Source organism: Oncorhynchus gorbuscha, linkage group LG13 (genome assembly GCF_021184085.1).
Source record: "Oncorhynchus gorbuscha isolate QuinsamMale2020 ecotype Even-year linkage group LG13, OgorEven_v1.0, whole genome shotgun sequence".
NCBI classification, from domain to species: Eukaryota; Metazoa; Chordata; class Actinopteri; order Salmoniformes; family Salmonidae; genus Oncorhynchus; species Oncorhynchus gorbuscha.
Genome location: NC_060185.1, coordinates 71,627,655 through 71,699,743, shown reverse-complemented (window position 1 = coordinate 71,699,743; position 72,089 = coordinate 71,627,655). Strand labels below are relative to the sequence as shown.

Below are 72,089 nucleotides of genomic sequence, written 5' to 3'. Positions count from 1 at the left end.
TTCCTATATTTCAACAAAGCATCCTTCACTCATGCTGCCAAACATGCCCTACCGATCCTTGACTTCGGCAATGTCATTTACAAAATAGCCTCCAACACTTGACTCAGCAAATTAGATCCAGTCTATCACAGTCTATCACAGTGCCATCCGGTTTGTCACCAAAGCCCCATATACTACCTACCACTGTGACCTGCATGCTCTCTTTGGCTGGCCCTTGCTTCATATTCATCGCCAAACCCACTGACTCGAGGTCATCTATAAGTCTTTGCTAGGTAAAGCCCCGCCTTATCTCAGCTCACTGGTCACCATAGCAGCACCCACTTGTGGCACACGCTCAAGCAGGTATATTGCACTGGTCACCCCCAAAGCCTTTCCTGTTCCAATTCTCTGCTGCCAATGACTGGAACAAATTGCAAAAATCACTGAAGCTGGAGACTCATATCTCCCTCACTAACTTTAAGCATCAGCTGTCAGAGCAGCTTACAGACCACTGAACCTGTACATAGCCCATCTGTAAATAGCCCACCCAACTACCTCATCCCCATATTGTTATTTATTTATTTTTGCTCCTTTGCACCCCAGTATCTCTACTTGCACAATCATCTTCTGCACATCTATCACTCAAGTGTTTAATTGCTAAATTGTAATTATTTCGCCACTATGGCCTATTTATTGCCTTATCTCCCTAATCTTACTTCCTTTGCACACACTGTCCATTGACTTTTCTATTGTGTTATTGACTAATCGTTTGTTTATTCCATGTGTAACTCTGTGTTGTCTGTGTCACACTGCTTTGCTTTATCTTGGCCAGGTCGCAGTTGTAAATGAGAACTTGTTCTCAACTGGCCTAACTGGTTCAATAAAGGTGAAATAAATCAAAATAAAATAAACATAGAGTGCATTCAGAAAGTATTCAGACTTTATACACATTTTGTTATGTTACAGGCTTATTCTAAAATGGATTAAATCGTTTTTCCCCCTCATCAATCTACACACAATCCCCTCCAAAATGTAAATATCACATTTACATAAGTATTCAGACCCTTTACTCAGTGCTTTGTTGATGCACCTTTGGCAGCAATTACAGCCTCGAGTCTTCTTGGGTATGAAACTACAATCTTGGCACGCCTGTATTTGGGGAGTTTCTCCCATTCTTCTCTGCAGATCCTCTCAAGCTCTGTCAGGTTGGGTGGGGAGTGTCGCTGCACAGCTATTTTCAGGTCTCTCCAGGGATGTTCGATTGAGTTCAAGTCTAGGCTCTCGCCTGGCCACTCATAGACATTCAAAGACTTGTCCCGAAGCCACTCCTGCGTTGTCTTGGCAGTGTGCTTAGGGTCGTTGTCCTGTTGGAAGGTGAACCTTTGCCCCTGTCCGAGGTCCTGAGTACTCTGGAGCAAGTTTTCATCAAGGATCTCTCTGTATTTTGCTTCTATCATATTTCCCTCGATCCTGACTAGTTTCCCTCTTAAAACATCCCCACAGCATGATCCGGCCACCCCCATGCTTCACCGTAGTGATGGTGCCAGGTTTCCTCCAGATGTGACGCTTGGCATTCAGGCCAAAGAGTTAAATTTTGGTTTCATCAGACCAGAAAATCTTGTTTCTCAGGGTGTTTCTCTGAGAGTCGTTTAGGTGCCTTTTGGCAAACTCCAAGCAGGCTGTCACGTGCCTTTTACTGAGGAGTAGCTTCCATATGGCCACTCTACCATAAAGGACTGATTGGTGGAGTGCTGCATAAATGGTTGCCCTTCTGGAAGGTTCTCCCATCTCCACAGAGCAACTCTGGAGCTCTGTCAGAGGGACCATCAGGTTCTTAGTCACCTCCCTGACCAAGGCCTTTCTCCCTTGATTGCTCAGTTTAGCCAGGTGGCCAGCCCTAGGAAGAGATTTGGTGGTTACAAAACTTTCAGAATGCACAGTATGCTGCTGCTACTGTTTATTATCTCTCCTGTTGCCTAGTCACCTTACTCCTAGTTATATGTACATCTACCTCAATTACCGCGTGCCCCTGCACATCGACTTAGTACAGGCACCCCGTGTGTGTAGACGTGTTATCGTTACTCATTGTGATTATTATTATTATTACTTTTCTATATTTTCTCAATTTCCTTTCAATCTGCATTGTAAGTAAGCATTTCACTGTTAGTCTATACCCGTTGTTTACGAAGCATGTGACACATTTGATTTGATTAGATTTTGTGAGCTAAAGCAACTGCTGTACTTCAAACAGTTCTAATGAGGTGATGTTGACACTTGGGCAAGAGGAGTAAACTGCGTGTCTATAACATTAAACAATGTGTATTTGAACATACACAGTACATTGCGAAACAATACATAATACTATGAATATGTAGCCATTTAAATAAAAGTGTTTTCCAAACAAGATATCAGAAGAAGAATACTCAAAACACGGTACTTTACATAAATGATCAACTCAACATGTTCAGATGATTCTGCTAGTATGATATAGGCTGTATTTTCATATTTTGCCTTGTGATGTAAACTACAGCGGTTGTGCGCTGACAGACACATGTACCTTAGACAATGTGCAGAAGCAATCACATTGGCACAGAGTGAGGCAGCAAAATATAGCACTTATCACACACCGTTTAGCTGTAAATGGGTTCGATTCATCTTGATAAGAGCTTCCACAGGAGATACACTTCAGCTGAAAAAAAGCTCCCATCATTCTTCGAAGACTACAGGTTCCTCCATTACAGTTTAAGTGAGACAACATCTGAAGTGCTAAACTGCCTCACACCTCGAGGGCTGCAATCATTACAGATATAATCATATTTTTGGAAGTGTTTGGGGATTGACAAATTGCTTTATTCAACTCCACTGCTGTGAGTGAGACATGTTAGCCAAATGTCTGCTTAAATCATCTACAGCCCAAGCCTTGTGCTGGGGTCGGACTGAAATGGGGGGAAGCAAAAGGGGACTTTTATGAGGAAAATGAGGGCTCTCAATTGGAAGTCTTTTCTACATAGCATATATCACCTTTGCCTGTGTTCACTCCAGTTGGAGTTATTAGCATTTGAAAAAAGTGACACTCTATGTAACCACATGCAGATTGCAGTTACAACAAAATAATATCCTCAAAAGAACTGTTGTAGGGTACTTCTAAACACTCACAACATGATATTACTCATTATGGGTTCGCTAATATCTTTTAAAAATGTTTTAACTCTAACAATTTGCATGAATTCACAAGATGACCAATAGAAGGGTCACTCATTCTAGAGCCAAAGTCTAAATAGGTGGACATGTTGGGGTGTGTCACTAACAGTGAAACTAGTCAAATGTTTTGGTCGGATAGCTCTTCAACATATTGTACTTCGGTAGGCTAGCCTAGCTAAATAGGATGACGAAAGACAGTACAGTATGGGGAGCACAGAGATATAACGGTAGATGGCCTGGCTGGCTGACTGCTACTGACTGCTACTGACTGCTACTGACTGCTACTGACTGCTACTGACTGCTACTGCCTAAGCAGAGATGAGATGATCGCTTAAGGAATCAAAAAGATTAGTCATCAACAAAAAACTAGTAATATGGACAACTGAAATATTGTGTTATTTCATAGTAATTTCCTATTTTTCTATTGATGTCTACCCAATGTGTACATGACAGAGACTATGGAAAATTTTGAATGTTTTGGCAATTGAATGTTCAGTATTTTTGGCTTTGGAAGTTCCATTATAAACCTCTGAAATCATTTTAATGTCACCATTTCATAATAGATGTAATGTTGAAAAAAACAATTGAAACCGAAAACAAACCGACCTCAAAAAGCTCTAATCGCTCAGCACTAGAGAGAGCAGCAGGTCTGGAGCAAAAGCTGATGAAACGACAGAGGATACATGCTAAAGGTAAATGTGTCCATCGCATGCACTCCTATCCAAGCTCCAAAGGTGGAGAAAAACACAAGTCAGCACAGACACTACTGAACAAGTCCACAACAAATACGCATGAACTCACTATCTTGCTCTAAGTGAGACATCTCCCAACTACTTCCTCTGCTCTGTTGGTTAGAGAAAAGCCTGGGTTTGTGGGCAGAGGAATGCAACACACATCTTTGCCATAGCCAGCCGTGGAGGTAATGTGTCCGCGTGTTGGCGCTTGTCGAGCAAAGCGCGCCTCCCTTCGTATTAATAACCACGGCCTATTGCTGTACCCAACACTGTATTTTACTGGACCGGGACTCTTATAGGAAGAGACAATGAACACCCCCCCACCCCCTCCCCACCACCACCAGACGATCTCTTCCAAACGTCTGTTTTTAGAAGTTGGATAACCCCTACTGGATAACCCCTACTCCCAAAGAACTCCCGGGTATGTAGTGTTGGCCAAGATCTAGCAGTCTAAAAGATGAACTGAGAGATCCTTTGGTCCGCTTTCGGTCTATAAAGACGTTCATATCTGTGGAGGTAACAAGAATACCCAAGGAATTATTGTCAAGAGACAGTACTGTCAAAGTGGTTACTGTGAAAATACACACCTGACAATGACAATGAGGGCTTCCTTTCTGTCTAATATAAACATACCGACATGATCACTTTTCCCCTGAGGCTAACTCATTGTTCCAGTTCCATTTTGAAAGCTCTCCATGAATGCTTGAAATGTTCCATAGATTTTCTTTCTTGTTTGTTTATTTAGCTGTATCTAGGTGATGTGCCAACCTGTCACTTACTGGAATATAGATCCTTGTTTTCTCAAAAGAAAGGTCACGTCTGAAATGAGGGTGGGAGGGAGGGACCCCACACTCAGCCCATTGGTGTGCCCTTAACTTGAGGAAACAGATATATGGTCAACAACGTACACACATTCAAATCTGTCAGTCACAAAAAGTTCAACACCGTGGCTGTATGCATGACAGGAGAGCTGTAATCCTCTATGCTCCCCTAACACTCCACAACACTCCACTAGCACTAAATATGTTCTGCAGTACTGTTGTCAGAGCATCGTGATTATAGTCACGGGTCCCTATCATACTTTAATGTCCAACCAGCTGGCTGGGAAAGGAGAAGGCAACTGATAGCATGTCTCTGAGCTGGGAGAGGAGAAGGCTACTGATAGCATGTCTCTGGGCTGGGAGAGGAGAAGGCTGCTGATAGCATGTCTCTGAGCTGGGAGAGGAGAAGGCTACTTATAACATGTTTCTGAGCTGGGAGAGGAGAAGGCTGCTGATAGCATGTCTCTGAGCTGGGAGAGGAGAAGGCTACTGATAGCATGTCTCTGAGCTGGGAGAGGAGAAGGCTACTGATAGCATGTCTCTGAGCTGGGAGAGGAGAAGGCTACTGATAGCATGTCTCTGAGCTGGGAGAGGAGAAGGCTACTGATAGCATGTTTCTGAGCTGGGAGAGGGGAAGGCTAATGATAGCATGTCTCTGAGCTGGGAGAGGAGAAGGCTACTGATAGCATGTCTCTGAGCTGGGAGAGGAGAAGGCTACTGATAGCATGTCTCTGAGCTGGGAGAGGAGAAGGCTGCTGATAGCATGTCTCTGAGCTGGGAGAGGAGAAGGCTGCTGATAGCATGTCTCTGAGCTGGGAGAGGAGAAGGCTGCTGATAGCATGTCTCTGAGCTGGAAGAGGAGAAGGCTGCTGATAGCATGTCTCTGAGCTGGGAGAGGAGAAGGCTGCTGATAGCATGTCTCTGAGCTGGGAGAGGAGAAGGCTGCTGATAGCATGTCTCTGAGCTGGGAGAGGAGAAGGCTGCTGATAGCATGTCTCTGAGCTGGGAGAGGAGAAGGCTGCTGATAGCATGTCTCTGGGCTGGGAGAGGAGAAGGCTGCTGATAGCATGTCTCTGAGCTGGGAGAGGAGAAGGCTACTGATAGCATGTCTCTGAGCTGGGAGAGGAGAAGGCTGCTGATAGCATGTCTCTGAGCTGGGAGAGGAGAAGGCTGCTGATAGCATGTCTCTGGGCTGGGAGAGGAGAAGGCTGCTGATAGCATGTCTCTGAACTGGGAGAGGAGAAGGCTGCTGATAGCATGTCTCTGGGCTGGGAGAGGAGAAGGCTGCTGATAGCATGTCTCTGAGCTGGGAGAGGAGAAGGCTACTGATAGCATGTCTCTGAGCTGGAAGAGGAGAAGGCTGCTGATAGCATGTCTCTGAGCTGGGAGAGGAGAAGGCTACTGATAGCATGTCTCTGAGCTGGAAGAGGAGAAGGCTGCTGATAGCATGTCTCTGAGCTGGAAGAGGAGAAGGCTGCTGATAGCATGTCTCTGAGCTGGGAGAGGAGAAGGCTACTGATAGCATGTCTCTGAGCTGGGAGAGAAGGCTGCTGATAGCATGTCTCTGAGCTGGAAGAGGAGAAGGCTGCTGATAGCATGTCTCTGAGCTGGGAGAGAAGGCTGCTGATAGCATGTCTCTGAGCTGGAAGAGGAGAACATGTCTCTGAGAGTAAGTCAGCCTGAGTGAAATATGCAGCCAATACAAATCAGTAAGAGGTGAAATGTAAGCTATGTCAGTCTGCCTGGGTACAGTAGTCTCCTAAGTACGGAAATAGCAATACTTCTAAGAGAAGAAATCTCTAGTTGACCTCAGCTTCTGACATAAGGCCCTCGGGTGCCGTACGTGAGCTACTGACATAAGGCCCTCGGGTGCCGTACGTGAGCTACTGACATAAGGCCCTCGGGTGCCGTACGTGAGCTACTGACATAAGGCCCTCGGGTGCCGTACGTGGCTCTGGAGTCTGCCAGAGGTGGCTGCAAAGGTGAGGTCAATTCAATTCCAATTCAATTACAGTTTAACCAGGTGTAAGCATTTGCACTAACACACAATTCAACTAATCCAATCATTTAAAAAAGCCCTTGATAGCTTGAATCAGAATCAGGTGTGTTAGTACAAGGCTGGGACTAGGCTACAGGTCCACAGGAGCAGGATGGAAGAACATGTTTTGTATATTTTTTTAAACCTTTATTTAACCAGGCATGTCAGTTCTGAACAAATTCTTATTTACAATGACGGCCTAGGAACAGTGGGTTAACTGCCTTGTTCAGGGGCAGGACAATAGACATTTACCTTGTCAGCTCAGGGATTCGATTTAGCAACCTTTCGGTTATTGGCCCAATGCTCTAACCACTAGGCTACAGTGATCTAAGGACAGATGGCTGAGGACCACTCAGTGCTCTACTGTTTTGCAGAAACGACACATCCTCTGCATCGTCTCTCCAGTAGTGCAGAAAAGCACAAAGAATAGATCTCAGATATGAACGGTGATGGTCAGTGCTGGTCAGATGCCCATGGTGTCCCCTCACAGATTGTCACAAATGTGTCCAGTAATGTCACGTTCCATAAAAACAAGAGTGCGGGATAATGTCATGTTTTCTTTTGTATCTCCAGGCTGCAATGAAGTCAAACCCTGGCCTGGAATTCAAGTCAAGCACAGCAGGGGGATTTCCACGTGCCTCCAAGTCTCTCCTCGGACCATAAAGTTACACATCATCATGTTGCTTACATCCTCTAGTCTCTCACTACCTACGAGCTACAGGACAGACACACTGACTTGGGGAAATGATCCTCGTAGCTCACGGATGGAAGGTTGTAGCTCCTGTACAGGTAAAGGACAATCAATTCATAGTGACGTGAAGCATGCTTTGAAGTAAGCCATGGACATTACTGCCACCAAGTGGTGACCGTTCCAAAGTGATGAATTGGAATCGTAATTGATTTATGACCCATATTTTAAATAATATGGGTCATATTTAAGCAATAAGGCCAATATACCACGGCTAAGGGCTGTTCTTATGCACAAGGCAACTGGATAGAGTGCATGGATAAATCAAATCAAATCAAATTGGTCACATTCACCGAATACAACATGTGTAGACTTTACAGTGTAATGCTTATTTACAAGCCCTTAACCAACAATGCAGTTTTTTTAAACTACCTTAAAAAACAATAAATAAAAGTAAGAAAAAACAACAACAGCAGCAGTAAAATAACAATAGCGAGGCTCTATACAGGGGTACCGGTACAGAGTCAATGTGGAGGCTCTATACAGGGGGTACCGGTACAGAGTCCATGTGGAGGCTCTATACAGGGGGTACCGGTACAGAGTCAATGTGGAGGCTCTATACAGGGGTACCGGTACAGAGTCAATGTGGAGGCTCTATACAGGGGGTACCGGTACAGAGTCCATGTGGAGGCTCTATACAGGGGGTACCGGTACAGAGTCAATGTGGAGGCTCTATACAGGGGGTACCGGTACAGAGTCAATGTGGAGGCTCTATACAGGGGGTACCGGTACAGAGTCCATGTGGAGGCTCCATACAGGGGGTACCGGTACAGAGTCCATGTGGAGGCTCTATACAGGGGGTGCCGGTACAGAGTCAATGTGGAGGCTTTATACAGGGGTACCGGTACAGAGTCAATGTGGAGGCTTTATACAGGGGTACCGGTACAGAGTCAACGTGGAGGCTCTATACAGGGGTACCGGTACAGAGTCAATGTGGAGGCTCTATACAGGGGTACCGGTACAGAGTCAATGTGGAGGCTTTATACAGGGGGTACCGGTACAGAGTCAATGTGGAGGCTCTATACAGGGGGTACCGGTACAGAGTCAATGTGGAGGCTCTATACAGGGGGTGCCGGTACAGAGTCCATGTGGAGGCTCTATACAGGGGGTACCGGTACAGAGTCCATGTGGAGGCTCTATACAGGGGGTACCGGTACAGAGTCAATGTGGAGGCTCTATACAGGGGGTACCGGTACAGAGTCCATGTGGAGGCTCTATACAGGGGGTACCGGTACAGAGTCCATGTGGAGGCTCTATACAGGGGGTACCGGTACAGAGTCCATGTGCAGGGGCAGCGGTTAGTCAAGGGAATTGAAATATGTACATGTAGGTAGAGTTATTAAAGTGACTATGCATAGATAATAAACAGAAAGTAGCACCAGTGTAAAAGAGGGTGGGGGGGGCAATGCAAATAGTCTGGGTAGCCATTTGATTAGATGTTCAAGAGTCTTATGGCTTGGGGGTAGAAGCTATTGAGAAGCCTCTTGGACCTAGACTTGGCGCTCCGGTACCGCTTGCCGTGCGGTAGCAGAGAGAACAGTCTATGACTAGGGTGGCTGGAGTCTTTAACAATTTTTAGGGCCTTCCTCTGACACCACCTGGTAAAGAGGTCCTGGATAGTAGAAAGCTTGGCCCCAGTAATGTACTGGGCCGTACGCACTACCCTCTGTAGTGCCTTGCAGTCGGAGGCCGAGCAATCGCCATACCAGGCAGTGATTGCAACCAGTCAGGATGCTCTCGACAAGTGCAGCTGTAGAACCTTTGTAGTCTCCTGAGGAGGAATAGGTTTTGTCGTGCCCTCTTCATGACTGTCTTGGTGTGCTTGGACCATGATAGTTTGTTGGTGATGTGGACGCCAAGGAACTTGAAGCTCTCAAGTTTCTCCACTAGTCGATGAGAATGGGAGCGTGCTTGGTCCTCATTTTCCTGTAGTCCACAATCATCTCCTTTGTTTTGATCACATTGAGGGAGAGGTTGTTGTTCTTGCACCACACGGTCAGGTCTCTGAACTCCTCCCTTTAGGCTGTCTCGTCATTGTTGGTGATCAGGCCTAGTACAGTTGGGTCATCGGCAAACTTAATGATGGTGTTGGAGTCGTGCCTGGCCGTGCAGTCATGAGTGAACAGGGAGTACAGGAGGGGACTGAAAATGCACCCCTAAGGGGCCCCCGTGTTGAGGATCAGTGTGGCGGATGTGTTGTGACCTACCCTTACCACCTGGGGATGGCCCGTCAGTAAATCCAGGTTCCAGTTGCAGAGCGAGGTGTTTAGTCCCAGGGTCCTTAGCTTAGTGATGAGGGGACTATGGTGTTGAACGCTGAACTGTAGTCAATGAATAGCATTCTCACATAGGTGCTCCTTTTGTCCAGGTGGGAAAGGGCAGTGTGGAGAGCAGTAGAGATTGAATAATCTGTGGATCTGTTGGGGCGATATGCAAATTGGAGTGGGTCTAGGGTTTCTGGGATAATGGTGTTGATGTGAGCTATAACTAGCCTTTCAAAGCACTTCATGGCTACAGACGTGAGTGCTATGGGTCGGTAGTAATTTAAACAGGTTACCTTAGTGTTCTTGGGCGCAGGGACTATGGTGGTTGGCTTGAAACACGTTGGTATTACAGACTCGGACAGGGAGAGTTTGAAAATGTCAGTGAAGACACTTACCAGTTGGTCAGCCCATGCTTGGAGTACACGTCCTGGTAATCCGTCTGGCCCTGCGGCCTTGTGAATGTTGACCTGTTTAAAGGTCTTACTCACATTGGCTGTGGAGAGCGTGATCACACAGTCACCCATAACTACTGATGCTCTCATGTAGGTTTCAGTGTTACTTGTGTTGTGACGTTGTATTAGTTAATGTCACGACTGTTGCTCATCGAATGATTACAAGTTTCTAATTGCGTGATTAACTGAATCAAGCAATTATTAACTCATTAACCTGGGGCACCACGGGAAAACTAGTTCTTATTGAGTTTCTATTTCCCAAATTAACTCAAAGAATATCAGAATATCGATTTTACAACAGCCACTAATTAACCAGTTTCCTCTACAATCTCGTTCTGAACGTTGTATAGTCTGTGAATCTGCACGGACCCGGGTCTCACCAATGAGTTCATACCACACCAATCTTAGTTGAATATTTATTTACGAGAAAGCTAAAATGATGATAAAAGATACACATAGACAAAACACATTATAGGCTATTGATTAGAACATGCCCTATGGCACGTGTTACTCAAAATGGGGATTTCAAAGAGAGAGAGGAAAAATAAAGTACAAGAGAGAAATATACTTTTGGATGAATTTGTCAGCTATGCTATTCTAACCCTAGCCTTGTCCCAAACTGCCGCTCTTATGGGTCAGAATATAATGATGTAATTAAGTGAGGAAGATCTCAGAGGATTCTCTTTCGCAGACCGTTCAGTGGACAGTTCAGGCTGCTCGATGACACACTACTCCAGCGCACCTCTCTGATTGTCCTCCCGATGTCAGTGTCCTTTTGGCGTAGGAGCCTGTTCCCTCACCCTTGCTCTGGAAGGGGTCTTCTGAGGACAGACAACTATGTAGCTCAGAGCTCACAGTGTTGGAATAAAACAGTGTAGATGCCACGATTCGATGGGAGATGGAGGCTAGGTGGTTCGACTTGAATTCACCCGCTTAGACACAGCTACTCATCCATAGCTTGGGTAGAAAAATATTTATTTGTCTTCAAACTTGCGTTGCGTTTTGGGTTAGTTTACTTTTTAGACCTTGGCTGCAGCTTGGGTCACGTAGTCTTGTCTGTAAATTCTATACTCACAGGTTTTATACCCTTGGGTCAGAAGTGGGCGTAACCGCCTCTAGGGCAATTCTCTGGGCGTACCAAGTTAATGAGGCAAGGTCTAGATTTGACTCAAATCCAATTTTAGACAACTAACCGAAAATGTAATCTTTACCAAAACATTCCCTTTGATTTGGACATTTTCCACACAACGTACAATGTATAAACATCAAACATGTACTAGGAAAACTCTTCACGTTACAATGTTCTCGTAATAACGTCATATATTAACCTTTAATAACAAAACAAAAATTACATACATTTTCATATTCCATCTATCGTCATGACTACCATTGTGGCTGACGGAAACCATTGTTCCAAAGTCCCTTTATTTCATGTTTAATGTTCTGAGGCTGGTTCTCCATAGTAACAGGACAAAGGAATTTGTCTGTGGCCTGAGATTTACCAGGGGCGTGAGGGGTCATAAAACCCCCACATCTTCAGACCCCTAGATCTCTCCTCCTCTGTTGGGGTTGAGAGATAATCTGTAGCGATGTGGTCTCCTGTAAACTGACCTGGTCAGGACAGTCATGACACTTGCCTTGAAGCGAGCGTAGAAGTAATTTAACTCATCAGTAATTTAGCTCGTCTCGTGTCACTGGGAAGCTCTCAGCTGTGCTTCTCTTTGTAGTCTGTAATAGTTTGCAAGCTCTGCCACATCCGACGCGCATCGGAGCCGTTGTAGTACAATTCGATCTTAGTCCTGTCTTGACGCTTTGCCTGTTTGATTGTTTTTCGGAGGGCATAGTGGGATTTCTTATAAGCTCCCGGGTTAGAGTCCTGCTCCTTGAAAGCGGCAGCTCTACCCTTTAGCTCAGTGCGGATGTTGCCTGTAGTTTATGGCTTCTGGTTGGGGTATGTACGTACAGTCTCTGTGGGGACGACATCATCGATGCACTTATTAATGAAGCCAGTGACTGATGTGGTGTACTCCTCAATGCCATCGGAAGAATCCCGGAACATATTCCAGTCTGTGCTAGCAAAACAGTCCTGTAGCTTAGCATCTGCTTCATCTGACCACTTTTTTATAGGCCGAGGTCACTGGTGCTTCCTGCTTTAATTGTTGCTTGTAAGCAGGAATCAAGAGGATAGAATTATCGTCAGATTTACCAAATGGAGGGCGAGGGAGAGCTTTATACGCGTCTCTCTGTGTGGAGTAAAGGTGGTCTAGAGTTTTTTCCCCTCTGGTTGCACATTTAACATGCTGGTAGAAATGAGATAAAACTGATTTAAGTTTCCCTGCATTAAAGTCCCTGGCCACTGGGAGCGCTGCCTCTGGATGAGCGTTTTCCTGTTTGCTTATGGCCGTATACAGCTCATTGAGTGCGGTCTTAGTGCAAGCATCGGTTTGTTGAGGTAAATAGACAGCTACAAAGAATATAGATTCAAACTCTCTAGGTAGATAGTGTGGTCTACAGCTTATCATGAGATACTCTACATCAGGCGAGAAAAACCTTGAAACTTCCTTAGATATTGTGCACCAACTGTTGTTTACAAATATACATAGACCATCACCCCATGTCTTACCAGAGGCTTCTGTTCTATCCTGTTGATACAGTGTATAACCCGTCAGCTGTATGTTATTCAGCCCTAAGTCGTGGTATGTTGGCAATATACTGTACCACAAACACCCAAGGTGCCTTATTGCTATTATAAATTGGTTACCAACGTAATTAGAGCAGTAATGTTGATGATGTTTTATCATATCTGTGGTATTCGATCCCTGAATGTCAAACAGCATTCAGGGCTTGAACCACCCAGTTCATAATTGTAGATATATAATTGTTAAGACAGTGTCTCAGGTCAGGTGAGCTCACTTTCTGAGATTGTCCTCTATTCTAGACAAGAGTGGTCCATAAATGTTATATTTCTGTGTTAACAACGCCAAAAAAAAAAACATTTTTAAATCACCTTCCAATAAATGGCTGCATGGCAAACGCAATGGCTATGCAACCTTGTCCCTGCAGAGCCAGACTTCTTCATTTGAAATGACTGGACTTCCCTCTGTTGGGGACTGTTGTCAGAGTTGATGTGATCCCAGCCAGCATTATATACAGTACCAGTTAAAAGTTTGGACACACCTACATACTCATTCCAGGGTCTTTCTTTATCTTGACTATTGTCTACATTGTAGAATAGTGAAGACATCAAAACAATTGAAAAAAACACATGGAATCATGTAGTAACCAAAAAAGTGTTAAACAAATCAAAATATATTTTATATTTCAGATTATTCAAAGTAGCCACCCTTTGCCTTGATGACAGCTTTGCGCACTCTTGGAATTCTCTCAACCAGCTTCATGAGGTAGCCATTTCAATTAACAGGTGTGTCTTGTTAACAGTTCATTTGTGGATTTGTTTTCCTTCTTAATGTGTTTGAGCCAATCAGTTGTTTTGTGACAAGGTAGGGGTGCTTTACAGAAGATAGCCTTATTTGGTCAAATACCAAGTTCAAAGTATGGCGAGAACAGCTCAAATAAGCAAAGAGAAAGGAAGTCCATCATTACTTTAACCACTGTGTGGTGTTCAGGTCTGCGGGACTCATTTTCAATGTTTACTAAAATAAAACATATTCTTTCAACCTGAGACTCATTGGCCTTGGCTCATTTTCTGTGAAGAACATGTAACTTTCATTGAGTGCACACTGTGCACCCCCATACACATTTATATTATATTACATATGGACCCGGGGGTAATAAACATTTGGGAAAGTGTGAGTGTAGGTGAAAACAAGTCAAATGAAACAAAAAGGTTTGCCTTCACTCTGTCTTCCTCCTCCCTGGGCCTGCTGTTTCAACAGAGCACCAAGAACTTGTCTGTCTCCCTGCCTGTCTGCCTGTCTCCCGCTTCTCTCGCACTCTTTACCCTTTGTAGTGTGTGAAACTACACAACGTCTTGCGGGAACCTGCACAATGTTATTACAATACATTATTTCGATACATTGTAAAAAATGCAGTATTTTCTACCGCATCCAGGTTCAAATTGGGGGAGGGACACAACAAATAAATAGCTTTGCTTGTGTGGCTCCGTACCACAATCAATCAGTATGGCAAAAATAATCTCTGCTCAGGGGGCCTTAGAAATCACTTTTGCAGAGAGAGAAGCAAGTGTGGAAGGAGCCTTCCACTTTGGAAGATTAAGAATTTTCAGAATATGAGGACCATGTCTCTGTCAATTCGGAGTCTGACAATGAGTTGGAAGAAGAGGATGAGATTGACCCTCAGCCAGCCCCAGCACCAGCCCGTCAGCAGCCAACCCGAAGACCAACCCGTCAGCAACCAGCTCATCAGCAGCCTGCAGGAAGAGCAATATGGATGTCAAAAATGTGTGAAATTGAATGGTCTTCATGCCTAAGGAATGAGCCGCGCCGCATGGCTGACAATGTGACAGGGCCAACGCGGATGGTGGTTACTCATGTGCAGGACCTAAAGTGTTCTTCTGAACTGTTCATCCTAGACACCATCCAGAAAATCATTCTGCACTGCACTAATTTGGAGAGGCGTGTTTTTGGAGAGAGATGTAAGGAGAATGCAGTAAGCCAAGTTAAGTTGCTAGCTAGCATCAAACTTATCTTATAAAAAATAATCAATCAATCATAATCACTAGTTAACTACACATGGTTGATGATATTACTAGTTTATCTAGCGTGTCCTGCGCTACATATAATCGATGCGGTGCATATTCGCGAAAAAGCACTGTCCTTGCTTCAATGTGTACCTAACCATAAACATCAATGCCTTTCTTAAAATCAATACACAGAAGTATATATATTTAAACCTGCATATTTAGCTAAAAGAAATCCAGGTTAGCAGGCAATATTAACCAGGTGAAGTTGTGTCACTTCTCTTGCGTTCATTGCACGCAGAGTCAGGGTACAGTGGGGCAAAAAAACATTTAGTCAGCCACCAATTGTGCAAATTCTCCCACTTAAAAATATGAGAGAGGCCTGTAATTTTCATCCACCTGGCTACCCCTACCCCGGTCAACAGCCCTGTACCCCCCCACAGCAACTTGCCCAAGCCTCCCCATTTCTCCTTCACCCAAATCCAGATAGCTGATGTTCTGAAAGGGCTGAAAAATCTGGACCCCTACAAATCAGCCGGGCTATACAATCTGGACCCTCTTTCTAAAATGATCTGCAAAAATGGTTGCAACCCCTATTACTAGCCTGTTCAACCTCTCTTTCGTGTTGTCTGAGATTCCCAAAGATTGGAAAGCAGCTGCGGTCACCCCCCTCTTCAAAGGGGGAGACACTCTAGACTCAAACTGCTACAGACCTATATCTATTCTAACCTGCCTTTCTAAGGTCTTCGAAAGCCAAGTTAACAAACAGATTACCAACCATTTCGAATCCCACCGTACCTTCTCTGCAATGCAATCTGGTTTCCGAGCTGGTCATGGGTACACCTCAGCCACGCTCAAGGTCCTAAACGATATATTAACCGCAATAGATAAGAGACAAGACTGTGCAGCTGTATTCATCAACCTGGCCAAGGCTTTCGACTCTGTCAATCACCACATTCTTATCGGCAGACTCAACAGCCTTGGTTCTCAAATGACTGCCCTGCCAGGTTCACCAACTACTTCACAGACAAAGTTCAGTGTGTCAAATCGGAGGGCCTGTTGTCCGGACCGCTGGCAGTCTCTATGGGGTGCCACGGGGTTCAATTCTCGGGCCGACTCTTTTCTCTGCATACATCAATGATGTCGCTCTTGCTGCTGGTGATTCTCAACGTTCTGTATACTTCTGGCCCTTCTTTGGAAACTGTGTTAACTAACCTCCAGAAGAGCTTCAATGCCATACAACTCTACTTCCATGGCCTCCATCTGCTCTTAAATGCAAGTAAAACTAAATGCATGCTCTTCAACTCTGCCCACCCGTCCAGCATCACTACTCTGGACAACTACAAATACCTAGGTGTCTGGTTAGATTGTAAACTCTCCATCCAGACTCACATTAAGCATCGACAATCCAAAATTAAATCTAGAATCGGCTTCCTATTTCGCAACAAAGCATCCTTCACTCATGCTGCCAAACATACCCTCGTAAAACTGACTATCCTACCGATCATTGACTTTGGCGATGTCATTTACAAAATAGCCTCCAGCACTCTACTCAGCAAATTGGATGCAGCCTATCACAGTGCCATCCGTTTTTGTCACCAAAGCCCCATATACTACCCACCACTGCGACCTGTACGCTCTCGTTGGCTGGCCCTTGCATCATATTCGTCGCCAAACCCACTTGCTCCAGGTCATCTATAAGTCTTTGCTTGGTGAATCCCCGCCGTCTCAGCTCACTGGTCACCATAGCAGCACCCACCCGTAGAATGCGCTCCAACAGGTATATTTCACTGGTCACCCCCAAAGCCAATTCCTCATTTGGCCGCCTTTCCTTCCAGTTCTCTGCTGCCAAAGACTGGAACGAATTGCAAAAATCACTGAAGCTGGAGACATATCTCCCTCACTAACTTTAAGCACCAGCTGTCTGTAAATAGTCCATCTGTAAATAGTCCATCCAACTACCTAATCCCCATACGGTTATATATATATATATATATTTTGCCACTATGGCCTATTTTTTGCCTTACCTCCCTTATCTTACCTCATTTGCACACACTGTATACATACCTTTTTCCTATTGTGTTATTGACTGTATGTTTGTTTATTCCATGTGTAACTGTGTTGCTTTTTGTGTCGCAATGCTTTGCTTTATCTTGGCCAGGTCGCAGTTGTAAATGAGAACTTGTTCTCAACTAGCCTACCTGGATAAATAAAGGGGAGATAATTTTTTTTTTTTTAAATGAGTAGGTGTGTCCAAACTTTTGACTGGTACTTGATAACCAATGCTATATTCTTTGTCATGTGACACTCCGAACTGACAAGTTAAAAATCTGTCGTTCTGCCCCTAAACAAGGCAGTTAACCCACTGTTTCTAGGCCGTCATTTAAAATAAGAATTTGTTCTTAACTGACTTGCCTAGTTAAATAAAGGTAAAAATATATATATTTTTTTTATGCAGAGTTGAAGTCGGAATTTTACATACACTTAGGTTGGAGTCATTGAAACGTGTTTTTCAACCACTCCACAAATTTCTTGTTACCAAACTAGTTTTGGCAACAAATTCCTTGTTACCAAACTACAGTTTTGGCAAGTCGGTGAGGACATCTACTTTGTGCATGACACAAGTCATTTTTCCAACAATTGTTTACAGACAGACTATTTCACTTATAATTCACTGTATCACAATTCTAGTGGGTCAGAAGTTTACATACACTAAGTTGACTGTGCCTTTAAACAGCTTGGAAAATTCCAGAAAATTATGTCATGGATTTAGAAGCTTCTGATTAGCTAATTGACATCATTTGAGTCAATTGGAGGTGTACCTGTGGATGTATTTCAAGGCCTACCTTCAAACTCAGTGCCTCTTTGCTTGACATCATGGGAAAATCAAAAGAAATCAGCCAAGACCTCACAAAACAATTGTAGACCTCCACAAGTGTGGTTCATCCTTGGGAAAAACTTCCAAATGCCTGAAGGTACCACGTTCATCTGTACAAACAATAGCACACAAGTGTAAACACCTTGGGACCACGCAGCCGTCATACTGCTCAGGAAGGAGACGCGTACTGTCTCCTAGAGATTAACTTCTTCGATATAGGGGATGCTCTTTGAATTTTTGGATAAAAAAACGTTCCTGTTTTAAACAAGATATTTTGTCACGAAAAGATGCTCAACTATGCATATAAAGCTTTGGAAATAAAACACTCTGACGTTTCCAAAACTGCAAAGATATTATCTGTGAGTGCCACAGAACTGATGCTACAGGCGAAACCAAGATGGAATTTCAAACAGGAAATGCCCCAGATTTTGAAGGCGCTGTGTTCCAATGTCTCCTTATATGGCTGTGAATGCGCAAGCAATGAGCCTACACTTTCTGTCGTTTCCCCAAGGTGTCTGCAGCATTGTGACGTATATGTAGGCATATCATTGGAAGATTGACCATAAGAGACTACATTTCCCAGGTGCTCGCTTGGTGTCCTCCGTTGCAATTATTGCGTAATCTCTAGTTGCGTGCATTTTTCCATTTGCTTCAGAGGAGAAAGCCAAATGCCACGAATGACTTATCATCGAATAGATATGTGAAAAACACCTCGAGGATTGATTATAAACAACGTTTGCCATGTTTCTGTCGATATTATGGAGTTAATTTGGAAAAAAGTTTGGCGTTGTAATGACTGCATTTTCGGGGGTTTTTCTTAAATGATGAACAAAACGGAGCGATTTCTCCTACACAAATAAAAATTTTGGAAAAACAGAACATTTGCTATCTAACTGAGAGTCTCCTCATTGAAAACATCCTAAGTTCTTCAAAGGTAAATTATTTTATTTGAATGCTTTTCTTGTTTTTGTGAAAATGTTGCCTGCTGAATGCTAGGCTTAATGCTATGCTAGCTATCAATACTCTTACACAAATGCTTGTTTAGCTATGGTTCAAAAGCATATTTTGAAAATCTGAGATGACAGTGTTGTTAACAAAAGGCTAAGCTTGTGAGCCAATATATTTATTTCATTTCATTTGCGATTTTCATGAATAGTTAACATTGGGTTATGCTAATGAGCTTGAGGCTATGATTACGCTCCCGGATATGGGATTGCACGACGCAAGAAGTTAACGTACTTTGATGCGAAAAGTGCAAATCAATCCCAAACAACAGCAAAGGACCATGTGAAGATGCTGGAGGAAACAGGTACAAAAGTAGCTATATCCACAGGAAAACGAGTCCTATATCGACATAACCTGAAAGGACACTAAGCAAGGAAGAATCCACTGCTCCAAAACCAATATAAAAAAGCCAGACTACGGTTTGCAACTGCACATGGGGACAAAGATTGTACTTTTTGGAGAAATGTCCTCTGGTCTGATGAAACAAAAATTGAACTGTTTGGCCATAATGACCATCGTTATGTTTGGAGGAAAAAGGGGGAGGCTTGCAGGCAGAAGAACATCATCCCAAACGTGAAGCACGGGGGTGGAAGCATCATGTTGTGAGGGTTCTTTGCTGCAGGGGGGACTGGTGCACAAAAAATAGATGGCTTCATGAGGTAGGAAGATTATGTGGATATATTGAAGCAACATCTCAAGACATCAGTCAGGAAGTTAAAGCTTGGTCACAAATGGTTCTCAAAATGGACAATGACCCCAAGCATACTTCCAAAGTTGTGGCAAAATGGCTTAAGACAAGAAAGTCAAGGTATTGGGAAGGCTACCCGAAACGTTTGACACAAATTAAACAATTTAAAGGCAACGCTACCAAATACTAATTGAGTGTATGTAAACTTCTGAACCACTGGGAATGTGATGAAAAAAATAAAAGCTGAAATAAATCATTCTCTTTACTATTATTCTGTGGTGATCCTAACTGACCTAAAATATGGAATATTTACTCAAATTAAATGTCAGGAATTGTGAAAAACTGAGTTTAGACTACAGTATGAATTTATTGAAAGGAGCCTAAGTGTGAAAGCCAAATGTCAACAGCTGTCTGATTACTCTACTAAAAGTGAAGCTGTATTACAAATGCCACAGGGTTAGATTTGGTTTATTCTGGTAAAAGGTATAAAAAACAGACAGATAAAAATGGACAGATACGTTGATCTTAACAAGCCATAACTAAACAACCACTATGAACTATAATAATATAATAATAATAATATATAATATAAATATATATAATAATAATAATATATGCCATTTAGCAGACGCTTTTATCCAAAGCGACTTACAGTCATGTGTGCATACATTCTACGTATGCATCGTACGTATCAAGAATCCTTCAAATAGCAAATCAAATTACAAGTACTCTCATGAAATTGTCCAATGCCTTTCTTCCTCCTGTCGACTTTCACACCATGCAACTGAAAATCAGCCCAAATATAATAAACATGTAAGATCCAATTGCAGTTAATGGAGCATGTGGTTCATTGATCGTTTTTCTCAGTGAGTGATGAAATGTCTTTAATAAACTATTTCTATTCTCTTGACTTTTTACTCATAATTGGGTTAACAACAGTGTCTTATCATTCCACAGTCAATACACTTACCAAGACATCAAATTTAAGAGGGATCTTGACTAGCAGTATATTTTCCAGTACAGTATTAACAACTAACCTCGCTAGAACATAACAAGACCAAAACATAACGTGTTTACAGGATTTTTAAAAAACAAAAAAACAATGCTAAACTAGAGAGAAATGTTCAAATGAACACGAAATACTAAAATACAGAAGCCAGAACCAGAGGAGATTGAAAAACCATAATTACACAGATCTACATTATTCTGAAGCTGCCATCATAGCACATTTAATTGTACGGACTATTTACAAACAACAATGTCTTCAGGATTTATACAAACACAATCCTTCAAGGAACAGTTAACTAAAAATACATGATAAAAACAGAATTTCCGAACTTACCTAGGCTTCCGTCTATCAACCCAGTTACTTCACAAAGCAACGGTCATGAAATCATGCACTTAATTACTACCGATCATCTTCTGGGGTGATATGGTTGCTTTGTAATGTTTATCCTAGCATTGCCACAAATGATACTAATGGACATGCTAAGAATGCTAACCAGCTCTGGTTAGCTAACTGAGCTAACCAGATGCTGGTGAAATGAACTAAATAACCCACATATGCACCTAAAACTGGGTCGACAGACAACAGCCTATGCAATTTGAAAATGATGTATGAACTATTCCTTTAATAGGCTGGGTCATATTTAACATATAAAACAGTTGTCAAAACATCACCATAGTTCAAAGGCCTATGGTATCCTGATGGGCACCAACAGTAGGCTAACAACCAGTTCTTTAGCAGGGGTGACATTGTTACACGTATTCACTGATGCTCTTAGTAAGGGGTTTAAACATTGCACCTTCAATGTTCTTGGGGAAATAAAAGCATAGAGAAAGCAAAACGTATCTAATGTAACTGTAAGAAATACAATTACTTATTTCTTCTCTGTTTTCAATGTTTGTACAAAGTTCCAGAGGTCTCTAACCACCTGTATGAGAGAGAGAGAGAGAGAGAGAGACTAATTATAATGCATCCAAATGACGTGCTGCATAGCAGAGAGTTATGAGTCCATGACTCACTTTTACTACAGAATGCCTTTAGTGGGCGCCTTGCCTGGGGAACAATGAACTGAGACGGCATTTAGGGGTACAAGGGGTTGGGTGGGGGCAATAGTACATACCAGAAAGAATGACTAGGAGTCTGACACATCTCAAAGTCTTTGGAACCAAATCGCTTCCACAGATGTGTTCTACACACTGGGATCAAGCCTCCCCTGACCGCACCTTGCAGTCTATAGAGTTTTCACCTGCACAAACAACTGCTGCTACTGACAGCACAATCTTAATGGAGGCCTTAACATGCCAGGCTGTGGGATCTCAAAGGCTTCCTCATTAATAAAAAGAGAACCTGGTTTGTGACCCTTCCTAGCGCACACACACACACACACACACACACACACACACACACACACACACACACACACACACACACACACACACACACACACACACACACACACACACACACACACACACACACACACACACACACACACACACACACACACACACACACACATTCACACTCTTGCACATACACACACACAATAAACGCACACACGCATTCCCATTTAAAAGTTTTTTTCTTTTTGATGTAAACATTCCAGTTCCAATTGTTCCCAGAAACTAAACTGGGATATAATGGTGATTAGTGAATACCATCTTGGCACCATGTGGTGAAGATAAAAGGACTTAAATACTCCAAGTAAACTACAACTAGGTGCTGCAATGACGTGAGTAAAAACAATCCTAAATGTACATAGAGTCCCTGCGTTACGTCAGCATTTCTAAGAACAGGTAGTACTAGAGTCCAGTAGCCCTAAATCCATCTAGAGAAATATTCCTTCACTTAGTCAAAGACCTTGAACATGTGAGAGACTGGTACCATTCGCATACCTCCGGTCCGTTCATTAGGGCTACAAAAGACACTTGGTAGAGAACTACGGCAGTAAATCAATGGGGAAGACTTTGCCTCAGCAGGTCTACTCCCATAATATCCCTTAAGAGACCGCAGACCCAACATGAACATATTTCACTGCAACAAAACTATCTGAAATAACTGGGACACGGTGGGCAAAACATTTTGTTTTTAAGCTAGGTGTTATATATTTAAAAATTTATTCAGCAATTAATGGCAATCATTATCTAAACTACTGCAATGCTGCTGCTACAAAAAACGATTTCACTACCAAGACAAGAAAAATACTTACTTTTCTGTCTGACATCCTGAAAGCACTTTTGGCATAGTTTTCAAACTTCTGCTCGGTCTTTGGAAAAGGTTTTCCCTGATGGAAAAGAGACAGTAAATATGTTTAATCTGGGTGAGACATTAAATCAAACTGGAGGGAAAAACAACATTATTACCAATATTACATAACATGTATAGCCTACAATTCTGTATCATTCACACGAGGCAAATATGAGGTGGCGGTGTAAAGCTGACACGTGTGGTCCATCCAGTCTGAAGTGGCTGTAAGAGAAGAAGACAATAAGCTAATCCCTCTGTATTACGTCTTGGCTGTGTGAGCACCAGTGGTCAGTACCCCACAACAGACCTGGTGGCCATTGGCAAGGTCAGAGGTTATTCGCACACACTCTGGAAGTGGTGCATCATATGTTCCACTAAAGCTTCGCTGCAGCCTCAGAGGGGAAAAACAGGACATCCGTTTTCCCTAAATTGGTACTGCTGAATTGTCTTCAGAGAATACTTTTGTTACCAAGACAACTATGGCGTTTATGTCATGTTATGTCTGCAACCATGCAAAGGGAGGAATAACCACTATTAACGATAACCCGTGGACTTTTGCTAATAGGCCCAGTGCAGTCAAAATTCTGTTTTTCCTGTGTTTTGTATAATATAGTACAACAGCTGATGAAATGAACACTGTAAAACGACGAAAATATGTGATCAGAATTATTTCCGGATAGTTGCTGGTTGGAAATACAATTTACACAGGACTTTCTAATCGGCATCTTTTACATTGGTGGGGTTTTGGCTTGACATCACCAAGCGGTATAAATTAATAGACCAATAACAAAGAGCGTTCTAAACATGTCTGCCAATAGGTTTTCAGGTTACATATCCCTCCCATTAGGCCCCTCTTATAAGTGCTCACTCAGACCACTCCCAGACAGTCCTAGCAAAATGATTGCTCAAGAATAGCTTTTTGTTGTTGATTGTTTTTGTTTTTGTTGCATTTGAACTGAAAAACAACTACAATAAGGTACTAAATTGTTACCCATAAATGATTTGATATCGTGATAATCTGTTGCATTGGGCCTTTAAAATATGGAGCAGCATTTTCTCAAAGCTCTTATGTTGGAAGCATGAAAACAACTGTATTACCTCTTTGGCTGCCGACACTAGCTTGCTCTTGATTTCGGGCACGGTGAGAACATTGGATGGGCCAGCTCCAGACTTTTCCTTCTGCCTTTTTTCTTTTCCTCCCACTGGTGTCTGCAAGTCAAACAAGATCAACATCATTCACAGTATCATTCAGTGGTGTGCTTGTTCCAGTAACTAACCAGCCTAACTGAAAGGTTGACACTTAGGCTATGTCTAGATGGCTGTCAATAAGCACTAGTCTCAATGTAGGCTACATAGGTTTTTAGTGTATTCCTCCGCCCTATAAGAAAACCACTGTCCATTGGCCAAAACCCTCCAAGTACATCCCGTCAATGTATCTATGAGTGACATCTAGGCCATTTGCACGATCCCAACGAGAGATGGGCATGGTTATTTGAAAATTAAAGGGGACGTTAGTATTCGATTACTTGGGAGAGTATTCATTTTTTAGCTGAAAAAAAAAATATGGGCCTATTTTTAACAATGAAAAGGCTTTGTTAAAAATTGCTACATAGCCTACAACGATAGACCATTACATTCATTTAAAAATTAAAAATAAACAGTTTCATGACTGTTTGTATGAGTGCACCCCATAACGAAGACCCACCGGTAGCCTACACACATTTCACACGTGTAGCGTTTTGTTACTCTCCAATCACAGCGGCACTACAGTCAGAGGCCATGTGTAGCAAGTGAAGTGGGAGATTTGTAATCAATGCAAAATGGAATTAAAATTAGGGAATTAAGTTGGCTAAATGAGAAGGAGTAGGCAAAAATGATCAACCAACGTAGCCTCAATTAGCCTTGCTACTTTACCTAGCCTGTTAAACTCTGACTCCCACTGGTGGCATTTCATAGACGACGCATAATATTGTATATTATCCCCATGAAGTACACTTCGGTCTTAGAGAGGTACGAACTGTGGGATTCAGATAAATGTATCAGAAACAAATGTGACTCCTACAGAGTCCGAGATAGAGCAGACCAAAAAACCCTGAAATTTAGTTTAATTAAGAATGGGGGTGGGGTCCCCCAATTGTCCCCGTGGAATAAGAAATTTGAAGGTCTAGGTTTGAGATAAAATATGTCAACAATGTCTGTTCCAAAAGGATTTTAACAAATACATTTAAAAAATGTCTGACCTTTTACCTAATGGAGGCGCAGGGCTTGTGCAATGTCGTAAAGGAATGATTTACATATATGAGGAGGAAGCTGAAGTCTCTACCTATCCATTGATGTAAATATATCACCTGTCTGGCAGTAAGATTTGAGTTTGATTTCCAAAAAGACAAGACCTGTAACTTTCAAATGATATGTCACTTTCTATTATCTGTTGACCATTTTCTCACCGGGCTCTGTACAGGGCCCAGAACGACCACTCAGAGTTTAACAGGCTAGCTAACTAACTGGCTACTGTAGCTAGCTAGTTTCTTTACAATGATTTGATGCAGTCAAGACAGGTACTAACAGATGGGATAACCTATTGCAGCAACAAGTTTGTCTAACTCCTAGCGCAAGTCAGTCCGGCTGCTTTCACTATCTCTCTTTCTCCGTGCCACACACCGGCCACTGCCTCTCTCTCTCTCTCTCTCTCTCTCTCTCTCTCTCTCTCTCTCTCTCTCTCTCTCTCTCTCTCTCTCTCTCTCTCTCTCTCTCTCTCTCTCTCTCTCTCTCTCTCTCTCTCTCTCTCTCTCTCTCTCTCTCTCTCTCTCTCTCTCTCTCTCTCTCTCTCTCTCTCTCTCTCTCTCTCTCTCTCTCAGCAGGTCTCCAATTAAGTTATTTTTAATTGTTTTAATACAAAATTTCGACAAAACAGATGTCAGGAAAAATATCATGATTTGGAATAGTGAAATAATTTAAAATGCCCATCCCTATTCCCAACTGGCATCAAGTCATTGGTTGTAGCTCATGAATTGGCCAGGCTGTGCTCAGGCACTGGTTCCAGCCCCTATCCTGACCTATTTACTGTGAGTGAGAAAGGTTCCTCTATTGGGGTGAGAGCAACCAGCTGGAAGGGGATTAAAGCAAACACACACCACATTCTACCCTAATTACACCACCTTTTGACAAATATGGTGGGTACAAATTATCCTTTTATTGCTTCCAAGCAGTCGAGGGCAAGCCCAGACTTTAGCGTTGAGCAACAGAGCTCTGGGGAGGGTTGTTTGCCAAGAGGAGCAGAAAAAAGATTTGTTTTTCAGTGGCAGGTTAACTCCCCCAGACTGACACTGTGAAACGGGTCACTATCTCATGAGAAAAGCAGCGACCGCTTGCTCACGTTTCGCGAAATGTTTTTGCGCTATGTCTTAGTGTGAAAAGCAACCAACGAACACTTCTCATGAACTTTTTTGTACGGGAAGAGAAGTAATATTGAGTAATATTACGAAATCAGAGGCCCTGTATAGTGGTGAGAGACTTTATCCCCTCATAGCAATTATGTAAGCTGACATTTGATTGTCATAAATGTCACTAGTTTCCTTTTTTTGTGTGTATGTGTGTGTGCATACAGTGTGTGTGAGCCTCACAGAGCTCTCCGCCAACATAGCATTAACAGGGCTACAGGTGTGTCCAGAGCCGGGCGGACTTGGCCCCAGAGGTCCTCAATTAGGAGTGTGTGAGTGTGACACACTTTGACACGCCATACGCCGCCGCGGCTGCATGTTACACAAGCAGGGAGCCTGTTCCTACATGCCGGACCGGCTGGAATCCACTGTGATTGCAGGGTTTCATTGACGGCTGGGGCTGTGTTTGAAACTAGGGGAGAGGGACCTTGTTGGAGAGGCTTTCTGTCACACGACTGAAGAAATAACTAAAAGAAAGAGTGCTTTTTATTATGACCATTTTCTAACATTTTTGATCCTAGTGAACACTTGACGGTTGCCTTAAAAAACTTTTTACCCGCACCAGCACCGTAGTACAGTGAAAATAATGACCAGCACCCGACCCAAACCCTCCTATCAGGGTTTTGTGAAGAACATCATATTACCTCTCCAGTTGTGCGTATTAGCGTCTTGACGTTACAGTGGTTTCCCTTTACACTTGTACGGGTTGAAAATGGCAGATTTGGGCACTGATCAGAATCACCTTTAATTTACACATACGCCTAAATTGGAATGCTGTGGCTCTACATTAAAATTCTATACATTACATCACAGCTCTGGCTGTATGGGTTTTGACTGACAGCCGTTCTGAACTTCAGCACCGCAAGTGATAAAAAGTTGCCCCCATCCCTCCTGCTAATTGGGCAACTTTTGCACATTTTTATTGTCTGAGTGAGGGAAATGCTGTAAATTAAGAGGATTATAATAAATAACGTTTTGATGTCTTACATCTTGTCCATTACATTACCATATCATAAAACTCATGTCACATACAGTCACTTCGGGAAGTATTCAGACCACTTGACTTTTGCCACATTTTGTTACGTTACAGCCTTATTCTAAAATGGTTTAAATTGTTTCCCAACTCATTAATCTACACACAATACTACATAATGACAAAACAAAAACAGGTTTGTAATTTTTGGGGGTAAATTATAGAAAATAAAAAACATTTACATAAGTATTCAGACAATTTACTCAGTACTTTCTTGAAGCACCTTTGGCAATGATTACAGCATCGAGTCTTCTTGGGTGTATGACGCTACAAGCTTGGCACACCTGTATTTGGGGAGTTTCTCACATTCTTCTATGCAGATCCTCTCAAGCTCTGTCAGGTTGGATAGGGAGCATCGCTGCACAGCTATTTTCAGGTCTCTCCAGAGATGTTCGATTGGGTTCAAGTCCAGGCTCTGGCTAGGCCACTCAAGGACATTCAGAGACTTGTCCTGAAGCCACTCCTGCGATGTCTTGGCTGTGTGCTTAGGGTCATTGTCCTGTTGGAAGGTGAACCTTCACCCCAGTCTGAGGACTTGAGTGCTCTGGAGCAGGTTATCATCAAGGATATCTCTGTACTTTGCTCCACTCATCTTTGCCTTGATCTTAACTAGTCTCCCAGTACCTGCCACTGAAAAACATCCCCACAGCATGATGCAGACACCACCATGCATCCCCATAGGGATGCTGCCAAGTTTCCTCTAGACGTGATGCTTGGCAATCAGGCCAAAGAGTACAATCTTGGTTTTATCAGACTAGAGAATCTTGTTTCTCATGGTCTGAGAGTCTTTAGGTGCCTTTTGGCAAACTCCAAGAGGGCTGTCATGTGCTTTTTACTGAGGAGTGGCTTCCGCCGGGCCACTCTACCATAAAGACCTGATTGGTGGAGTGCTAGAGAGTGTTGTCCTTCTGGAAGGTTCTCCAATCTCCACAGAGGAATACTAGAGCTCTGTCAGAGTGACCATCAGGTTCTTGCTCACCTCCATGCTTTTTTTCTGACATGCACTTTCAACTGTGGGACCTTATATAGACAGGCAGGTGTGTGCCTTTCGAAACCATGTTCAATCAATTGAATTTACCACAGGTGGACTACAATCAAGTTGTTGAAACATCTCAAGGATGATCAATGGAAACAGGATGGACCTGAGCTCAATTTCGAGTCTCATAGCAAAGGGGCTGAATACTTAGGTGAATAAGGTATTTCAGTTTTTTATTTTAATAAATCAGCAAAAATGTCGAAAAACCTGTTTCGCTTATTATGGGGTATTCCGTGTAGATTGCTGAGGATTTTTATTTATTTAATACATTTTGGAATAAGTCTGTAACGTAAAACAAAATGTGGAAAAAGTCAAGAGGTCTGAATACTTTCCGAAGGCACTGTACAGTGTCAACGTTCATGATTACTATGTTTGATGTACAGTTACATGATGACATGGCTTCATGCCCTGGGTTGTTCTGAATAGAATGAACCTGTGTTGGTCTATGTTGCATCTGCTCCAAAATTTCCAGGAATATTCTAATCATGTTACTGAATGTATCCAGAATACTTTCAGAATTTGTTATCAACAAATGAAACAAAAATTACAGTAAATGTAAAATTCACGTAAAATCAACAGTTTAACAGTGTGTTTGGATTCAGTCTTGTCAGGTGAACTGTTGTGTCCTCAACTTTGGTCTTATAATTTCCCCATGATCTGTTCTCTTTCAATTCCTACGATGGTCATGCTTTTCATATTTTCTCTGTTAGAAACATTTCAACTTAGCCCTATCCATATAGGCCAATTCAAACAGGTGTAAAAGGCTAATGAATACGTTTACATGGAGACTAATAATTCAATATAAAATGGATTATGGCAGTAGGCCGAGTATGGCAATAGTCAACTAAACACCTTACTCTGCTATCTTAAATCGGTCATAATCAAAGTAAGCATACACCGATTAAAACACCTGGTTCTGAGCAATCCCTCTAATTATTAGGACATGTAAACAGCTTAAATCGATGTCCCAGCGGTGTATTTGATCTGCACATGAGCCAGGACCAGTAGCGCAAACGTCCCCCTCTGATGCACGAGTGAAGTGAGTTCGGAAAAACTGAAAGCACACATCTTAGAAAGAGCTTTCACATACAAACTCCATATGTCAGAACTGAGAATCAAAACGGTATCGCAAAAATAACATGACCACTGCGGTAGAAGGTTTTATTTTAATTGGCGATTTTCTGCATTTATGAAAAGTCCCATCAGTAGCCTGATTTTAGATTTTTCATGTGAAAAGGATTCTTATGGAAATATTTCTTCATGCAAAGCATGTAAAGGTTTTAAACAAACTATTAAATCAATCCGGCTACGCACAATAATCATATCATTGTGTACATGTAACCGTGCTCAAGGCCGTCATTGAAAATAAGAATTTGTTCTTAACTGACTTGCCTAGTTAAATAAAGGTAAAATATATATATTTTTTAATCAATAAATGATGGTGCATGATGTCAAAAGGTTTTGAAAAGATCTTTGTTGTTTTGAATGTTCGATATAAACATACATTTGAAGTCGGAAGTTTACATACACTTCAGTTGGAGTCATTAAAACTCGTTTTTCAACCACTCCACAAATTTCTTGTTAACAAACTACATTTTTGGCAAGTCGGTTAGGACATCTGCTTTGTACATGACACAAGTAATTTTTCCAACAATTGTTTACAGACAGATTATTTCACTTATAATTCACTGTATCACAATTCCAGTGGGTCAGAAGTTTACAGACACTAAGTTGACTGTGCCTTTAAACAGCTTGGAAAATTCAAGAAAATTATGTCATGGCTTTTGTAGGCTAATTGACATAATTTGAGTCAATTGGAGGTGTACCTGTGGATGTATTTCAAGGCCTACCTTCAAACTCAGTGCCTCTTTGCTTGACATCATGGGATAATCAAAAGAAATCAGCCAAGACCTCAGAAAATTGTAGACCTCCACAAGTCTGGTTCATCCTTGGGAGCAATTTCCAAACGCCTGAAGATACCACGTTCATCTGTACAAACTAGTATGCAATTATAAACACCATGGAAACACGCAGCCGTCATACCGCTCAGGAAGGTGACACGTTCTGTCTCCTAGAGGTGAACATACCTTTGTGCGAAAAGATGCTGGAGGAAACAGGTACAAAAGTACCTGTCCACAGTAAAAACGAGTCCTATATCGACATAACCTGAAAGGCCGCTTAGCAAGGAAGAAGCCACTGCTCCAAAACCGCCATAAAAAAGCCAGACTACTGTTTGCAACTGCACATGGGGACAAAGATCGTACTTTTTGGAGAAATGTCCTCTGGTCTGATGAAACAAAAACAGAACTCTTTGGCCATAATGACCATTGTTATGTTCGGAGGAAAAAGGGGAGGCTTGCAAGCCAAAGAACACCATCCCAACAGTGAAGCACAGGGGTGGCAGCATCATGTTGTGGGGTTTTTTTGCTGCAGGAGGGACTGGTGCACTTCACAAAGTCAAGGTATTGGAGTAGCCATCACAAAGCCCTGACCTCAATCCTATAGAAAATGTGTGGGCAGAACTGAAAAAGCGTGTGCGAGCAAGGAGGCCTACAAACCTGACTCAGTTACACCAGCTCTGTCAGGAGGAATGGGCCAAAATTCACCCAACTTATTGTGGGAAGCTTGTGGAAGGCTACCCGAAACGTTTGACCCAAGATAAACTATTTAAAGGCAATGCTACCAAATACTAATTGAGTGTTTTTATACTTCTGACCCACTGGGAATGTGATGAAAGAAATAAAATCTGAAATAAATCATTCTCTCTACTATTATTCTGACATTTCACATTCTTAAAATAAATTGGTGACACTAACTGACCTAAGACAGGGAATTTTTACTAGGATTAAATGTCAGGAATTGTGAAGAACTGAGTTTAAACGTATTTGGCTAATCTGTATGTAAATTTCCGACTTCAACTGCACAATAACTGATGTGAAGATAGCAGCTAAAGAGGTGATGGGAGCCAATGACGATAGTATATTCAAAGTTAACACGTTCGAATTATATGTCACCCAGACTCACAACGGCAACATCAGTTTGTGTGTGTCCACAACAAGTGTGTGGATCCGGAAAGTGACAAGAGGCTTGTTGCTAATTCAAACCATTGTATTGAAAGTAATGTGTAAACACAGATCATTACCTGAAATAATAACAGAGACTAGATACAGTATCTTGATTGTGGGATGAATAAAGAAACCTCTTTACAAAAGTAGACACGGGTTTAAGAAGTAGATTGAACCGAAAGGTTAAAAAACAAGACCATGGTTCTTTTTTTCTTCCCTTTGGAGAATGCAATCATTTTCTCTTTCCTCCGCAGAAATCGGCATTCATCGCACAGATCAAAGGTATCAAATTAGAGGACAAAAGAAACACACAAATACACACACACCCTCACACCTCCGACTCTAAAAAAAAAAAAAAATGCCACTGGCTCCCGGCCAAGAAAAGTCCGGCGTATTTATTATTTGGGGGCGGCTCTCCACTTCCAAAGGACAGCTGTGGACCTGAAACAGCTGATAGATAGACAGAGCATGCTGTTTAATCTGCGCCAGACACTGATTACAGATGGGCCATGTGACTTAATCACTTGCACGCTAGCATTTCAGGTAATCGCTTGCCTCCGATTCAAACACATGGTCATGATGACACTTCTGCCGGCTAAGTCTGAGTGAGGTAGTAATTGTCCCTTTGGTGTCTTGTAGGAGGGCTTTGGAGCCCGGGTAAGGAGACAAAAGACGGTTCGCTGAGAAACTTCCGACTCCCAAGACAAAAAAAAATGTTTTTTCTTTCTCTCAACTTTTTCAAGCAGCACAATTGAAAAATCTGGAAAATTTGAGATGTGATTAAAATAATCGTTAACAGGTTGGCAAGACACAGATGCAAATTGAACTGGGTGTCCATCAGTTGCCAAAACTGATGATGTAGGTCTTCTCAGGAGAATCCCAGGCAGAGCATCTTACAGTTTTATGACTGTGGCGTCTGCTCGGAGGCATCATCACAGAGCAGGCAGCCTGCTTCAACTTCCATCAATCAAAAGCACTAACACACCATAGATGACTCAACTTTAGACCAACAAACTCAAATGACAGTCATATTAACCCATTTTCCTGGAACCAAAAAGCGTGGACAACGGGACAAAGAGTTAATAAATATGGTGAGAAAGGTACTGGCAAAGGATCTGACGAGCCACCCTAATGACCAGTCACCTGCACTAAGAAAACGCCTGCTTCCTCTGGGAGAAACCTGCCTGCTGCCCCTGACATCAAACACTCATAATGAGAGCAATTGGGAGAAGGTGTGTCCAGGAAGCGAGGGGTGTGAGGAGGCTGTGGAGAGGGGTGGAGGGGTGGCTGAGGGAAGGGGGTCGGGGTTAGGTAGGGTGGGACTGCGGGGTTAAACTGGCAGGAGGCCAGGGTTTTCCCTAAGCCCAGTTAGTTTCCATAAACTAACTAGGCCTCTTTTCATTTAAAATATTCAATTCGCTTGTCAGAAAAGTTTATATAGCCTGTTCCCGCTAGAATGAACGATATGCATGTTCTAGTGAGCTACTGACAGGACAGGCGCCTGTCAGTCACAAAGTGAGCGATGATACGGGAACACTGCTGGTTTGTCAGTCTGCTGTCTGTCCTGCCTCTCGGTACTGGTTAATTTTGCAGTCAAATTTATTTTTACAGAGGAGGGAGAGCATGATGCTTCTTCATTGTCTACTGTGAGTGAATTTACACGTCCCATGTAATGTAAAATGTGTACGATGAGTTGAAATCTACTTAATTATTGTTTTTTGAAACAATTTCCTTTATTTTGCGTGTTTCATATAGCCAGCCATGCAGCAAGTGTTGGCTCGTTCATAAAAGGTGTCGATCTGACTGAATAAAGGAAATCTCCTATGTCTCTTTGATATTCAGAAATCATACAACGTAGTTATATGTCCATAGCTTCTCATCGGGACAATAAACCAAAGATCTTGTTTTTTATTTTCCTAGGATTCAAAGCCCATGTCAAGACATGCCAATGACTCGTCAGTGATCTCTAAAGTGACTCGTCAATGATCTCTAAAGTGACTCGTCAGTGATCTCTAAAGTGACTCGTCAGTGATCTCCAAAGTGACTCGTCAGTGATCTCCAAAGTGACTCGTCAGTGATCTCTAAAGTGACTCGTCAGTGATCTCTAAAGTGACTCGTCAGTGATCTCTAAAGTGACTCGTCAGTGATCTCTAAAGTGACTCGTCAATGATCTCTAAAGTGACTCGTCAGTGATCTCTAAAGTGACTCATCAGTTATCTCTAAAGTGACTTGTCAGTGTAGCCTAGTGATGGGTTGTTTGAAAAACAAATGCCTCTTTTTGAACAGGTCTTCAAAGTGAACGCCGGGAACTGAATCGCTAACATTGTTTTTTTCCCGGCAGATAAATTGTGAAAAAACGTGATGAAGATGTTGAATCATCACTGCAGGAACAATTGGTAGTGGAGAAAGCCTCAACCTTCTCCAAAAAATGATAAAAGTAAAAAGACTAAAGGTTATAAAAGCTAATGATACTAACTCTTCAACCATACTCACTCAGCCTCTACACAGGAGGCCATGCGTCATCTTCGGCCCTACTCTCCTCCCTTTCAGCCTCTAACTCCCACTGTCCCCCTTCCTCGACCCTCCCCTCCTGCTCTGTAGCAGAGTGACTCTGCGTGCTCACTGAACAGGGCTGCAGGCAGCTGAGCGGAAATGGAGGAAAACTAAACCCCCCCCATCCCAGAACTCCCTGGCTGGCTATTTTCTTTATTTGTCTGGTTACTCCATGTACTTAGGGAAAACACTGCGGAGGTTTCGGAGGTTAGCCTGTTGGTTAATCCCGACTAGCATTTTAACAACAGCTGTCGTGACGTGGTGAACAGTGGCCATTACAGAATTAGCTAGATTAGCAAGCGTTTGCTCTACCATACCGCACGCTGCCCCGAGGGCTACGCACCACCCCGGGTGATTAGCATAGCAAGTCTCACCTCACCTCATCTCACCGCATTAGTGTCTGACATCACGTACAAAGGGTACAGTTTTCAGTCCGAAACAACGTGCTGTGAGGATTATGATCATTTCTTGCCATGACAGGAAGTGTTGAAGGCGTCTTTCCTGACACATTGTTAGAGAGAAAATAAGATTGAATTTTTGAGACACTGCTATGAAGTTTTTAATATCTAAATGAGAGGTTCACATACATTCATTTAAGTACATTTGTAATTTGATTAAGGCGAAAACAACCTGTAGCTGTTCGAGTCTATAGTCTATTTTATGTCAACACGAGAGAAATGACTGCGACAAAAGGTCACTGCTACTGTTTCAAGTTAAGCTAGACTCATTTGGGGGACTACGTGGGTGGGTGGGTGGAGGGGCTGATTAGGGCATTCTTAAGGAGGGGAAGGTTGCAAAGGTGGGAGGGAGGGGTGTTTTGGCTTCAAAGGTGGTCTGCAACTCAAAACGGTAGGTCAGGCCGAGAGGTCGTGGTCTTAAACCCCATCCTGGGAAACGTGTTCAGGGGTCAGATGTGTTTGTTTAACACAGAGAGAGTTCAATCCTCGGGTTTGTAAGGCCGCTGTCCAAGAAATTCCACCTGAGTAATTAAGCACCAGTCTTGAGCTAATTGCTACTTGGATTAATCACATTCTTTTGCAGTTCTTTAATTAAATGCAGCTTGTTGAAGGTTTGGCAAGTACTTCTGGAACAGTGGTCTTATGAGCAGACACCTCTTACATAATAACCATGTCTTATTGTGAACATTCAAATGTGACTGTGTAACTACTACGGAAATACATAGGTATTAATACGATTTATTTACAGAAAATGTAGTCTCTTGTGACAAACTTAACATATATGTGGCTAGGGCATGCAGGATTTTCTATACTGTCCCCCATGAACAGCAATGTCATGGAACAAACAGCTGATGTGTATGTTCTATGCGCATCACAACTCCTATATGCTGAAAGATATCTTCCATTTTTCATGTTCAACAGCATAACACTGTTATTAAGATTCTTCTCTCTAAACTAGCTGGCAGAGAACATGTGTTTTCCATGAGTTTATTTTGAAGCCTAGACCACAAATGCACCTTTAAACTGTCTGCTTTGGAACTGCTCCTTTAAACTGTCTGCTTTGGAACTGCTCCTTTAAACTGTCTGCTTTGGAACTGCTCCTTTAAACTGTCTGCTTTGGAACTGCTCCTTTAAACTGTCTGCTTTGGAACTGCTCCTTTAAACTGTCTGCTTTGGAACTGCCCCTTTAAACTGTCTGCTTTGGAACTGCCCCTTTAAACTGTCTGCTTTGGAACTGCCCCTTTAAACTGTCTGCTTTGGAACTGCTCCTTTAAACTGTCTGCTTTGGAACTGCCCCTTTAAACTGTCTGCTTTGGAACTGCCCCTTTAAACTGTCTGCTTTGGAACTGCCCCTTTAAACTGTCTGCTTTGGAACTGCCCCTTTAAACTGTCTGCTTTGGAACTGCCCCTTTAAACTGTCTGCTTTGGAACTGCCCCTTTAAACTGTCTGCTTTGGAACTGCTCCTTTAAACTGTCTGCTTTGGAACTGCCCCTTTAAATTGTCTGCTTTGGAACTGCCCCTTTAAACTGTCTGCTTTGAACTGCCCCTTTAAACTGTCTGCTTTGGAACTGCTCCTTTAAACTGTCTGCTTTGGAACTGCCCCTTTAAACTGTCTGCTTTGGAACTGCCCCTTTAAACTGTCTGCTTTGGAACTGCCCCTTTAAACTGTCTGCTTTGGAACTGCCCCTTTAAACTGTCTGCTTTGGAACTGCTCCTTTAAACTGTCTGCTTTGGAACTGCCCCTTTAAACTGTCTGCTTTGGAACTGCCCCTTTAAACTGTCTGCTTTGGAACGGCCCCTTTAAACTGTCTGCTTTGGAACTGCCCCTTTAAACTGTCTGCTTTGGAACTGCCCCTTTAAACTGTCTGGAACTGCCCCTTTAAACTGTCTGCTTTGGAACTGCCCCTTTAAACTGTCTGCTTTGGAACTGCCCCTTTAAACTGTCTGCTTTGGAACTGCCCCTTTAAACTGTCTGCTTTGGAACTGCTCCTTTAAACTGCTCCTTTAAACGGTCTGCTTTGGAACTGCTCCTTTAAACTGTCTGCTTTGGAACTGCTCCTTTAAACTGTCTGCTTTGGAACTGCCCCTTTAAACTGTCTGCTTTGGAACTGCCCCTTTAAACTGTCTGCTTTGGAACTGCCCCTTTAAACTGTCTGCTTTGGAACTGCTCCCTTTAAACTGTCTGCTTTGGAACTGCCCCTTTAAACTGTCTGCTTTGGAACTGCCCCTTTAAACTGTCCTTTTTAAACTGTCTGCTTTGGAACTGCCCCTTTAAACTGTCTGCTTTGGAACTGCCCCTTTAAACTGTCTGCTTTGGAACTTAAACTGTCTGCTTTGGAACTGCCCCTTTAAACTGTCTGCTTTGGAACTGCCCCTTTAAACTGTCTGCTTTGGAACTGCCCCTTTAAACTGTCTGCTTTGGAACTGCCCCTTTAAACTGTCTGCTTTGGAACTGCCCCTTTAAACTGTCTGCTTTGGAACTGCCCCTTTAAACTGTCTGCTTTGGAACTGCTCCTTTAAACTGTCTGCTTTGGAACTGCCCCTTTAAACTGTCTGCTTTGGAACTGAACCCCTTTAAACTGTCTGCTTTGGAACTGCCCCTTTAAACTGTCTGCTTTGGAACTGCTCCTTTAAACTGTCTGCTTTGGAACTGCCCCTTTAAACTTTGGAACTGCCCCTTTAAACTGTCTGCTTTGGAACTGCCCCCCTTTAAACTGTCTGCTTTGGAACTGCCCCTTTAAACTGTCTGCTTTGGAACTGCCCCTTTAAACTGTCTGCTTTGGCCCCTTTAAACTTTGGAACTGCCCCTTTAAACTGTCTGCTTTGGAACTGCCCCTTTAAACTGTCTGCTTTGGAACTGCCCCTTTAAACTGTCTGCTTTGGAACTGCCCCTTTAAACTGTCTGCTTTGGAACTGCCCCTTTAAACTGTCTGCTTTGGAACTGCTCCTTTAAACTGTCTGCTTTGGAACTGCCCCTTTAAACTGTCTGCTTTGGAACTGCCCCTTTAAACTGTCTGCTTTGGAACTGCCCTTTAAACTGTCTGCTTTGGAACTGCCCCTTTAAACTGTCTGCTTTGCCCCTTTAAACTTTGAACTGCCCTTTAAACTGTCTGCTTTGGAACTGCCCCTTTAAACTTTGGAACTGCCCCTTTAAACTGTCTGCTTTGGAACTGCCCCTTTAAACTGTCTGCTTTGGAACTGCCCCTTTAAACTGTCTGCTTTGGAACTGCTCCTTTAAACTGTCTGCTTTGGAACTGAACCCCTTTAAACTGTCTGCTTTGGAACTGCCCCTTTAAACTGTCTGCTTTGGAACTGCCTTTAAACTGTCTGCTTTGGAACTGCCCCTTTAAACTGTCTGCTTTGGAACTGCCCTTTAAACTGTCTGCTTTGGAACTGCCCTTTAAACTGTCTGCTTTGGAACTGCTCCTTTAAACTGTCTGCTTTGGAACTGCCCCTTTAAACTGTCTGCTTTGGAACTGCCCCTTTAAACTGTCTGCTTTGGAACTGCCCCCCCTTTAAACTGTCTGCTTTGGAACTGCCCCTTTAAACTGTCTGCTTTGGAACTGCCCCTTTAAACTGTCTGCTTTGGAACTGCCCCTTTAAACTGTCTGCTTTGGAACTGCCCCTTTAAACTGTCTGCTTTGGAACTGCTCCTTTAAACTGTCTGCTTTGGAACTGCCCCTTTAAACTGTCTGCTTTGGAACTGCCCCTTTAAACTGTCTGCTTTGAACTGCCCCTTTAAACTGTCTGCTTTGGAACTGCTCCTTTAAACTGTCTGCTTTGGAACTGCCCCTTTAAACTGTCTGCTTTGGAACTGCCCCTTTAAACTGTCTGCTTTGGAACTGCCCCTTTAAACTGTCTGCTTTGGAACTGCCCCTTTAAACTGTCTGCTTTGGAACTGCCCCTTTAAACTGTCTGCTTTGGAACTGCCCCTTTAAACTGTCTGCTTTGGAACTGCCCCTTTAAACTGTCTGCTTTGGAACTGCCCCTTTAAACTGTCTGCTTTGGAACTGCCCCTTTAAACTGTCTGCTTTGGAACTGCCCCTTTAAACTGTCTGGAACTGCCCCTTTAAACTGTCTGCTTTGGAACTGCCCCTTTAAACTGCTTTGGAACTGCCCCTTTAAACTGTCTGCTTTGGAACTGCTCCCTGTCCTTTAAACTGCTCCTTTAAACTGTCTGCTTTGGAACTGCTCCTTTAAACTGTCTGCTTTGGAACTGTCTTTAAACTGTCTGCTTTGGAACTGCCCCTTTAAACTGTCTGCTTTGGAACTGCCCCTTTAAACTGTCTGCTTTGGAACTGCCCCTTTAAACTGTCTGCTTTGGAACTGCCCCTTAAACTGTCTGCTTTGGAACTGCTCCTTTAAACTGTCTGCTTTGGAACTGCCCCTTTAAACTGTCTGCTTTGGAACTGCCCCTTTAAACTGTCTGCTTTGGAACTGCCCCTTTAAACTGTCTGCTTTGGAACTGCCCCTTTAAAACTGCCCCTTTAAACTGTCTGCTTTGGAACTGCCCCTTTAAACTGTCTGCTTTGGAACTGCCCCTTTAAACTGTCTGCTTTGGAACTGCCCCTTTAAACTGTCTGCTTTGGAACTGCTCCTTTAAACTGTCTGCTTTGGAACTGCCTTTGGAAAACGGTCTGCTTTGGAACTGCTCCTTTAAACTGTCTGCTTTGGAACTGCCCCTTTAAACTGTCTGCTTTGGAACTGCCCCTTTAAACTGTCTGCTTTGGAACTGCCCCTTTAAACTGTCTGCTTTGGAACTGCTCCTTTAAACTGTCTGCTTTGGAACTGCCCCTTTAAACTGTCTGCTTTGGAACTGCCCCTTTAAACTGTCTGCTTTGGAACTGCCCCTTTAAACTGTCTGCTTTGGAACTGCCCCTTTAAACTGTCTGCTTTGGAACTGTCTGCTTTGGAACCCCTTTAAACTGTCTGCTTTGGAACTGCCCCTTTAAACTGTCTGCTTTGGAACTGCCCCTTTAAACTGTCTGCTTTGGAACTGCCCCTTTAAACTGTCTGCTTTGGAACTGCCCCTTTAAACTGTCTGCTTTGGAACTGCCCCTTTAAACTGTCTGCTTTGGAACTGCCCTTTAAACTGTCTGCTTTGGAACTGCCCCTTTAAACTGTCTGCTTTGGAACTGCTCCTTTAAACTGTCTGCTTTGGAACTGCCCCTTTAAACTGTCTGCTTTGAACTGCTCCTTTAAACTGTCTGCTTTGGAACTGCCCCTTTAAACTGTCTGCTTTGGAACTGCCCCTTTAAACTGTCTGCTTTGGAACTGCTCCTTTAAACTGTCTGCTTTGGAACTGCCCCTTTAAACTGTCTGCTTTGGAACTGCTCCTTTAAACTGTCTGCTTTGGAACTGCCCCTTTAAACTGTCTGCTTTGGAACTGCCCCTTTAAACTGTCTGCTTTGGAACTGCCCCTTTAAACTGTCTGCTTTGGAACTGCTCCTTTAAACTGTCTGCTTTGGAACTGCCCCTTTAAACTGTCTGCTTTGGAACTGCCCCTTTAAACTGTCTGCTTTGGAACTGCCCCTTTAAACTGTCTGCTTTGGAACTGCCCCTTTAAACTGTCTGCTTTGGAACTGCCCTTTAAACTGTCTGCTTTGGAACTGCCCCTTTAAACTGTCTGCTTTGGAACTGCTCCTTTAAACTGTCTGCTTTGGAACTGCCCCTTTAAACTGTCTGCTTTGGAACTGCCCCTTTAAACTGTCTGCTTTGGAACTGCCCCTTTAAACTGTCTGCTTTGGAACTGCCCCTTTAAACTGTCTGCTTTGGAACTGCCCCTTTAAACTGTCTGCTTTGGAACTGCCCCTTTAAACTGTCTGCTTTGGAACTGCCCCTTTAAACTGTCTGCTTTGGAACTGCTCCTTTAAACTGTCTGCTTTGGAACTGCCCCTTTAAACTGTCTGCTTTGGAACTGCCCCTTTAAACTGTCTGCTTTGGAACTGCTCCTTTAAACTGTCTGCTTTGGAACTGCTCCTTTAAACTGTCTGCTTTGGAACTGCCTAACCACAAACAACTCTTTGGAATCTCTCCTTGCCTCCTCAGCTCCAGGCCTATTTTGGAATCACATGATCTTATCCAATAGTAGGCTGGACAATAGAACGAGTCAAAATTCACTCAAGGCTGAAAAATGTCAAAAGAGCGTTGGCTAAGCTGGAACACTAGTGCGCGCCCATAGCAAATGAATGGAATGGAACGTTGGCAGTGCCTGTTTTGACTGGAGTGAACCTTAGAATTCCATTTAGCCTAAATGGCACCAAAAAATGTATCCCTTTTTATTTTACCACTACAATCTGTTCGTAGGACGAAACTGAAAAATAACAACCTGTGTAGAAAGTAAACATCCGCACCTCGAAGGTGTCAAGTGTGCTTATGTCTGCATAACAAGGAAGTAGGAAAAAATTGTAACTTCTAACTTCTATTTTTGGTGTAGCGTTTGATGACAATGGAATACACTGCCCAGCCTTACATAATTAGAAAGAGGAGATTCTCATGATTAAAATATTGTCCAATTTATTTTTAAAAAGGAAAATATACACATTGCGAGATATTTGGCGAAATAGGTAGACATACCTATATTTCCCTCATAGAAAACAATGGGACGACCTCAGAATTCCCTGAGTAATTTTTAGTTGTTGTTTAGATTTGAACTACCAGCAACGTGGGCAGGTCTCATTGCCAACAATAGCAAAGCAGACATTGTGACGTAAAACAATAAGCTGGAAATAGAACGTTCGGAAAGCGAGTTGGTGCTCAATAGAACTAATAGGAGCTGGCAGGGTGAAAAATGCCCTAAAATAAGGCCTGTTTATTCCGTGATTACTTCAAAACTACGGCAAGCAGCTGGGACATATGGTAATATTATGAAACTGGGCTCCACGGCGGATGCAATGAACTAGTTTTTATCAGAAAAAACATTGTTAAAAATGTCAGGTGTCCAGCCTACCCATAGATCGAAAACTCTACGATTCACCAGCCAAATGAAAATACCACTTTTGGGAGCAGACACCAGTGCTTCATATGGATGAGAGTAATTACTCTGGTTTCATGTTGGTCTAAAGAGTTTTAAACAGGTGTAAGGAGGAGTTGACCTACCTTGGTTTGAGGTTTAGCTGATGGTCCCCATTGTTTCCCTGGAGAGCCATTCTGCGCCCATGTCACACTTTTCGGCTTCTTCCCCAAAGGCTCCGGGCTCTGAGAGACAACGGAACTAGTTAGGAGACATGCAGGAAGCACCATACAAAATAGAAAACCCAATTTCCACTAATCTTTTAATTTGGGATGACGACATGTTGACAGCAAAAACGTGTTGCCGTTGTCAAAATAGACTGCCTGCCTGTCTATATAAACTACTTCAGTCAGATCTTCAAAAGGAGGGAAATTAGTCAAATAGTGTATTGGGGGAACAGTAATTAGTATGCTCGCCATCCTCTCAGTGTTTCAACCCAGGAAGCGTATTAATACCCATGCTGTCACTGCTCATCACTATAATGCAGTATGAGCATGACAAAGAGTTAAGAGAGCAAAGAAAAGAAGAGGAAGTAGAATAAAGATGTGTGTCTGTAGAGGGGATAGCAGAATAAATCAACAGGTGACAGAAAGGCTCAGCTGTCATCTGCCCCTGGGGCTACAATCAGTGCACACATCAGGTATGTGCATCTGCCTCACTTTCATCTCTCTCGGCCTGGCACAGTTCAAATCACAAACAACGATACACAGCCACACAAACACACACACTGTTCTAAGAAAAACGCCAGGTGCGATGAGTAACTGTTGGACAAGAGAAGGGGGGCGGTGTGTGAGAATAAAGTGAGGGATAAAAGCGAAAGATAGACAGCAGGAGGACAGAGGGACAGGACATGTAGACCTAGGTAAGTTATCGAGGAGAGGGGGCAGGGGCGGGGGGTTAAGGAAATGGGAATTCCCAAGCCTAGACGTGTGGGCTGTGTTAATCAAGTTGTCTTTACTGCGTCTCACTTTGCACGGTGCTGGTGAAACAGTGAGTGTTCAGGTAGATTACAGAGGAGAAATCCGATCATTATACCCGCAGACCCTGTGTTTTAGTCTTGAAAAACCAGATGGGTACTAGAGGGAACAAGATGAAAAAGTTTCCCCCGCTTCGTCTCCAGCAAAATGGCCGCCGGTCAGCGAGTGCAAATCAGAGCACTAGAAACATGTCTAGTTTACCAGACTTACAAGAATTTGCAAAATGGTCTTTGACACTGATACGCAATACAACAAATGAGACTTGATGTAAGACAATAAAATATGCCTAAAACATTTTACATTATGTTGTGAAACATCTTATCCTGTGTCTATTCCAAGGTCTGGTGTTATGTGTCACAATCCTAGCTATCTAAGATGACATAATACTACTTGTTGGATCTCCTATTGGCACTAGTCTACATGGACAAGTCTTTGTCTAACATGACACCTAGTGGACATATCAGGTACATCATCTATACCCAGTGTCATTAGTCAAGGTCTTGTGGTCGCTACGTTTGTGAACAGAGAATAACAGGGCTTACTTTCTTTATGGTTGGTTTGGCTGGAACTTTCTGTACCTTCACCTCACTCTCATCTTCATCACTATCGTCGTCATCATCACTACAATGAATAGAATAAGAACATCTATTTGTAATAATAATAATAATAATATATGCAATTTAGCAGACGCTTTTATCCAAAGCGACTTACAGTCATGTGTGCATACATTCTACGTATGGGTGGTCCCGGGGATCGAACCCACTACCCTGGCGTTACAAGCGCCATGCTCTACCAACTGAGCTACAGTTGGCCACCATTAAGGACTTAATGGTGGCCCATCAAAAGCACATGACGCAAGACACACCAAACAACCAAAAATACAAAAAGCGAACATTCATACTCGTCGTCATCTTCATCGCTATCATCATCATCATCATCTGACTCCATTTTCAGTTTCTTCTGCAAAGGGAAATAAACACAATGTATGTAAAACTGTTGTTAACAAGGCCTGATGTATGCAGTTGAATACAATACAATATATTTCTCCCATTATGTGCCTGTTGCATGAGTTAACACAGCAGGAGGAACATACCGGAGCAGGACGCTTGCCTGAGGTCAAGCTTGACAGCCTCTTCACAGGTGATGTGTTGTTTTCCTCCTCTTCCTCATCAGAGTCCTTCACACCTACAAGTTGAGATTAGGTTATGCATTCAGCGCTGATGTCTTGTACTGCCACAACGTCACCTTATATCAAGCCCGAAGAGAGTATGCAAACAACTAAACCAGCAGACTGCAAATAAAAGAGTCACTCACTGACAAAATGCTGTCCACTGATGTACACTGGTCCACAGCCAGACTGGAGACGGAAGGTTACTGGAGGGGTGATCTCAAACCCTCCTAAACTCACCTGCCAAACAGGGGAGAGCATTAAAATGTGGAACAAAAGGATCAATATGTCGAATTGTTTCACATTTATGAGCAGCTGAAACTATCAAACGTAGAAGTACGTCACAAATGACATCAGAGAATGTACATTAAACTAGTGTTTTTCCCACGGGGAAGGAATCCCATGGATCTGCTAGCAAAAGGGTCTTATCAAATGCTCTATTAATGTATTACCATATTAAAATCAAAACATCTATTCACTTGTATCTGCTTGTTAAATATAAAAGTTGTGGGTGCAGCCGGTTGTGAATGTGAATTCCTAAGTGCCAGGCCATTGTTCTGGTGGTGATGGTAACCAAACAAAACACAGGTGTAGGTATTAGAGTAACTACTGTTGAAGTGTTCAGGTAGTGATAACTTCCATAAAGTGACGCAATTATCCACTCACAGCTAGTGTTTTCAAGCCTGAATCAGAACCAAAACACACACAAGCCCAGCAGCAGCCAACAAGCCAAGCATGTTACAACAATAGAAGTCAGAAACGGCGACAGTGTTCTCTGGACCTCTGGATCAGGGCGGCAGTCAGATTTTTCCATTTAATATGCAGAAACTGGATTACTTTAGGACAGGGATGGGCGACTAGCGGCCTTTTTTTAGGATCGTGGCTCAATCCCCCCCCCCAAAAACAAAATGTTTTGGGGGAATTCAGTCAGGATCTCAACTTACTGCCGAGAGTTAGAATATTAGAATACACAAGCTGCAATTTTGAAATGTGGTTGTACATCACTTTTTTATCTTGTGTCAGTCAGAGCACTTTTTATTTATTGGTAAGTTAGTCTAGCTGGGGGCCCCCCATTGATTTTGTTAGTCACTCTCACTCAGATATCATTTTAAAAACTGCAAAGATTTCTCTCCACCCAATGGCAAAATGTGTAGAATTGCAGGAAATTAGCTGTAAAACTGCACATTTTTCTCTCCACTCCATGGACAAATTTGTAGAATTGTATGAAGTTAATTATAAAATAGCTTTTTCTCCGCCCTATGTTAAAATGTGTAGAATTATAGAAAACTTGCTTTAAAACGGCAATATTTTATTATTATAAATTGTTTTGGTGGGCGCCACCCCCAAAATGTCACTTAGGTCCCCAAAAGGCTAGGGCTGGCTCTGACTGCATGTGTGGGTATAGATGTGGGTGCATAGACCCCCAAGCCACTGCGGCCCCACATGAGTTCAGATTTTTTTGTGGCCCCCACCCCCATCAAAGTTGCCCATCTTTGCTTTAGGAGAAACCAGGCTGACATCATGGAGAATTAGCCCATCACTGGCATGGCCTTGTCATAATCCAATCAAATTGTATTTGTCACATGCGCCGAAAACCTTACCGTGAAATGATTAAGCCCTTAACCAACAATTCAGTTCAAGAAATAGAGTTAAGAAAATATTTACTAAATAAGAAGCGTAGGTCGCCATCTCTATAGCCACAAATGTAGCGTGAGGAAAGATAGTAATAGGTTGTGTGGTTCATTGAATCCAGCCCAGTGTTGTGACTTGGGTCATGGCCAAAAATACCTGTAGCATCTGTGTAGAAACACTGTAATTACTACAGTAACAACACGTTATTTGAGTAATTGCATGGTAATGGAGTGGAGTGTTTTTCGCTATTACAAAAGTGGAATAAGGGACAGGGTTAAAAGAACATTCCTAAAGCTTAAGGTGAGTAAGAGCACGAACTAGGGCGATTCATCATTCTAAAACACTCACAGAGGGCAGCACGGACGGCTTCAGCACAGCCAGTGGAATTTTGGTGGTCTTTCCGTCGTATGTGACGCCCTCGATCTCCACCGTGTGAAACTTATCCTCGGCCTCCGCACCCAGGCACACCTGTAACACCAACAGCTGTTTCACAGATATGATATTGTATGTTTTTCCATGTTGGAACACGCCAACACCCTCCAGTCTCCCTCATTTGTCTGTCAATCACCATCTTTGCTTGGTGGCAAATAGGGAGTGACTGAAAGAATGTTACAATGTGGATATCTATTTAGAGGAGAGGAACAGGGTCATTTGCAAAGGTAGGAAAAGGAGCAGAAAACAAAGAGAAACATTGTCTGCTGATGAATATGTTATTTCTTTAAATACACATCAAAGAACTGTGACTAGTAGAAATCTCTACTCATTATGTTGACAAAGGTGAACTTGGTATTGTGGTGTACTGGTACAAAGGGATTTCTGTTATTTTACAAAAGTAATGAAACAAAAGGGAAACAGGTGAAATAGACTAGATATTCCATTACATAAAATACAAGTTTCCATTGTATTTGTCAAAAGAAATTATTTAACAGGTGCCAGTCTGCACAGGTGCAAAGACAAATATACTGCAGAAAGTGTCAAAATAAATGGACTTGATGAAGAATATTTAAGAACATACAGCTAGCTGAATTATTAAAATTAAATTACCTCACAGTAACGTTAGTTGTAGCATAGTGAAATGCATCAGTTGTCACGACCTAATACATTATTATTGTTTTAAAACGCCATGATGAAATGTTGGCCAAGTAGCTAGCTAGCTACAATATTATGATATTCTGTAATGGAAACTCGATCTCAGAACTGGCATCAAAATCTTACTGCTTTGAGTGACAGCTGATGATCCGCATCATCGTCCTCCACCTCGACTTTGAACTCCTTTTTGTCCGATTTGAGTGCACAACCTGATGTTCACAACACATAGGTTAGCAAACTCTAAGCAAATAGCTGTAGACATTCTACATTGAAAACAGAAACGTAACAGTATCATTGATAACAAATTAAGATAGCTAGCCTGCTAGCTTGCTAGCTAGCTTGCAAACAAAAGAGGGTATTGCTGAATTGGCGCGAGAAGCTCATATGCATTGCTAGCTTAATATAGACATTTGGTGTGTTTGGGAGAGTTATAGCTATGTAACAAAGTACAAATGTCTGCAATTACTAACTGTGCACTGAAATGTATCGTGGCAGTACAGACGTGCTCACCAAATAAATACATTTGAGGTCTGGTTAAATCTGGGACGCTATCCTCCGCCATTTTCCCCCTGAATGTTATTGTTCTGTTCCGTAAAGGCAAGTGACAGCTCAGGTACCCAATGGGATAGCTAAAAGGGAGTTGTGGAAATCATATTCGTCCAATCGAATCAAAGCCTGGGTGGGACAAAAAGGGGGAAGCCCACTGTGGTTTATGTCCAGCAGATGGAGACATTGCAAAGGAACTATAAATAATCCTGTGATACTTGAGATTTGAAAATCTACTGTAGTATATGATATTGCTGTTTTGTAATGGTGAAACACTTGCCATTAATATTGGGTATACTGGGTATACTTTTATACCTGTGTAGTAACACTGTACATCTGTAGCCCTGAAATGTTTTGAAAGGCTGGTCATGGCTTACACCAACACCATCATCCCAGAAACCCTAGACACACTCCAATTCGCATACCGCCCCACATATGACGCAATCTCTATTGCACTCCACACTGCCCTCTCCTACCTGGACAAAAATAACACCACGTGATAATGCTAGTGATTGACAATAGCTCAGCGTTCAACACCATAGTGCCCTCAAAGCTCATAACTAAGCTAAGGACCCTGGGACTAAACACCTACCTCTGCAACTGGATCTTGGACTTCCTGACGGGCCGCCCCCAGGTGGTAAGGGTAAGCAAAAACACATCTGCCATGCTGATCGTCAACATGGGGGTCCCTCAGGGGGACTTAGTCCCCTCCTGCACTCCCTGTTCACCCACGACTGCATGGTTTAGCACGACTCCAACACCATCATTATGTTTGCAGACGACACAACAGTGGTAGGCCTGATTACCGACAATGATGAGACAGCCTATAGAGAGGAGCTGTCCCTCAATTTGAGCACAACAAATGAGCTGATCGTAGACTACAGGAAAAGGAGGGCTGAGCACTCCCCGAATCACATCGGGGACGGGGCTGTAGTGGAGCAGGTCGAGAGCTTCAAGTTCCTTGGTGTCCCCATCAAAAACAAACTATCATGGTCCAAACACACCAAGACAGTTGTGAAGAGGGCACGACAATGCCTATTCTCCCTCAGGAGAATGAAAAGATTTGGCATGGGTCCCCAGATCCTCCAAAGATTTTACAGCTGCACCATCGAGAGGATCCTGACTGGTTGCATCACCGCCTGGTATGGCAGCAGCTCGGTATCCAACCACAAGGTGCTACAGGGGGTAGTGCGTACGGCCCAGTACATCACCGGGGCCAAGCTTCCTGCCATCCAGGACCTCTAAACCAGGTGGTGTCAGAGGAAAGCACTAAAAATGATCAAAAACTCCAGCCACCCAAGTCATAGACGGTTCTCTCTGCTACCACACGGCAAGCGGTACCGGAGCGCTACGTCTAGGTCCAAAAGGCTTCTTAACAGCTTCAAAATCCAAGCCATAAGAGTGCTGAACAGTTTACGCTGCTGCTACTCGCTGTTTATTATCTATGCATAGTCAATTTAACCCTACCTACATGTACATATGACCTCAATTACCTTGACTAACCCATACCCCTGCACATTGACTCGGTACCGGTAGCCCCGTATATAGCCTCATTATTGTTATCTTATTGTGTAACTTTTTTGCTTTTTTGCTTCGTTTATTTAGCAAATATTTTCTTAACTCTTTCTTGAACTGCATTGTTGGTTAAGGGCTTGTAAGTACGCATTTCACTGTAAGGTCTACACCTGTTGTGTTCGGTGCATGTGACAAACACAATTTTATTTGATGTACTACAATAATATTGCTACTTTTGTCAGTGCACAGTATTGGAGTAGTGTTTGACATAAGGAACTGTCCCTATTTCTCCAATTACATGAACCACTTGCTGTGCAAAAACAAAAATACTATCTACAACATGTTAATTCAGCGTTGTGTAAAAAAAACTGTTTCTACTAGGTACAAGACCAACCTAACTTAAAGTGTTGCAATGGGTCAAAAGAACAGGAGCAATTTTGGGGCGTCACATTATTTTAATGTATCTTCATTCCTATTAAGGATTTTGAAATGCTTGTGTCTTCTAGATCAATTAAGTGTTTATTGTTGGTTTGTCAGCTGTCCTGTTTTAAAAGAGATTTAGTGTCGCAACCTCATGCAGGTTCAAGGTGAAAAGCATTTATGCTACGACTCAATAGAAACAGAGCACACATTAAAGGTGACTGACCCATATCACACATATAGCTTAACTCAAAGAGATGCCTGTATCATCATACATCCAGAAGGACTGGCGGTGTTTCATGCATGTGTGAAAGAGCCTAAGGTTTGAAGTCTTGTTTTGTGTAGCGAAGTCTGCTCTGGCTTGTCTCAAGAGCCCTTTGTGCAGGTGATACATGGCCCCATGCACTCAACCAACACTTTTCTTCCAGGTACCCTGTGAATCATAAGAGGGAGCACTCTCATGTCACCACGATCAGGTAGCTCTGGACTGATGCCACAAAGACTACTGTCATTACGACAAGGCGACTCCGCCACTCCACAGGTCAGGTTGCACTTGAAGTTAAATATCATACTATACTAGCTTGTCATTGTGTGTTAAAACACTGAAAGTTAATGCTATTTATTTCTCCAAGCAGAATGTCTCTGGTTTGGTGACAACAACACGCTTACTGTACACATGCCCTTAGTAGCTACATATACCTTTAGGACGACCCCAACTTGTAATATTAAATCTATTTTGTTTAATAAAAATACATTTTTAATTCAGTGAGTGAGAACTAAATTGTGTGGCTATTCTTAATAATTTAGTTAAGGACAAGATCAAATATATTTTGCCGATTATATCTATTTAACAGGAAAACAACAAAGATCCCAATCTCCTGTGAGACCTATGGACTGGGTTTATTTAATCAGCAGCGGCATTTTGGCTTATCTTTGACGTGTGTTGACTTCTTCCCACCAAAGCGAATCTTCAGTACAAAACATCCATGCTTCATTCAGAAGTATTCCTTCAGAAGTATTCATTCAGAAGTATTTTGAAGTCGTGCACATGCTACTAAAGATGCCAGACCCCACTGAGGGTTGAGGAAGAGGGCAAAGAAACAAAAACCTTTTTTTTCTTCTCACACTCTCAACAGATTGAGTGTTGGAACCAATTGGAAAATGTAGAGGTCTTCGATACTTCTCTTTGAGTGTGAACCACTTGTTTATGTATTTAACTCGTCACAGGTTTCATTCACACAAAGGCAGCTGAAGAGGTTGGGTGAATGCTGGTATGGTATCCAAAGGAAGTATTTTATATACTTTTTGACTGTAAATGGATCCAAAATCACAACTGACCATATAGTTTTTTTGCTTTCGATACACTTTAAGAAACTGGAAAAGGGGAATCTTTATTAACAGAAAAGGGTAGTCGCAGTTCTAACATGTGATGTGTCGTGGTGTTTTGGTGCCCTGATTGAAAACAGAGTACCTGATAGGAATCCTGATGCACTTTGAACCTCTTGTTCTAGTGTGGTGACATTTTATTGGATACGGGTAAGGCGCTTTAGTGGAAAGGGTAAAAAAACATACTCAGCTTTAGGAAAAAAAGTTTTTAAGCACCTGTAGCAAAACACAATGCACGATTTTGAAAACAGTAAGGATGAGGTATTTTTGTAAAATGGGCCAAGTCACGTCTTAATGGCATCTGAGACAGCAGGATGAAAGAGGCCCATGGTCTGGGCAGAGGAAATGGGGGTTGAGTAGGCGTCACCTGGACAACTGCCTGCAATTGACAGGATCTCAACCAGGCGAGACACCCTCTAAACCGACAAAACATGCAGTCTCCGTGCAGAAAGGGTGGCAGACAGTTGTTTTGAACTATGGAGATCGTACAATTTGGGTAGACTGATGCTGTTGATATCACCAGAAAATGGATGTGGTTGAACGTGAGATTTTGCCAGGATTCTAACGTTGAGTTCCAGGGGGTGTTTTCTGGGCTTTTTGTAAACAGTACAACAAGGGAACACTACACAATGGAATAGTACTACTTCCTGGTGTAGGCAACCATCTGTGATCTACGCGAAGTAGAGAGAGTGAAGCCTCATTTACAAACAAGAAAACTGCAGTTATAAAATGCCCCACCCTAGAGATCGATCTAGATTAGCAGTGTGTTGTACTTCCAGATAGGACATTTTTGTTTTGACTTGACATGGATGATAATGGAAGTTGACAACAGTCCAATGTCTCTAGGTAGACATGGATATTTGTGGATCACAGACCCCCAAGGTCTATGGTTTTAGAACAAACTGTTCAGAAGACATCCCTCCTGGGCCTCGTTTCCCAGAGAATTCGCTGCGTTGGGTTAATTGTTGGATTCGGACTTTATGTGCATCACTAGCATCCAAGCTGTCTCACAGAAAAACTTTGTTGTAACAAAACACATATATTGTACCTCTCGCTTTACTGATAAGAGCGCTCTATGCAAAACGTTGAACCTTTTCTGGTGTTATGTGAAACATGGCCTGCTGGTTTGGCTGTGGAGATGAAGTCGTCATGAGGATGGAATATTGGAATGAATGAGAAACACTGAAAGATCCCAATAAGTGTGGCATAGTCAACAACATCATGTTGATAGATTAGAGGACACTTACTTTAGGAGGTATGAAAACGTGTGAAACTGTGTGATTGCGTGAAATGTTGCAGTTATCCTTTCTGGTGAAAGAACAACAACAAAAGAGAGGCTTCCAATGTTGATCATCTTTTCAAAAAGTCATGATATCATTTAATATAAAACACCTTATGAGTAATCCTCGAACAGATACCACTTGCAAACTGCAGTCAGGGAAAGGATCCACCTGGAAGGCTGGTGACTGCAACGGCAATTCCAAGTGCACACAGAAATATTTGAAACATGCATTACTACATTGTACAAAGTCAAAAGCAAAGGAATGGGATCCAGTTTTGTTGCCGTATGGCTGAGAGTCAGTGCTCCCTGTTGGCAACAGGACAGTCTTGATGGTAGGCATCTACCGATGTGTCTGTTAGTGATCTGGTAGTGAGGATTTCGCTTCGTCCTCTGTTTAGACAGACAGCTGAAGGGAGAGTGAAAATCTAGTGTAAGGTAGGAAAATGACTTGAGAGAATCAGGTCTGAAAAAAACTTAGTAGACTCATTGATCATAGTCCATTTCAGTGGAACTAAACGTATATCTGTCCATGCCAAGAAGTCCACATATGATCTATAAAAGAGAATACGTGGTTTGTAAAGAAATACATAGACAAAACGTCATATCCTATAGGTTTGTCCTTGTCCTTAATGGCAGTTGGTATGCAGATTAAATAAGGATATAATGTCAATTTTAATCATCCAAAACATATTGCTGTACAATCCCACAATGCAACAGTCTTTACATAAAATACATTTGAATGCTAAGGCCTCAGGCTCCTCATATGCATCCATCTAGATATGAGTGGTCACTCCCCAACAAATGGCCCACCCACATTTTCCCTTTGAAAAATCAGCAATATTACTATTATATTCTTATTATGAATTACACACACACACACACACACACACACACACACACACACACACACACACACACACGCACACACACACACACACACACACACACACACACACACACACACACACACACACACACACACGCACACACACACACACACACACACACACACAAACAACCCCCCCCCCCACACACACACACACGATCATTCAGACCACAGATGCCAGGGAGGTGACGGAGGTCACCTTGTTGTCCTCCGCCCAGGGCTGTAGGTTCTGTAAGGCGTACAAGGAGGAGTTGTGCAGACAGAGGGGGTCCTGCTGCAGGGGCTGGCTCAGGGTCTTCTGAAAGGCCTCCTGTTGGAGCTGCAGCATCAGACGGTTGGCCTGCTGTCTCTCTGCCTCGCGCTCCTCGGCTGTCTGTCTCCTGGTTCCACAGTGGGGAAAAGGGCCATTTCAAAACAGTGCCTAAATATTCATACAGTATGTCACCATAAATACTACTTTCAAATGCAAAAAGCCAAATACTTCCTGAAATACAAGTATTCAGTCCGCGACAAAGTGATAATGTATTGTTAAAAATAACTACATTAAAAAAATGGATAACCTGATTATTTTACTTCTTTTTGACCCTTATTTTCTTTGGATTACCATTATTTAATTTTCATGAAAACAATGATGTATGTCATTCTCACATTGATATTATACTGTATGTATTTACATGTGATTGTTAGGCCTGCATGTGCAACAGGGTCAGAAAAACACCTCTAAAATGCTGTTTCATACACACCATCCTCCTTTCATTAACCACACGTTATTGCTAACTACATTATCCTAATCCGATTTCGTTGCTGTTCATTTGATCATATGCTTGTTACTAGCGTAGCCGTCCCACAAATACATCCTTCATGCACATCCTATCTACACACTATGGGGAAATACCGTAAATCACACCAAAACTAGCTCAGAAATCAGGAAAGTGAGTTAGCCAATTCCCTGGTTATTCATGATATGCCATCTAGTCGTTCTGTTTTTCATCTGTGTTTTGAATTTCAGAATTCAACAGAGATGCAACTGATCACTAAAATACAAACTGTACCATTACATTTAATTGTCCTTCAAAACAGATCTTGATGCTTTCTATAGAAATCATGGCCCTGTGTCGACACCTTGCATACAAATACCTATTGAAATAAGATCTCAGGCTTTACTCTTACACCTGGTATTAAAATGTGTCGTGTGCCAGCTTTTCCCATATCAGGTGATGGTCCACCAGATCGGATTACAGGACACATTTTAATGCAAGGTGTGCCAGATAAACAGGAACTACTTCTACATTCATTCCCTTTAGGTCCTTGTTTGACATCAAGGTTAAATAAAGTAGTCCACTCATTTATTTCATATGACCATAAAAAAACAGTTTGAGTGAATTAGGGGAAGAGTTTCTGCCATGGACAATGCACTGAACTATTCAGACAAGTGGTTCAGTATTGCTTTTTTTCCCTTTATTTAACTAGGTAAGTCAGTTAAGAACAAATTCCTATTTTCAATGACAGCCTAGGAACAGTGGGTTAACTGCCTTGTTCAGGGGTAGAACAACAGATTTGTACCTTCTCAGCTCAGGGATTCAATGTTGCAACCTTTCAGGTACTAGTCCAACACTCTAACCACTAGGCTACGCTGCCATCTTTGGACAGCACCATTCCAGAAAGCCTTTTAAGAACAGGGCTAATTGTGATTGGTCAAGGGAATTGGCCTCTAAAAACAAGTAATATAATAAGCTAAGCAAAAAAAGGTGTTTCACTGTCACAACAAAAAAAATGGGCCAGGCACATTATCAACCACAGGAATATAGTATATACATATAACACATCACAAAAGCTTGCTCACCACAAGCAAAGCAATTCACATACCATATTTAAATGGATGCACAGTTATTTTGTGTCACTTCCCACATCAGTCTAATGTATCATAATGCTTCAGTCTAATGTATCATAATGCTTCAGTCTAATATATCATAATGCTTCAGTCTAATGTATTATAATGCTTCAGTCTAATGTATCATAATGCTTCAGTCGAATGTATCATAATGCTTTAGTCTAATCTATCATAATGCTTCCGTCCAATGTATCATAATGCTTCCGTCCACTGTATCATAATGCTTCAGTCGAATGTATCATAATGCTTCAGTCTAATGTATTATAATGCTTCCGTCCACTGTATCATAATGCTTCAGTCTAATGTATCATAATGCTTCAGTCTAATGTATCATAATGCTTCCGTCCAATGTATCATAATGCTTCCGTCCACTGTATCATAATGCTTCAGTCGAATGTATCATAATGCTTCAGTCTAATGTATCATAATGCTTCAGTCGAATGTATCATAATGCTTCAGTCTAATGTATTATAATGCTTCAGTCTAATGTATCATAATGCTTCCGTCCACTGTATCATAATGCTTCAGTCGAATGTATCATAATGCTTCAGTCTAATGTATTATAATGCTTCAGTCTAATGTATTATAATGCTTCAGTCTAATGTATCATAATGCTTCAGTCTAATGTATTATAATGCTTCAGTCTAATGTATTATAATGCTTCAGTCTAATGTATTATAATGCTTCAGTCTAATCTATCATAATGCTTCAGTCTAATGCATCATAATGCTTCAGTCTAATGTATCATAATACTTCAGTCTAATGCATCATAATGCTTAAATCATAATGTAGCAAGTACAATGGACAGCAGTTTTGATAAATAATATATCCTTTCTTGAAATAATGAATGACATAAAAGGAACCATTAAAAATGCTTTACCACCGAAAGTGTTGAAGAACGTCTAGAAGTTTGTTGCTGTAATGGGTTGCTGTAATGTGTTGCTGTAATGTGTTGCTGTAATGGGCCCCTACCTCCATTTTGTCCTCCTGTTCTGGAACCAGGTTTTGACCTGTGCGTCCGTCATCTTCAGGGCCTTGGCCAGGGTGGCGCGCTCCGCTGACGCCAGGTATTTCTGCCGGTGAAAGCGTTTCTCCAGCTCGCAGATCTGCACTCGGCTGAACGAGGTACGGGGCTTTTTTCTCTTTGGTGGTGTCCGGTTCTGATAGGGGTGGCCGATGCGCCGGGTCACGGAGAAGGGCGAAAGGGCTGCTGAGAGAGAGAGAGAGAGAGAGAGAGAGAGAGAGAGAGAGAGAGAGAGAGAGAGAGAGAGAGAGAGAGAGAGAGAGAGAGAGAGAGAGAGAGAGAGAGAGAGAGAGAGAGAGAGAGAGAGAGAGAGACTATGTTCATTTTTCAGAGACAAACCGTGGTCAAGCAAGAACTTTCTCTGACATATTATACCTTTGCCATAGGTTTAGTATACTTTACATTTACATTTAAGTCATTTAGCAGACGCTCTTATCCAGAGCGACTTACAAATTGGTGCATGATCACCTGTGTATCTTTTATGGGGGATTTTGTTGTCCTTCCCTAATTCAACTCAATATTCCAGCATGTATCTTTTTTTTACCAGGAATTAGCCAACATTTAATGGTTCATCACTGGCTATTACCCGTTGTAATATGATTACAAGGTTAAAAAAAGAAAAAGGTCCTATATTCATGTTTTCCTCATATCTAACGCATATAGTACAAACGGTACACAGAGTTTTGTCCTATGGACCTAAGCATTTTGGTTTTTTAACATCCCTGATGGAAACCAGGAGAAAACCAACCAGGCCAAGATGAAAGGCACATTTGAAAGAAGACCAGGGAAGTGACTCACCTGGACAAGTACCCTTTCGAAAGGGATAGTCTGCAAGTGGGCCGGTGTCTCGCAGGTGAGCGAGTTCAGGGTAATAGTGTTTGGCTAATGTCTCCATAGAGCTCCAGGTAGGGACCCTGCCGATGTCCCCCTTGGGGAGAGGGCAGAGGCCTGGCAGGGCCGGGGGGGCTCCTGGCCTCCCACTGGGGTCTCCTGCTTGTCTGTCCTCTGCCTGCTCCGCTAAAGAAAGGGAGACACAGTCAGGGACCCATGTGGAGCTGTGAGGGGCAGGTGGGGGTACTCAGGAAGTACCCTCTCATTTCTTTTATCTCAGATGGGGATTGTCATTTAGTACAATAAGTGCCTTCGGCTGATTGGTTAGGCCAAAAGTATCACATTTGGTTTGATGCCAGTTCATTACAGTCGGCTATCTAACCTATCCAGTTCTACATAGTAACTTAGGTGATCTGTACAACCTACATTTGTTTACTTTTTTACTCATTAAAACTTAATACAAAAGAAAAGTACCAACCTCAAGCATTTTATGGTAAAATATTTATACCATATTGTCTATTGTGTCAGGCATGAGTAAACAGAACATTCACAAATGTAATATAATATGTTGGATATAGAGCCCTTTTCAAGTCCTATACCCATCTACATCCATAACATGTAAACAGACGTTTCTGTCGAAGGGAATCAGGAGCAGGCTTCCTTGTTCCTCACAAGCTGTTTGCCTGGTTGTTTTACAGTATGTTTATTGGTCTAGTTCTGTCTGAGAGCTCACCAGCAGCCAAACTGCATATAAAACATCTCCATAGGTGCCCTGGGGGACCATTGCTACTGTGTTGAGAATGTAGTAACCTGGATTCAGTGTGAACAATCTAAATTAATTTTCCACTGAGGCACTTTGGAGATGAGATGAAACACTAATGAAACACAAACCACATAATGCACTCAACAATCATTTCAAATCACTCTCAACCTCTCTGATTGGTTATAAACATCAATGGCAAACAACAAACGATTCACACATGATTCAAAAATATATATATTTCAAAATGTAAATTGGGTACATTTGTAATTGAATTGTAAACACTGACTGCAAGTACTTTTGAAAAGGTATTTTTAATCTAGAGAGGGTCCAACCCTTCTTTGCCTGAGGATAGAGATGAATAGGTCACACATTTGGAGTAAGCATGTCTGCTCCAGGCTCAACATGCAGGTCTGGGTACAGATAATACCACATTAGACTTCTATTTCAGGCCATCTGTGGACCAGCTAATGGACCAGGCACATACAAGCACGTTCACATGCAACCGAAGAGTAACACGCAAACAGACTGCCACCCAGTCAAACTTGCTAAAGGGCACCTTCAACCTAACTTGAATTCTGACATAAGATTGTCTGAATAAACAATTAAACCATATGAAATGTAACAATATTCCTATGGATGATGATTGACTGATTCATGTGACAGTAGAACAAAATACATCATGCCATAGGTTTTTATTTGAGTTTGTCTGTGATGTCCCTATTTATGACCAGCTTCCAAATAAAGAACCGAGTGTGTGGTAGTATCCCACTAAATGCAGCAGTGTGCCAAGAGCCCAGAACACACCTGTCTGTCATCAAAACCTGCAGCCCTTTCTGGAACAAGGTAGTGAGTTCAATTTAGCCCTCAGCCTCTTTACAGTAATAATCGTTATAATGTGATGTGATTGCGTTTAATAATCAGCCCATATTACAAAGGACATCAATAAGTTGTTGTCCGAATGTTTATACATGCACAGACAATTACCACAATAATGTTATTCATTGAAGATATACTGTAATTTCCCATAACTGGGCAAGACCCAATATGGAGAGAGTGGTAGACCAAATTTCCCTCAAAGTCTCGAGGTCACTGAATTTCACAAACCAGAGAAATCTTGTTGTTTATTTCACTTCATTCAATAGTTGTATTTTATTTTCACTTGAATGTTGCATAGAACATTTTCAAGAACACATTGCAGGAATTGTTCTGATGTATTTTGCTCTAAGGGATGACGACTGAAATGGTGGAGAATACTACATCTGATGCCTGGGTAATATGATTTAGCATAAGCTATAAAAAAAAAATATTCTACCTTAGAGAATATGGGCCCATAATAAAACCACTTATACCTAATAACACATTTCTGCGACAGCGCCTCTCCTCCCCACTGCGGATATTACCTGTGTAGCAATCTAATAAATATATATAAAGGATTCTAACGGGGATATTGAAATGTAACATGAACATATTGCTATTTATTACACTATGAGGCAAAACAGAGCCACTTGCCCATGCAACACTGGCTGAGAATAGAAGCAACTTCCCGAGAAAACTGTCCAGCTTTCCCCATCAACATCACCATTACTGCCGCCATCTTTGAATAAATGTATTTGCGGGGAAGGTCATTATTTCTGACAAAGATAAAGCACTGTTATAATAATGCAATGAGTTGTATAGGCATAATCTTACCTCAAGCAGGTACAATGTAATCACTTCGTATTATACATTGTACAACGGTAGTAGTATCTGTTACTGTATCTGTGGTTGTGTAATTACATGGCATTAATGTATTTTATGGTAGGCTATATAATGTTTTTACTATAGACACTAATCAGCGTCCTAATGCTAAATTCTCAAAAATACATTGATTATTGCCGGTATGGATGCCATTCATTCTTACTTTAAGATTATAGTGTGTATTTTACAATATTTTACCAGGTTTTATGGCAATACATGCAGATATTGTAAAAATGAAAATTCCTCTGGGCCTACATTTCGATTTGAAGTATCCTAGATGCCCCTTTCTCCAGAACTTAGAGCAACTTTGTTTATTGACTTGAGAGGAAAAATCAGTTTATGCACTTCTCTGCTTCATTAACCTGACAACTGCCAAGAAGTCAATCAACATAGAAACATGTGCTATTCCCTTTCAGCGCCTTCCAATATGTTCAGATACAGTATGTCCGGTCTGTTGTGAATATCACATCTCCAATCGTAGGCCTGTTCGCTGTTTCACTTGCTTTGACACTTGCGTGAAATTCAGCGCTGCAATCCAATATGAGAGGGAATTATTTAAAAAAGGAGAGGTCTATTTCAAGCATCCAAAGAAACGCTTTACGGTTTCAGATATGAATTTAGGTTAAGCCAACTGAACAGACAAGTGCTGACTGCTGAGCTAAGTCCATCCAGCAACTAAGAGTTACATTTTATACCATATTTATTACAATGTTTATTATTTGTAAACGTGGAAATACAATTTGCCCCTTCTGCTACAATAAAAAAGTATTAACTCAAATGAAAATCGATGGGAGTGGGATTTAAAAAATAAATGCCTCAAACAATGTTGACAAATGGCTACACTGTTATATCCTACTTTAAGCACTTTCAATAAATCTCAAAACATAGGCATTTGTCTCAAATGGTGATCACCAAGGATAACAAAAAGTGATCACTTAAAAGGAATGTCTTAGTGGATGGTTGACGATGAGGCTATAACCAACACCAAAGATAAACCAAATGAAACAAGTGGCCCGTTGTGACTATGAATACACTTGATAAGCATATTTACATAAGATATTGTACAGTTGACATATCGTTCTCTGGATTAAATCATTCATTAGGAAAGAACATAATTGTTCATATTCAATGCGAGCCAATACATAATGGTCTTCATTTCCATCTTCATGGTGGTGACGTCATGCCAGGAAAACTAATTTCTAGGCCGCGTGGGGGTGAGGTTATGGTCATCGTAGCCTAAAATATACAGGCCATCGAACTGCCAGCCCGTCGAATTAAGTTTTCATTTGCACGGCAGTTAAGTTACTACTAGCCCTTTCTATAATACTCAAATGAAATGAAATGTGAAACAGTAGGCCTATGCTGTAATAGGCCTATCATGGCCCATGCAACCCTTAGTGTTGTGCCTTTTTGTAATGGCTAATCGAAAACACCAGAGCCTGTGTGAAAAACGAGTATGACATAAGCATAACATATTTTGATCTGTCGTGCTTTTGCTAGGCCTAATATTTGAGAAATTGACACTTTTCATATATCCTAATACGCGAGAAAAACGTTGGTCAAATGATTCCGGACCTGCAGACCTATACAGTAGGTCCTATATTCACAATCACAGCCACCATATTTGGATTACTTCTTCTTCTTTTTGTAAATGATATAGATCATTGATTACACCTGCCAATGTCATAGAGATATAGAAGCGTTTACAAATTGACGTGAAGCATTTGAAATATTATCCAATTTACCTTGACAAGTCAATTCAATGGTTTATGGGCGAAATAAACTGCTAAATGTTTAGATGTCATACTTCAAAGTTTGTGAAGAATTTGTCACAATTCTTTTCCCTTTTTTTGTTTTCTTTCAGTTAGGCTGGACGTAAGACAGGATAATTGTTCTACACTGTGTTGAAGATAGTTCTATTAAAATAAGACAGCGGTTATTCAATAGACCTAGGACACGAATTGCGTTGATGCTTTGCATTTATTGGCATGATATTCAACGCGGAAAGGGAAATATCAAATAACCCCGTGTATGCTAAACACAAAAAAATAGCATGCTTGTCAGGTGTTGATAGTGACGGTGTTGCTATCTTCTCTCTATTTAGTTGGGTGTATACACAACTTTAGGCCTATAAATAGCCCAGTAGAGTCCAGACAAAATTATTTAGGTAGCCCACCTGCAGGACTGCATCCTCAAAGACTTGCCGTAGAATAAATCGTTACATTTAGATCCTATTATTGGACGAGGCTATAGGCCTATTGGCCGCAATGACTAAGACAGAGCTACTATGCCTCAAAAAGTAAACGTAATAATGATAACACTACGCTAGAAAATGGTTGGTTTTAATTGTTTTTATTATAGTAAATTGTTATATTGTTATTAGACTGTTACAATAAGCAATAATAATAGCCTATAAACAACAGCTATACTCACAGACATAACAGTTAATCTATTATGTTTTATTATAGCCTATTGACACTGATGTTGCTATTATTAAACCACATTTGGATGGTGTTCAATTGTACATTTTATATTCAGAAATAAATCAGGTGTTCTGCATTTGGAAAAACAGTCATCTCTTCAAATCATGTCATCCATTTTGTATGTTGAGCTATTCATTTGATTAGGATGACGAGGGGATTTATCAACGTTATCCCCTCCATGCATATGGATTGAAAGCCGCAATCTTAACAGTTGACATTATACCCATATAATTATACAAATGTACATGACATAAACTATTAACAATACCTGCAAGTATTCACTTGCCTTTCAAATGAACTAACGTGATACCGACAGGACTTGATGTGGAATCGAATTCCTCATGCCATATGCCCAGTCGCACATATGGTTTGATAAATGAGTCTGTCACAAAATTGGCTACCATGCCTTCTTAAAAGTCAAGATGCTAAAAACAAAATCCTAGGCATATGCCATACTTTTAATGATGTGGGTTAAACTGTCAAACAACAATTAAAGGTGACCTTTTTATGAATTCCATTTAAGTTTGGACCTCCTTTCCACTGGAAAATATTGAATATGTCTATGGAGAAATCCATGAGGCAATAGTCCCATTTTGTGACAGAATTGTAGTCTAAATGAACATAAATGCTCAGAAATGTAGGTGAATCTTACCAGTGAGTCTGTCTTTTGCGAATCTTCTACTGCTCTCCATCCACGGGAAGGTGAAGTTGGCCGCATTTCCCATACTTGTCATTGAAGTCACTGAGGGGATGCAAGCCGCGAGGCAAGGCGGATGGCTAGGAGGTGGGGGATTCGGTGGCATGGGTCTGTGAGCTGGTACCCTGATAACACCACCGGCGTTCCCTCCGTTTACGTTAACGTTCATGTTCATGCTCACATTCATGTTCATATTCACGTTATAGGAACCAGCGAGCCCAGCCGCCATGGAGCAGGCCGGGTTATAGACGCTGTTATAGCCATTGGTGTAAACGTTCGTGTAATCCGTGTCGCTGGTTCGGTTGGGCAGCATGCAGCTGCTGGACGGGTCAGTGCTGTTCAGTATCTGGTCTATTCCAAAGTTGATGGGCTCGTGTTGCTGGTGTGTCTGGTTAACCTCTTCAATCCCAGTGTTCTCCATTGCTGTATTGATGTTAGCGTCTCAAAACGACTCATATGTTGATTTTTTTTTTTAAGTATGCTCTATATTTGTTTTCCGTGTTGTCGCAGTATCAGGCGCATAAATGATACCCACGTCTGTGTTCAGGTTGTTATAGCCTAAAGATACTTCCTTGAGCAGTGCGCGACCCACACCAACCGAAGCGTTGCCATTATCTGTCCCGAAGACATAGATACGGAGTAGGCTAAAATGCAATGTTAATAATCCATCGGGATAGATTGGGAGTCTTAAAATGCATATCCATCACATTGTAGCATGTCCTTTAACATATTTGCTTGCACATATCACAGTAATCGATATAGATTAATAGCCTATTGGTCATGTAAAATAGTTAGCCAGACTACTTACAGCCAAATCCGCAATTTGAGAAATTCCCAAGTTCCTTTGAAGAGGATACTGGTGCCCTGTTCTGGCATTATTATTACGACATGTCCAAAAGCAGAGGGCATTTGCGACTCAACCTCTTCGTATCAAAAGATGCAGCAAAATGAAGTGTTAACTGTGCTAAACATGAGTATTAATTGGAAAAGATTGCTCTGTTACAGTGCGTCTTGAAGTGATTTCAACAGCTGAGACACCCCTTCTGCCTAAATCGTGCCATTCGGTCATCCATTGGCCCCCGCATTTCCAGTTAGACAATGTTTTGTAGCCTGCTCCCTTCTCTTAAAGAACCCGCAGCCAATTTCCAGTAGCAGTCTGTGCTGTGCTGTATGACATATAGATTACAGTCTATCAAATGTATAAATGTGTTTAATTAGGCTGCGTAGGCTATCACCAACCTTAATCCCACTATAAAAAGATGACATGAGCAACTGCCTATTAGATATGGACTGTCATGCATGATGGAACTATGTTTAATTGCTATGTAACTATGGGTTTTACATCCCTGTTTATTGCCCTTTCATTGTATGCCTGATAGCAGTCAAATAGCCTAACTCCGAATTTCAACTAATTTACCATTAGGCCGATGGAAATCGCCTTATTACACACCATTAACACTGTACATCAAGAAGACAACCGTTAGTGAGGTGGGAAGTTGGAGTATAGGGCAGGCTGTTTAATCATGATTATGACAAGATTGTCTTCTTCCATCAGCGTCATGCAAGTAGAAAAACATATCTCGGACAGAAAACTGGGAATCTTGCACTTGTCCACTTGTGCATGAACAACTCAGAAAGACATAAACATGGTCCCGCAATGAGGCCTATTCAATGGAACGTTTCATAAAATAAACGAAGATAGACTAGTGCATGGATATTAGGCCAACATTATGCCAATAAGATCCATTATAGAATACTGGCTTGCCTTTGATAATGCTAAACACAGTGTTGATTGGCATAAATGATTGAACCGTTCTCTGCCTGAAGCAAGAGGACGGATTGCCCAGTCTACATTTAATAAACATGAAAAATGACTCATGATAAAAATGCAACACCGGGAAAACTCATTTATTATATGATCGTTTTATTACGGACTTATTTCAGCTTCCGTGCGAATGAAGATATTTCTCAACTGCTCAAACTGGCTAAAGGGAATCATAAAAATAAATTATATGAATTTAAAGCTATATTAATAATGGACGATGACACGTGAAGCGACAATAATGGTGGTAGTGTAAACCTTTGTTTGTTTTTAAATGTGATCGAATAAAATAAAGAGGGGACGAATATTTTGGAGAGCCATCGTTGGAAGCGCGTAAAATTGAACGATATTGCTGTTAAACTGCCTAACTGTTGATATCACCTTGGCGACGACAGGCTATGCCACTGGACATGTGGGCGATGGATGCGTCATTATGGCTAAATGAATGTGTAAAACGTCCATGATGTATCACACAACATATCCAATTGGTGACATAATGGTTATTGGAGAGGCTCTCTCTTTCGTTCTTCACAATGAAACCGCGAGAGCAAAAGGAGGATGTCTCGCTGTATCTGCGCGAGCTCTAAGGTCATATAGTAAGGTGGCATTTTACCCCGCGACAGTTAAATCTACCCACATGCAGCATAGTGTGAATTAGCGGAATGAGCGTAATGCAGGTCTATGATAAACCTTGACAACGATTTTGATTGACTAAAATAGGCTAATTGTATGGGAATGGGACACGTCATTGCCTTATAGGCTAATTGATCATGCCAATAATTGATGTAGCCTTGGCTCATATGTATTGTAACAGAACACTGTAGTCTGATTGACTTATCTCAATTATAGATTCATCTGTTACATTCTACCCTCCTGGACGCGTTTATTATCGAGGAGGGACTCATTGAGAGGAGTATGTGAAAAGCATTCATAACTGCATCATTTCTTTGCCCTGTTATTGACTTCAATTAAATTATCTTTCAAAGAGCCTAACGGTGTTCATTGACGGTCCAGTTTCTTATCTATAGGCCAACGAGTTATAGTCACTAATGAAGGCTGCGTTTACACAGGCAGCCTAATTCTGATCTTTTCACACTCGTTTTGTCTTTTGACCAATCAGATCAGCTCTTTTGTCAATAATTGGCGAACATATCAGAATAGGGCAGCGTTTTCTAAACTCGGTCCTCGGGACCTCAATGGGTGCACGTTTTGGTTTTTGTCCTAGCACTACACAGCTGATTCAAATAATCAAAGCTTGATGATAAGGTGATTATTTGAATCACCTCTGTAGTCTCACTGGGGGAGGGGGGGGGGGGGGGAGACGTGCACACCTTGGGGTCTCGGGGACCGAGTTTGGGAAACGCTGGAATAAGGCTACTTGTGTAAACACAGCCCTGTTAAATACAAAACAAATTCGAATGAGGCAACATAATATAGCCTTTAATTATGTCTAGTTTATCATATGTTCTAATTATTTTGAACCTAAGAAGCTCTCTCGTTATTGAACCTGACAACGTGAGCCTACCTAACTGGTGTTTCATTTCATTATGCTCATTACCAGCTCATACTGAAATGAAACTAATCAGGCAGGCAAAACATAGTTAAACCTGTATTTTCTAACACAATAGAATAATCCACAAATAAGAGCAAACAATGACAGTTTCGAAAAAATCGAATAAAACTCAAAGCCAACATTTTTGATCAAGATATATAAACAATAAACCGTAATTGAATTAAGGTACATTAATAAAACGTGAAACTGGATGAAGCATTTGCCTTCAGAAAAAAATCACTGATATTTCTGTTAAACTTGGACAAGGATTGCATCATATTAAGATTTAAACCAATTTAATCAACCTCTCCCTCACATGTGTGTGTGTCCCCGCCCTCCTCCTTCGCAAGCTGCTCTCTGCGTGCAATCCCCTTCTCAAATGGCAATATGAAGGCCCTTAGCTGGTTGCCCAGAGGCGATGTCTATGGCGGCTTCCATGCAGCCGGTGATGAATCGTTATCTCCAGGCAGTGTTGCTCGTCTGGGTAATAAAGTACCAGCAAAGCACAAACAAAAGGAATTTGTCACAGTTGGTTCCCCGATATATTATAGTGACCCCCCAACCTCTGGCGTGTGCAACGTTTCTGAAAAAGGCTTCAAGAGATTTGCAAACAACTGCGATAGTTTGCACAAAAAGGAGCCATAATAGAAAGTCAGTCCTCTAAGAAAATGTCAAATTATGATGTAAATGCTGCAGTGAAAGGGCAATAAAACAATATTGTGGAAAAAAATCGTCAAATTGGAACAAAAACAGGCTTTGTTATCATTGTAAGGGCACAGGCACTTACTTGTCTGCTCGTTTTAAGCTAAAGGTATATATTCTGTGCACCAGTCACTGATGGCTGCTGATGCCGTATATAAAGTCTATATTCTATGATATTGGTTATTCATACCTTGACTCATTGCATTTGTAATAATCATCATAAAGCAGACAACATATTCATAATTAGTACAAAGGTTTATCATTAGGTTCTAGTAACATAATAATAGGCCAATAACAGCCTGCACAGGCTGTATAATAATAATAGCCGAATAATAATAGTGTATATAGCCTATCACTCAATAATTATGTTGTTATATAGTAATTATTATCACTTTGCTGTTACGTCTATTCTTATAGCCTTTATTTTCGATAATCACAAGAAAATAGAGAATATGATGTTGTTTAGCTTTGTTATGGCGAAGGAAAATGGAAGAAAAGCGCCTGCATTGATTCCTGTCACTCAGGCAGGCTCGCTCTATTTGGTGCGTCTGTTCCAAAGCTCTCCACTCGAGGATGTCGTGCATTACGCTGATGAGCCTGCATGTCATCCCGAACCATTTGCATTCGCTAGGCTCTCTGCCTGTTTTGCTTTCTGCTGTAATTAGGTTGAATTCAGACCAGATAGAATTACATTATTCTGCATTTCGAGCTACAGTCCTTGACTCCCAGCTCCCCGGGGATAACCTGGCGCCTCCTGCCCAGATCAGACAACTGTAACCGGACTTAGTCGACGGACCACTCTGGGAAAAAAGAAAAACGCTGAGATGCAGGCTCTTCAGGAGTATTGAGAGACCGAAGGCTACAAGAACCAGCATGGCTCAAGAATCTTGAATAACGTAAATTGACAAGGCCCTGGAAAAGGTGACTTTTGCTTCACTAATAATAATAATAATAATAATATATGCCATTTAGCAGACGCTTTTATCCAAAGCGACTTACAGTCATGTGTGCATACATTCTACGTATGGGTGGTCGCGGGGATCGAACCCACTACCCTGGCGTTATAAGCGCCATGCTCTACCAACTGAGCTACAGAAGGACCACTAATTAGAAGAGGATAATTATGGCCTATTGTTACTGTCTCCACAGCAATATTGGGATGTAGGATTTTTTTTTGTGCAAATTATTTTCACTCGTCAAATTGCATGAAGACTGCTGTAGGATCTGTAGTGGTTATATTGTTTTAACATTTCATGCTTTAATTTAAAAAAGTATTCAATTATTATTATTATATAAATGTATGTATTCATATTATTACTAGGCATATTTTTATTATTAAGCTATCATTGATATTAATAATAAATAGCCTATTATTATTGCTACTGATGTTTTCTAATACAGCTACCAACATTGTTTTCCTCATCAGAACAGTTCATCATTGTAAAGTAAATCATTAATAATTCCCACTTTTGCATCTTTCATTAAAAGTAAATAAAGATCTTATAAATTTAATTGCAGATGCTGGTCATTTAAGTGTTTTGTTCTGAAACCTGGAACCATTTATTACATTTGGCAAAATGCATGAAATGTTAGCATTTCAGCATTGTTTCTGAAATGTTGACCTCTAGTATCGATTAGATATCCGTTTCACTCCCAACCTCAACTTTTTCGTTTCAAAGTGAATTCTAGAGACTGGGCAACTTTTGGTTATTTTTTTATTTAAGATTTATTTAAGTAGGCAAGTCAATTAAGAACAAATTATTACTTACAATGACAGCCTACCCTGGGCAAACCAGGACGACGCTAGGCCAATTGTGCACCGCCCAATTCAACTCCCAATCACAGCCGGATGTGATGCAGCCTGGATTCGAACAAACTACTACAGTGACGCCTTTTGCGCTGCGATGGAGAGCCTTAGACCGCTGTGCCACTCTGGAGTCCACGATATTTAGATACATATAATTTACCCATGATATAATCAATCAATTTTAACTTACTTGCAGTTTGTCAAATAGATTATTGACAAAGAAGTTGGAGCTGGGTGATTGACTCATAAGTGTGCAGATACATGATACATATTCTCCATCCCATTGCTCTCTGAGTGGTGGTAAGCAATTCACCTCATTTAGACTTGATCAAATGATTATTTTGTATATAAAAAAGGTTATGACTTCAACTAAAATAATATTACCTCAATGAAGAATGCGATGATTTCATTGTAAAATCTTAAAGGTCCAATGTAGCCGTTTTTATATCAATATCAAATAATTTGGGTAACAATTAAGTACCTTACTGTAATTGGTTTTCAATAAAAATAATAATAATTACAACAACAAAAAATAGCTTCTTAGCAAAGTGCCATTTCTCAAGCAAGAATATTGCTAGGACTGTGTGGGAGTGGACTGAGTGGGGAGGGAAAAACTGAAAACTAGCTGTTATTGGCAGAGAGGTTTGGAACTCTCTTTCTTATTGGTCTATTAACAAATTTACCACATGGTGATGTCACCAGGCAGACCATAACTCCATCCCACCAAAACAGGCTGAAATTCCAGGCATTCTTTTCAAACAGCTCTTACACTAAAACGGCATTATCATAATTTTCACAATTTCACAGTATTATTCCAACCTCATGGTGTGGAAATATACTGTACATAAAACACAGGAAATCATGTTTTTGACTGAACTGGGCCTTTAATGAACAAAAAGATATTTGCACATTTCTGGTCAGATATACAGAAACAAAGAAAACGTCAGAAAAGTATTAGCAATGAATGATCAGCTTTACTGTAGCCAAATAGGCATTGTAATAATGATGCAATACAGGTCAGAAATGAATTGCAGATCGTTTTGGGGGTTTATTCTATAACAAACACTACAACAAGGACTTGATGAGAATGTATGTTGTGGCTCAATAACCTAAATAACAGTGGGCTGTTATCCATATTTTTGTGAGATATTTTTTTTTTGTGTAGCAGAAACATAATTCCACACAGACTACAGGTATCATTTGCCAGAAAAGTGAGTTTTAGTTTTTAGAGCACGTTGACATATCCCTTTTTCATTAATTGTATCCCAAACTTTTTGTGTTTGTTGAGCTGTGGCTGATATGCTGCCTGTTGGGTTCAGGGCAGTCCATGGTTGTACACATGCGTTGCATTGAAGTGTAATTGGGCGTATCATTGGCTTTGTGTTGTTTACAAACTGAGCTGCATGAGCAGTAATTTAATTCCCTCCGCCGCAATGAGGAGCCACCGGCCGGCCGGCTGTCAGCTCGCCACCCCAGGCTCTGTTGAAGCAGTGTGGCCTGGAGGCATGCTGGAGAGAGGGACCTTGTGTTAGCAACTGGTAGCTATAATACGCAATACCCCAAACCCTATGAAAACCCATTAAATGAGGGACCATGTCTGGAGAACATAGCGGACCGAGGTTTAGGCCTATACAGATCTGAGGAAGGGCGGCAGGTAGCCTAGTGGTTTAGAGCGTTGGGCCTGTAACCGAAAGGTGGAAATCCCGAGCTGCTAAATTACATAAATGTAATTAACATGCAATACATAATAGGATTTCAACCAAGTAGAATAGCGCTTTAGGACGAGGGGTGGCTGAATGCAACAATGACCATTCAAGCTGATTAAAATCAAAACGGTTTGAGTCATCAACGTGTGTAGGCTAGTGGTTTGGAAAATTCAATGGACGATTTGGTTAGAACCTTTAGAACCTTAAATGTACAGTGTGTTTCTCCATTCAGAGAGAGAAGGAAAGTGGGTGCGATGGAGCAGAGTGATAGACATCATAGCCACAGAGGCCCGAGAAAACATCATTATTAGAAAACCTGCATGGCTCCTCTCTCTCGATCTCTCTCCTTATAAAGAAGTCCCTATTTAAAAAAGATAAGTATGTATTTCAACCAGGCCGAAACAACAGAATGGAAAGATGGGGATGTCATTTAGAGTCACGGGGCAGGCGTATGCTCAGCATCGAGTTTAAATAAATGTGCCATATTACCCAGACTTAAGCAGAGTCAAACAATTGATTGATTGCTTATGTTTTCCTTACCCTGTCTATGATGATGAGCGTGGAGAGTGATTGATGACTGCTCAAAGTCTTCCCCATCAGTTAATAGCTGGAGTTGTTAACCAAAACAGTAGTGGTAATTAGTTGTGCACTTCTAATGACAACTTATCATGTTGTTCATGTGGTGTTTTGTATTTTGCCACCCAGTGATCTCAAATACTCATTAGTATTATAAAATCATTATAAAAAATAACATGTAGCCTTCCATGCACAACATTTTTCCTAAAATGTGTCACTAAAAGGTGGAATGCCAGGTAGACCAAATGAAGCCAAAACATTGAGGTACTGTGCTATATAACATGGTGTAGCCAAATCAAACAGGGTAGGCATGCCTACCCCCCCCTCACCTTTTAAAGTTCAGCTGGATCATACAACAGGGTGCAGTCATTTTTCATAAAGAACATTCTGAGGCTGGATCGATGATAACAGTATGTTTGGTTGGAAAAAGAGGGGAAAATAAAAGGCATAAAGGAGCAGGGTCCTGTGAGTCAGTGTGAGTGTGACCATTGCTGCCGTGGGGATATTGCCCTGACTACATTTATCATTAATAATATCAATTTCACAGGTGCCTGACGCAGGTGCACCAACAGACAGATGAAAACGCACTCTGCCTGCATTTCTCTCTCAGTCGCTTTCTCCCTCCCAACCTCAATGCCCTCTGTCACATCAGGGCCGTTTCCGCCGCCGTCGTTCATAAAAAGCGAAAGGACCTCTGTTGCACAACAATATTTATTTGCTCAATAGAGCTTTTAATAAAAGCTAAAGGCGGGAGAGGAAATCTAAAATAAGTCGGATTTTGCTGTCAAGAAACAGAATGCATTACCCGTACACTTCATACGGTGGATGCTGGCTCGTTGATCTCTGTTATAGCTGCCTGGCTGTTTTAACATGAGAGCTCAGCCAAGCCGAGGCCCTTAGCGCCAACCAGTCCGGCTAATTACGTTTTCCATCTCGACAAGAAGAGCTGAGGATCCTTCCGATGTTATTAATCACAATGAAGCCAATGCAATAACCACCATGCATCATGCCTCTGTCAGTCCGATAGTTCGCCATTTGCCAGCACCAGTATTATCTTTTTTTGTATTTGAATGGCTTTAGTTTAAACCAAATTTAACGTACTCCGTATTCTCACTGCTCCATGGCGACAATCATGTATGGATGAGTTGACCCTTTTAGCGACATCCACCTTTACGTTTTTTCAGAGTGATTTTGTCAGGTGTCCCTTTAAAGCAAGTCCATAATTTAAAAAAATAACAAAGGGTTACCAATGTGTTTAAGGTAAAAAGCGGAGGGAACGGCCTGCAGAAATGTAATCACTCTCCATTTCATAGACAGAACTATGGACGCAAAGACTGACCGTCCATGATACCAAAAATGATAGTTTTAACCATGTTTTCAGGCTAAAGTGTTTGCTTACATTATTTACAACCATTGGAGTAAAACCAGCTTGTATGTGGGTTCTGATGGGGTATGACTGTTGAACTTAGCTCTTGAGACATAAGTTATCCACTTCAAGAATCAATGGGTGTATATTATTAATTTAAGTCCTAAAATGTATATAGCAACTAAGGAGTCAAACTTTAACGAGAATACTGTGTGTAACCTTTAACTGTCAAAATATTGAGAGAGTGCTAATGTACATGATGTGTTTTTCATAACAGAAACAGGCACATGCTATGCAATATTGGTCTAAAAATCGACCACAAGTCTCTTTGACAAATAAAACATATGAATCATGACATGACCTCTGGTGGTAGTTCTTTGGAAGAGTATAGAGACATGTTCTGTGATTTGATGTTGAGACTATGTTGTGACTTGAGACAAGCCTTGTCTCAAGGTGTTGATGGCCAGCTATAGCTTGTGTCATCCGGTCTGGCCTCTCTACAGAGCCTTGAGTGACCGACCAGAGAAAAGCTTCTACATCTGCATTGCTTGCTGTTTAGGGTTTTAGGCTTGGTTTCTGTATAAACACTTTGTGACAACTGCTGACGTAAAAAGGGCTTTAAAAATACATTTGCCTCTACAGGAGTGGTGGGTCCCATGCGGAACAGTTGAGCTAATGTAGGCTAATGCGATTAGCATGAGGTTGTAAGTAACAAGAACATTTCCCAAGACATAGGCATGTCTGATATTGTCAGAAAGCTTAAATTCTTGTTAATCAACTGCACTGTCCAATTTACATTAGCTATTACAGTGAAAGAATACCATGCTATTGTTTGAGGAGAGTACACAGTTATGAACTTGAAAAGTTATTCATAAACAAATTAGGCACATTTGGGCAGTCTTGATACAACAT

General features: G+C 41.7%; 2 protein-coding genes across 3 annotated transcripts; both read right to left on the bottom strand.

The window, feature by feature from the left end:
- Positions 1 to 20,147: 20,147 nt before the first annotated feature.
- Positions 20,148 to 46,775, bottom strand: npm1b (nucleophosmin 1b). The gene is made up of 11 exons (XM_046295652.1): positions 46,696 to 46,775; positions 46,312 to 46,394; positions 45,445 to 45,564; positions 43,611 to 43,704; positions 43,390 to 43,481; positions 43,198 to 43,256; positions 42,839 to 42,917; positions 41,406 to 41,504; positions 23,820 to 23,930; positions 22,684 to 22,758; positions 20,148 to 21,402 (listed from the first exon to the last, which is right to left on the bottom strand). Exons 1-11 carry the CDS (start codon positions 46,745 to 46,747, stop codon positions 21,349 to 21,351), a joined length of 918 nt encoding a protein of 305 aa, XP_046151608.1. The 5' UTR covers positions 46,748 to 46,775; the 3' UTR covers positions 20,148 to 21,348.
- Positions 46,776 to 51,410: 4,635 nt separating this feature from the next.
- On the bottom strand, positions 51,411 to 62,672 carry tlx2 (T cell leukemia homeobox 2). Of its 2 annotated transcripts, none has more exons than XM_046296605.1 (5): positions 61,602 to 62,672; positions 55,934 to 56,152; positions 55,084 to 55,321; positions 52,420 to 52,600; positions 51,411 to 51,886 (listed from the first exon to the last, which is right to left on the bottom strand). In XM_046296605.1, exons 1-5 carry the CDS (start codon positions 62,065 to 62,067, stop codon positions 51,818 to 51,820), a joined length of 1,173 nt encoding a protein of 390 aa, XP_046152561.1. In that variant the 5' UTR covers positions 62,068 to 62,672; the 3' UTR covers positions 51,411 to 51,817. The 2 variants fall into 2 exon arrangements, with proteins under 2 accessions (XP_046152561.1, XP_046152562.1); XM_046296606.1 differs by having other exon boundaries at positions 55,084 to 55,318.
- Between the last annotated feature and the right edge of the window lie 9,417 nt (positions 62,673 to 72,089).

Bases quoted from the DNA above. Each gene is read 5' to 3' on its own strand.
- npm1b (XM_046295652.1), bottom strand. From the start codon at position 46,747: ATGGCGGAGGATAGCGTCCCAGATTTAACCAGACCTCAAATGTATTTA. The intron at 43,257-43,389 runs GTATGTTCCTCC...TTCCCTTTGCAG, and splicing joins CAGGCAAGCGTCCTGCTCCG to AAGAAACTGAAAATGGAGTC. The intron at 42,918-43,197 runs GTATGAATGTTC...TATTCATTGTAG, and splicing joins AGCGATGAAGATGACGACGA to TGATGATGACGACGATAGTG.
- tlx2 (XM_046296605.1), bottom strand. From the start codon at position 62,067: ATGGAGAACACTGGGATTGAAGAGGTTAACCAGACACACCAGCAACAC. The intron at 52,601-55,083 runs GTAGGGGCCCAT...CTGTGGAACCAG, and splicing joins AACAGGAGGACAAAATGGAG to GAGACAGACAGCCGAGGAGC. The intron at 51,887-52,419 runs GTGACCTCCGTC...TCTCTTTTATAG, and splicing joins CCTGGGCGGAGGACAACAAG to ATCATATGTGGACTTCTTGG.